This window comes from Magnolia sinica, chromosome 4 (assembly GCF_029962835.1).
Source record: "Magnolia sinica isolate HGM2019 chromosome 4, MsV1, whole genome shotgun sequence".
Lineage (NCBI taxonomy): Eukaryota > Viridiplantae > Streptophyta > Magnoliopsida > Magnoliales > Magnoliaceae > Magnolia > Magnolia sinica.
In genome coordinates, this window is record NC_080576.1 from 97,728,538 (window position 1) to 97,800,626 (window position 72,089).

The 72,089-nt window shown below is 39.7% G+C and overlaps 2 protein-coding genes across 3 annotated transcripts in view; both read left to right on the top strand.

The window, feature by feature from the left end:
- The first annotated feature begins 5,532 nt into the window (after window positions 1-5,532).
- On the top strand, window positions 5,533-28,739 carry LOC131243460 (RNA demethylase ALKBH9B). 2 transcript variants are annotated; one of them, XM_058242834.1, is made up of 6 exons: window positions 5,533-5,806; window positions 6,373-7,104; window positions 12,061-12,146; window positions 12,213-12,523; window positions 24,762-24,838; window positions 26,908-26,979. In XM_058242834.1, exons 1-5 carry the CDS (start codon window positions 5,659-5,661, stop codon window positions 24,817-24,819), a joined length of 1,335 nt encoding a protein of 444 aa, XP_058098817.1. In that variant the 5' UTR covers window positions 5,533-5,658; the 3' UTR covers window positions 24,820-24,838; window positions 26,908-26,979. The 2 variants fall into 2 exon arrangements, with proteins under 2 accessions (XP_058098817.1, XP_058098816.1); XM_058242833.1 differs by lacking the exon at window positions 24,762-24,838 and adding an exon at window positions 28,101-28,739 and having other exon boundaries at window positions 5,539-5,806.
- Window positions 28,740-59,219: 30,480 nt separating this feature from the next.
- LOC131243461 (uncharacterized) overlaps window positions 59,220-72,089 on the top strand; it is a 17,054-nt gene continuing 4,184 nt past the window's right edge. The window contains exons 1-3 of the mRNA XM_058242835.1: window positions 59,220-59,544; window positions 70,933-71,229; window positions 71,613-71,831. Of these exons, the coding sequence (XP_058098818.1) occupies window positions 59,323-59,544; window positions 70,933-71,229; window positions 71,613-71,831 (738 nt within the window). The 5' untranslated portion in view covers window positions 59,220-59,322. The remainder of the gene's footprint in view (window positions 59,545-70,932; window positions 71,230-71,612; window positions 71,832-72,089) is intronic.

Genomic DNA, 72,089 nt, shown 5'->3' on the forward strand with positions numbered 1-72,089 from the left:
GGAGTTCGAGGAGTGTCAGCACTCGTCTTCGAGCGCCACTTATCCGCTTGAAGGAACAAGCAGGGGCATTTTCGACCTTTGGCAAGTTATCCGTACAGCTGGGGCGTATTCTCGCAAGGGAAAATACGGTGGGCTTGGTCTCGTAAATAGGGCCATAAATGGGTTGTACAGTCGCAAATTTCCCTTTTTGGTTTATGCTCGGTGACGAAGCGGGCAAAACAGATGTACAGTGTTGATATAAAACACATGCATCACGTTGGCCCCGCAACGCCCAACACATCGACACACCACCGTTATGGGTGGTGTTGGCAACACCACCTAATCCGTGACCACGGAAAGATACCTAAAAATGGAAGAACCGGGCCAGGAACCTTTCGGGCCTTATTGGTTGGATGGAAATCATTATTTTATTTCTTAGCCGTTGGTTTGTTGACCAGCTATTGAAAGGAGAACGCTTGTATGCCAGGCGTATTAATCTACCGGGGTATCTTTCTTTTGGAAAATGACTTAACTTGGATTAAATCCACCACGTCCATAAGGAGCATCACCCCTTGTTCATCCTTTATTCAAAAAAATCAGGCTGATTGAACACTCAGTTGGACTGGACATCAAATAAAATTATACCTGAAAACCTTTAAATTCACGTGGTGTGGCCTATCTATGCTCTGGAATACTGTGATTTTTGGCTAAATCTTTCATCCCCATGAGGTGAATGAGATGAATGGATTGGATACAAAGGTGGTTTTGGTGTCCATGCACGTTCTCAGGGAACGTTGCACCCCATCAGTTACAAACGTGAAACATCCGACCATCGCTTTTTGTTGTATCCGAAGTTCCGAACTGCACGAGGTTTGCAAAAAAGATGCATGGCCCACCTAATGTGTAGCATCCTGATAGCAAGGTGGTGGGCGAAGCAAACGGTTTGATCCTCAGAGATCAGAAGATCACTGAGGATTTTTCTTGGCCGTCCATTTGACAGGCCTTTGATCGAATGGTTAGGATTGGTCCACTGAGAAATTTTTTGGGTTAAGTAATGTCAAATGACCATGGGCCCACTGGTAAACAAACAGGGCTCGAGGAACACGAGTAATCCGAGACCAGAGATCGGACGCGGATTTACTGCGGAGGGCTTCCTGCCCTGTAAACCTAGGTGAGGTCCACTGTGATGTTTTTGAGAAATCCACCCCGGATACAATAATCAAGTGGCCGAAGACGTGAGGATTGAACGTCCACAGTTGAAATCTTCGTGGGGTCAAAGAAGTCTTGAATTAAGATAATATTTTTGCTTCCAGTTCATCTTAGTAGGAACGACGTTACTAGCGGTATGGATGACATTTAAACATCACTATCGATCCTAGGGAGGTTTCAACGGTAGGAATTTCCCTACCTACCTTTTCCTTTAGTGCGGTCCACTTGAGTCTTGGATCCTTCTCTTTTTATACAATGCATATTAAAATGAGTTCAAAAAACGGATGGACGGAGTAGATTTCTCAAAAAAAATCACGGTGGGACCCACATAAGTTTACAGCGCGGGAACTTACAGCAAAAAGCTTTCGCAGAAATCCGCGTCCCCAGAGATTAGATCGGAAGCGGATTGCGTACTGAGTTACTCAGTACGCTAGGCGCACTGAGTAAACCCTGTGGGGCCTATTGTCATTCATGAATTTCATCCGCTCCGTTCATCCATTTTAATAGATAATTTTAGGAGTTTCCAAGAAATGAATGATATCAAAAACTCAATCAGAACACACCACATGAAACGGTGTGAATTGAACATTTACAGTTGAAAAGTTCTTTGGGGCCACAGAAGTTTTAGATCAAGCTTATATTTGTTTTTCCCTTCATCTATGTCTGTATGATCTTATGAAATGGTTGGATGACAAATAAACACCACTGTGGGCCTTAGGAATGTTTCAATGGTGGAAATCAATACTTCCACTGTTTCTTGTGGTATGGCCCACTTGAGCTTTTGATATATTTAAACTTTTGTCTCAACCCCTAAAATGATATGGAAAAACGGATGGACGGCGTGGATAAACTAAATGCATTCACGATGGGCCCAACAAAGTTTACTCAGTACGATAAGAGTGTACTGAGTAACTCAGTACGCAATCCAATTCCGATTAGATCGGGTTTCCTCCGATAAACATGCCACGTGAGGAATCACCAGGTTCGTTGCGCAGGGACATAAATGACGTAATGGTGACCTCAAGCGCCTGTTCTATACCAGTGCGACTACCTATGCATTGTTCAAGACCATTGATCTGATGGGCCCCACCATGAGAGTGGAGTTCCCGGGAAATGGTTTAGATTGGAAGATCCTGACTCTTCTATCAATGGCCCGCAATTAGACGGTTAACGGCTAGGATCTTCCTATTGAAAGATTTTGGACCAATGAACATGAGTGATGATGCATCACGAGAGCATTCCCGTCCGGATGCATCGTGCCGTAATTTGCTCATCCTCACACGCGTGTATATACCAGCACGTGCACGGATTTTGGGCCGCAAGAATAAAAAAATCTGGTCCAGTTATTGCGTAGATCACTCGCGTACAAAAGGATGCGGATACAAGTCGGGTAGCTCATCACTCGATTGCCACCATCTATCCGGGTTGGGCGAATTTGGATGCGTACGTACTCTGCACACGTGTAGGATTTATCAAACCTTATCCGCCGAAGTGCCCAAATGTGCCAACATGGCACACGTATCAAGAGTATGGCCATACGATCATGTGGGCCTCATGTGAATGGACGATTATAAACACTTGCAAGTGTTGCTCATTCAGTTGGACATCGGTAATTTAAAGACACTTAATCCAGATTTATGTTTTAATGATCCAAACCGTCTACAGATGATGGGACTCATCATGGATGGGCCCATAAATTCTTAAATTGGACGATCTCAAACATCCCATCGTTTAACTCCTTTCCTTAATTTACGCTCGCAAGAAGAGTGGACCAATCTGATTTTCATGCCAGGTCACATTCACCGCGTGCCCTAGCTGACCGAACGGTCGATATCTCACCTCCGTGCCGCGTGGCACTCGCTTGTGTTTGGCCTTTGCACGCGAGCGATATCACGAAAAGAATTATATATTGCTGCGGTCGGGAATTCAGATAAGCTTGTAAGCCAACGAGGACCAGCCACACATGCCATGTTACCGATCGTCTTCATACTCATCTGATACGCTGTTGTGTATGGCCATCTACAAGCAGCTGGTCTATCCAAGCCATCCACTTTTCAAGGCCCATTCGGATCATGTTGACCTGATGTTTCACCAGAATAATGGTCCTAATATTTCGATTAGTGGTAATCAAGTGGACAGTTAAAACATAAGCTGCCAGCGGATCAATTTTTTTTTTTTTTTTTTTAAAATTTAAAACGCCTATTAATACTGGGCTACAATGATAAGACCGATTAGAACTGCGGTCCCGGTGGAGCTTGTGATTTGGACAGGTTGGATTGACACAACGCGTGCAAGTGGATGGGGTGTGTGTGCGTGTGTGAAAAAAAAGAAGAAAAAAGGTGGATGGGGAACGCGATTCGGCTGGTGCTCGGTGCTATATGGGCCCCACCATGATCTATGTGTTTTATTCCCATCGTTTATTCATTTTAATAATTTATCCCATAAATAAGATAGATCAAAATCTCATGTGGACCACAATACGCAAAAACAGTAGTGATTGGCCCACTGTAATGTTTATTTGGACCTGGATGAAGGCAAAACACAAATATCAAATTGGTACAAAACGTTTGTATCCCAAAGAAGTTTCTAATGGTGGAGAGTTCAATCATGACTGTGCGGCTCACTTGAGATTTTCATCTACCTCAAATTTAGGTTCATACCGTAAAATTATCAGTTGCAGGGAGTAGCCAATCTGTTTCCGTGGATGGGGATCCGCCTGTGGACGCGGATGGCGTCCTACCCCCGCCCGGGCAGGGCTCTGTGGGGCCCGACGTGATGTAAGTGTTTTATCCATGCCGTTCATTGTTTTGCACAGATCATTTTAATGTATAATGCAAAAAATGCGGTAGTTACAGGGCTTAATTGGACCACGAAGTGGGGATTGAACATCCACCATTAAATACTTCTTGGGAGCGGGAGAAGTTGAGGATCAAGATGATGTTTGTTTTTTCACTTCATCGACGCCTACATGACCTTACGAATAGGTAAAAAAAATCACGGTGGCCCTTAGAAAGGTTTCAATTGTGGTTGTCATTATCACCGCAGCTTCCTCTAGTGTGGTCCAAGGGAGCTGTGGACTCGCTTCATTTTTGGAATCATACCTTAAAATGATATGATCAAATCAATGAACGGCGTGGATAAAACACTTACATCAAACCCCTGCTTCCACTGCCTGTAAACTCTGTGGAGCCTACCTCTGTCTTATCCATCCATGCCGTCCATCCGTTTTCAGCTCATTGCAGGGCATGAGCCCAAAATTGAAGCATATCCACATCTCAAGTGGACCACACCACATCAAACAACGAGAATTGAACGCTTATTGTTGAAACGTCTTGGGCTGCTGAAGTTTTCAACCGTCGATGTCCTTATGTCCACTCTTTCCCATGGTGTGGTCCACCTGAGTTTTAGATATGCTACAATTTTAGATCCATTCACTAAAATGAGCTTGGAAAAACGTATGGATGGTGTGAATAACACACATACATCACGGTGGGCCCCACAGTTTACTAACGAAGTCCGCTTCCCAGGTTTGAGGGGTCATAGACTCATAGTTTGCTTGGAATACAAAGGGGGTTGCCAGGCGTACACACCGGGTTGGAAATGGATGGCAGCTCTGTGGCATGTTTGCAAGATCGGGACCGTTCATCAGGTAGGGCCCACACAACAACGCCCAGTAACGAAAATCGCCTATGATTTTTTCGGTCCAGATAAATGGGGAGCTGTGCCTGATTAGTTGGACGGGTTTTCCACACGTGTGCCAAGGAGCGACGGATCATCCTACGCCAGCTAGTACACTTGGCGTTCCTCCCAGACATTTTCTCCTTCACTCATCACAAGCCCGTGGCCCACCTCACAGAACAAATCAACGATCAATAGTCCTCAGTCCTCACCGGCTAGCCACGTTAAAGTACCAACTTTGTCCCAGAGATTCGTTCGTCAAAAAATAACGCGGGAGGTGAATCATGGCGCACGAGCCAGCTCACACACGTGTGTGATATCCTGGCCTGGTACCAGGTGGGTTTCTACGTTAGCATTCCCTGCCGCGAAATCCAGCAGATCCACGTATCTGTGGCATCGAATGTGATTGGTAAATAAAGACGGCTCATGACATTCTTTCCAAACCATCCATTTCCTCCCAAGAACGTGGTCCATTCTACGAGAGATTTGCTCCAAATTGCATCCCGCAACAATTTCATGGCCAGACCCACTTACTCAACGGCTCGGATTTCATACACGTATGCCAATCTGCCTCGTCTGTTGCCGATTCACCTGTTCCATGGTTCGCCGCGAATCGCCACAGCATTGGTCGTTTCGTAATTTCTTCGAGATGACGCTTCTGCATCCGATTTATTCCGATGCCTTTTCCTCTAACGACCCATTTCCGTCTTCTCCCTCCACCACACTCTCTCCTTCTCTCCGTTTCCCGTCCGAGTCGACTCAGTCGAATCAGTAGATACGAGAGAGAGAGAAATGAATGACCCGTTAGTAGTCGCTTACCAGGCTGCCGATTTACGAATCGCTGCCGAGTTCTTCACCAACTGGCTTCCGTTCCTCACCAAAGATCTCTGCAGCAACTGCATGCAAACCCTAACAGATCGCATCCATTCGCTCGATCCCGGTATTCGATCTTCTCTTTTCATTTGAATTCCCTTTCTTTTCTGCATTTTTTTTAAAAATCAATTTCTTTTCTTGTTTCCGTTGAAATCAGTTCAATTCAATGCATATATGTGTTTTTCAATCAAGATCTCATCGCAATTGCACTGTCCACACTAGGGTTAGGGTTTTCTTTAAACTGGTTTAGTAGTCCGTGTGATCACCTGAAATTGTAGTAGGCAGGCTCTCCCCTGCATGTGTGGCCCGGCCTTGCTGATCGGAGTCGTTCATGTGATGAGCACCTCCATGGATGCCACACTGTGAAAAATGGAATGCGTCAAGTGATTAATTGGCTAAGGTCGTTTTTTTTCGTTGGATGTGAACAGATGGCCTTTCTTTCTTTCTTTCTTTCTTTTTTTTTTTTTTTTTGTATGTCTGCTTATAGGCCACTGAGGGTCCCACCGAATTATCCATGTCAGAACCAACTGAACGAACGGTTCTGATCATGGATGGTGGGTACTGCGGATTACAATTTTAGGTAGGCTTCTGTTTCTCGATTGTTTAATGCAGTTTACTGTCTTTTATTTCCAGAAGCTTCTGAAGTTGCTGAACCACCCCCGGAGAATGATGGCTCTGATGGTCACGTTGATCTGAGTTTGGTTGAACCGGAAGCTCATGATATTCACGATAATAGCGATGGCCACGCTGATCTGAGCTTGGTTGAACCGGGAGCTCATGATATTCATGATAATAGCGATGGCCACGTTGATCTGAGCTTGGTTGAACCGGAAGCTCATGATATTCATGATAATAGTGATGGCCACGTTGATCTGAGCCTGGTTGAACCAGAAGCTCATGATATTCATGATAATTGCGACACGAACTCTCTTGGAAGCTGGAAAGAGAGTGCGAATGAGTGGTCTGAGGATGTCTCAAATAATTGTGAGCCGTCAACGCCAGCTGTCCGCATTTCGTGGGCAGACATGGCACAGGAAGATGAGCTTGCAGAGGAGGAAGAAGGAGAAGTGGCAAACAAGCAGTCTTGGGCGGACGAGTGCGATGCAGCCGGAGCCGGGGGAGGAGTGGAGGAGGTGAAAGTGAAGAAGAAGCCGGCACTGCCGAGGGAACAGCGTGAGTATATCCGTTTCATGAAGGTCGGAAGGAAGAAAGATTTCATCTGCTTGGAGAGAATCAATGGAAAGATTGCAAATGTTCTCGATGGGCTTGAGCTTCATACTGGTGTGTTTAGTGCTGTAGAGCAGAAGAGGATCATCGATTTTGTGTATGAGCTTCAGGAGATGGGAAGGAAAGGCCAATTGAAAGGTGAGTTCTGTTTAGATGCCTTTGCCATTTCTCATTGTTACGAATTTCATCTGTTGCTTAGCATTCATCTTTTTGATCAATGATGAAATTTAGAACGGTTGTGATTACATATTATTTTGCATATTCAGTTCTTGAAATATATTCATGAGGTCTTGACTCTTGATGCGTCAAGACGTGAGTAGTGTCTTGATGTGCCCAGTCTGTACAAATGGTGCCCATGGTTTGTTGATTCAGGCCACTGACCTGAGGGTCCCCACCTTGGATGGTGCATGCACCGCATCGTAGTGATTATAGGATCCTATTAATCCAGACTTTCACCTTTTTCCCTTGCTGCTGGTGAATTTCTTTTCACAATTGTCTAGGCTATTGATTGGAGGATTTGGAATTAGGTTCTTTTTTAAGATTAGGATTGATGACCTATTTGGGTCTTCCCCTGTGCTTAGGAAAGCCTTTGGAGTAGCTTTGGGACTTGGTCATGAAAAAATGAGAAAGGAAACCAATCTCTATGGAAAGAAAAACTTGCAGAATTACTTTGATTAAGGCAGCCCTGTTGAACTTTCCCCTTTATTTTTTGTTGCCGTTCTGATGCCCAAAATCAGTCATCCTTTGTATAGATAACTTGTGGAGGAATTTCCTATGGCAAGGTGGAGCAGCTAAGGGTAAATTTCCTATGGCAAGGTGGAGACGGTATAAAAAGGCTGGAGGATGTGAACTCGGCTTTATTAGGGAAGTGGGTTTAGAGATTCGGGTGTAAGAGGGGAGTCTATGGAGATCGGTGGTGGCTGGAAAATATGGCGCCGCTGGTTTGGGGTGGTGGATTTGGAATCCATTCCTTTATAGAGCTTCTTTTTGTTGGAAGGCCATAGCAAGGATGGCTGGAAAGGTCCTTCTGCGTGTTGGATTAGCTCTAGGCAGAGGCGATAGGAACCGTTTTTGGGAAGACATGGGTTGGAGATTCAAATTTGAGATAGGAGTATCTGAATGTAGTGGCGTTGTGCCCGGTTCAAAACATTTCGGTTGCTTTGTGTTTCTCAGGTCAAGACCAAGGTGGTGTTTGGCTGCCCCATTGTCATCGGAATTTGACAGAGGAGGAAGAAGAGGAGCCATTGAGGCTGCTTTCGCAGCTTCAAGGTATCTGTCCTGGTCGGGGGGAAGAAGACAGGCCTTGTTGGTTGTTGGACAAGTTGGGGGGTTTTTCAGTCGTCTTTTCTTAGTTCCTTTTCCCATTAGGAAGCCATCCTGATTCCCAGCCATACGGGTAATGTGTGGAAGTACAAAGCCCCTCCAAAAGTGGTGGCCTTCGCATGGCTCCTTGGTAGGAAGAGGATTTTAATGGTGGATAATCTGTGCAAGAGGGGTATGGTGCTGCCCAATGTGTGCAGTATGTGTATGGAGGATGAGGAAACTGTGGATCATCTCTTCATTCAGTGCCAGTTTGCGAAGAGGGTTTGGGATGGGATTATCTCAGCTTTTAATGTGGCTTGGGTTATGCCTCAGTCAGTGGTGGATTTGTTCCTTTCTTGGCATGCTGGTATTTTTGCATCTGGCGTTAGTGATAAATGGAAGTGTGTCCTCCTTGCAATTCTCTGGTCAATCTGGTTGGAGAGGAACAACGGACGTTTCATGCATAAAAGGGCCTCAGTTTGGACGTTATAAGTAGGGTTTTTGATCTTTTAAAGGATTGGGACCTATAATTTGAGTGGGTGGTGTTTCGTTGTTTGGGGGACCTGGTTGGGGTTTTTTGGTGTGTTGTTCCTATTTTGCTTTTGCCTTTGGGCTTCCTTCAATAAATCTTTATTATCTCAAAAAAAAAAAAAAAAAACTCCCATTCACAATGGGTCTTGTTAATCAACAACCTGGATCATCTAACCATGGACTACACTGGCATAGACTGATACAACATTATACTATTCATTTCTTGATGCTGTAGGACCCTGTAATTTCTCTTTGTTCTTACAATTTTTGTTTGTATGGATGATTATTGCTCGTTTGGATGTAATTTGGGAAACTAATATGCATATATCATTGGAATTCATGGTTTATGTATCTGAATGTGGTGTAGAGAAAGGTGTTTAATCTTGACGATGGATTCCACACTCCCCACAAGCAAATTACACCAGACAAAGAAGGTTCAAATGTTAGATAAAAGAAGTCCTAAGTGGGATTGTTTGTGTGCTTTGTTTTCTCCATAAAACTTGTTTCTCCTACTTGAGCTCTATGTGGCTTCTTTCCTAAAGTTTGTAACTTCATTTTCTCCATGCTTTTTTGTTGTTGTTGATGATCAACAAAAAAATCATAAAGGGAAGAGAGCTTCATGTTGTTGTTTTATCAAGCTAGATGAGATCGTTGTGCGTGAACTAGGAAAATGGGTCCACGTCAGATGCAGCATTAATGAAAACATTTCATCGAAAAGAAATTGCTAGCTTCCTCTTTTTTTCATCTACCCCTCTATTAGAGGTGCAAATAGCCTTGAAGGGCTGGTTGGCCCCTTGATGTAGAGTGGGTCGCAGACAGTTTCATGGCCAAGATGGATTAGAAAAGGCCCGGTTGATGACAGAAGTCATCAAGACCATCAGAACCTTAAAACATGCATATCTCGCAAACAAAATTTGCTGAAATTCTGCTAGTTTGGATCAAGGATGTTTGGTGATGTCATTGTCAAGTAGTTGATTCCAGGATCAGGCAGTCTGGGGGATTTTCTTACTGTTTGGTTTGAGGAAATCTTTGAGGCATAAGCGGAACAGAAAGGCCTGCATTCATGATCAAATATGTTTATTTCAAAGGTGGATTGTTTCAAATGGGCGCTGTCAGAGATTTATATTCTAAATGAACCTAGGAAAAGAGAAGATCTGCTTGGGATATCTCTTCGTGTGGTCTGTTGAACAACTGGGAGGGTGTACATTAAATGGCAATAGAAAAGTTTTGGCATATTTGTGAGCTGAAAGCCTGAAACAATCTTTACCTAGATTTTGATTCATGATGGAGCATTCACGCACTGTCCATCAATCGAGACCGCCTGGCAAAGTGTAAACTGGCTGAGTTTCTAATTTCGCATTCTTGGGAGGGCCACTTCAGCTTGGTTGTCTCTTTCATGCTTCCCATGCCTATTTCAAATCATCATCCTATCATCTGGATCATGTAACTTAGTTGCAGGATTCTTTCATTTACCTAATGCTCGTGCTTCAGAACCATGAATTTGCATTTTCAATTTGGGTTCTTGCATGAACCGTGATTTTCCCTTGAAAGATGCATGCTTCCAACTCTTAGGAACCACATTTCCTATCCCCCCCTCCCCCTCCTTTACCAGATGGGGGACATTGCTATTTATACCGGATGAGATATACATTTTGGGTTACTGTTTTGTCACCAGAATAGTGATTATCCTTCATGTAACCTTTATTTTATGAATCTTAAAATCAATCACAAGTTTACAAAGATTCTAAGAAAATCTAATTTTCTATAGAAGTGTATCTTTTAATAATTAGCAATACAGTTGCATTGCATCTGGCCAGTCCAACAGGGTTGCCTTCTACTGAAAATGGGATGTCCCCGAAATAAGGCCAATCCAAACATTTTGTGTGGTTGTCCATTGTTTTCTATGGTGTGGCCTACCTGATAGTTGGATTGACCTGATTTTTGGGGTTTTCCATTTTCATGGTGGGGCAACCTTGCTTGACGGGTTGGATAACATGCACGACGGGGCCCCACAATCAACTAGTTCAGGGACCTTTTGTTCTCATATATGATGTGTATTTATGTTTGTGGGAAATGATTTAGTTCTCTTGGAGCACCATAAGTTATTGTGCTCCTAGCCGCATTGGGAAAGTTGGACAGTCCAATTGACCGATCTGGGTCAATTAGGTGTAGGTGGAACAGCACATATTTCATGGGCTTCCATTTAAAAATAACACCAGTCTGACCATTTTAACCATCCAATCAAAGTTTGTAAATGGACGGTTAAGATCATTTATTGACAAACATGCCTAATTAACAATTTGAGACATTAATTTTTTTGGGGCCTATTATCAATTGCTTATGATTCTAAAGAATCACATTTGTCAAAGATTCCTAACCATTCCTATGTGGTATGGAGGACAGATGATTTCAAAAAGAAGGCAAAATTATGGATGCATTCGATCATCTAGTCAGTATGATTTTTATTTTGTAGCCCATGAAATGTACATCGAACCTACTTGAAGCTCCAGATTGATCGAATGGGTGTCCAAATGCCCCTATGCAACTAGGAGCAATGGGTAGTCTCTCTCCTTTTCTCATCATCACTAGATCCAAGCCATCCTGCAGATTGGATACCATCTTGTGGATGACCATGATGGCGGTGCCCCCATGGATGACTCCTGGTCCAAGAATCACCCTAAATGAATATAATCCTAACTGTTCAATTGCCAATTCAGTGCTGACATAGTTGTTGTGGCTTTGCTTTCTTCCTCCCCCTGCACTTAGCTGCATGGCCTGCATCCTCTTGTAGCTTTCTTTTCATCCCTATGCTCAACCCCAACCACATGGGAAACTGGATCTGACTATTCCTACCAAGAACAATCGAGATGCTCATGTTTGAGGGTGAACGGGAAAGAAGTTTAGGGTTTTGAATTTTTATTGCACTTGTCCACTAAGAAATAATAGTTTTGTGTGTGTGTGTGTGTGTGTGTTTTCATGGATGGATTTCTTTTATAAGGATTATTGGTGGGTGGGTATTCACCATAAAATATGAAAACACCAAATTTAATGTTCTGGATTACAAACGACCCACAATCTGTGTTGTTTGATCTGGAATGGATCACCTGCGCACGTGGTGCAATATCTTGAGCTGCATAGCTCTCTTATGATGCTAACTGCGTAATAGTATTTCTTGGTTTTTTCTGAACTGTGCCTATCGATATTTTACCCACAAATATTTCATAAGTGCAGCTAGGTTTGATGTTTCTGTTCTACTTGCAGAGCGTACATATTCTGAACCACTGAAATGGATGCGGGGAAAAGGACGTGTGACCATCCAGTTTGGTTGCTGTTACAACTATGCACTGGTAAACTCTTTAAGCTGACAACAGACCCTTGAAACCCATCGTGTATCTGATGAACTGTAATGACAGGATAAAAATGGAAACCCTCCAGGCATCATCCGTAACGAAGTTGTGGAGCGTATACCTCATCTTTTCAAAGTGATCATTAAGAGGCTGATTGGTTGGCATGTTCTTCCTCCAACATGTGTACCTGACAGTTGCATTGTCAACATCTATGAAGAAGGAGACTGCATCCCACCTCATATCGACAACCATGATTTTGTTCGGCCATTTTGCACAGTGTCATTTCTTAGCGAGTGCAATATACTCTTTGGATCAAACTTAAAGATTGTAGGGCCGGGCGAGTTTTCAGGCTCAACTGCAATTCCTTTGCCGGTGGGGTAAGCCTCAAGTTCTTCCCTTGCCAGCGTATTAGTTTCATGAAGTTTTTCCTTTCACAACATTATTTTGGAATTTTCTGGTTTTAGAGATGCTTGGCTGGATGATAGAAACAGAGCTGATATCTGTCACAATCTCTTTTTGATGCTCACCAGTTTTTTTTTTTTTTTTTCTACATTTGAAATTAGAATAGCATACCTTGGTTTACAAAGTGTACTATTCTGATACCATAACTAGAAAAAAGAGGTGTGTGTATAAAAAAGCATAGGGGTGTATATACCACTTTCTGAAGGGCATCCGGTAACTGGTTAAGAACTATATAGTTTCAAGTCATTTTGATCCTCTCTACCTCTGTGCTGAATACACTGAATCTTTTTTTGGGGGCATTCTTATGTGTTTTTGGTAATGAGGATGTTGAGATGGATGATGGCAAGGCAAGGGTAGAATTAGAAATGAATGCATTCGAGGGAATTTAGGAGTAGCACCAATAAGTAAGCGTTTTTTACTTCACTTGACTTTGTGACCCTCTCAAGATGAGGGAATGTAGACTTTTAGGGCGTGTTTGGTCCGCGGAATTGAATGGTATTGAATTGTATTAGATGGGATTAACATCATTATTGTTCAATGATTGCATGTCTGGAAATACCATGGTATTGTAGCCATCCAATCCCACGTTTGGGATAAAAATTTTGCTATGGGAAAACACGGGATTAAGAAAAATCATGTTTGGTGGACCATGGAATTGTAATCAAGGGACCAAATTCACAACGGATCCCGTTCACTTGTACACATATATAACCAGAATGGCACATGTAAACGGTGTATATGGATGGACGGCATGGATAAACACATGCATCAATGTGGGGCCCACATGTGTAGTGGATTTCAAAATCCATAGAAATACTGCATGGGACCAAATGCAATTCCATGGGACTAAATGCAATTCCATCCCACCTAATCCCAACCTTTTCCATCCTCTCCAAATGCTGGATGGAATTGCATCGAACCAAATGCAATTCTATCCCTCTTAATCCCGTCTAATACCCTGCGCCAAACGCCCCCTTGGTGGTTTGCTCATCTGCAACGGAGATCAAGAACTGCACCAGTTAGGAGTGAGTGGGTCCATACAAATTGAAGGCGCTAAAAGGGCAAGGGGAAGGCCCAAGAGGACGTGGGTGGAGATAGTAAGAAAAGAGTTTTGATAACCTATGGTTTAACTGAAATTACGGCCCTTGATAGAGTGGAATGGCGGAGAAGGATTCATGTAGCCAATCCCATTTAGTTGGGTGGGATAAGGCTTAGATGATGATGATGAAGTTAAGTGTTTTTGGTATGTAACCCACTGGTAAGAGGAAATGAAAGGTGCAGAGACTTTTTTTTTTTTTTGAAAGATAACGATTACTTTATTAGAAGGCAAAAAGAGAACAACAGGGAGAATCAGCCCACTGAGATAGCGGAAATATTACTCGCCTAAAAAAAAGCAAATTACATCCCTTTAGAAAATCAACATTAGAAGCTCACTCTACTATCGGCTGCTTCACTCTATGAACTAAAGACTCCACCGAGTTTGAGACACCCCTGAAGCACCACCCATTTCTTTCTTTCCACACGGACCACCAGACAACCAGAGGGCCATTCTCCATATCTCCTTCCTTTGCTTGCCTAATTTAGCACCTTTCCAGGCCTGGAGCAAACGTCCTGTGGAATCTGGGGAGGACCAAAACATTTCGAAGGGGGATAAGATTGCTGGCCAGATCTGGTTGATGAGCGGGCAGTGAATAAACAGATGGTCCACTGATTCTTTGTTTGCCATACAGCACAGACACACGTTTGTGATTATCATACCCCTTTTTCTCAGGTTGTCGACTGTCAGATCCTTCTTCTTGCCAACCAGCTATCCGAAGACCGATATCTTTGGAGGAACTTTGTATTTCCACACTTGATCTGTCAAAGTCTCTATTTTAACAAAGCTTTTGCTGCCAATAGAATTGTACAAGGACTTTACCGAAAACCTGCTGGATTTGTCTACTTTCCATACTAAGCTGTCTTCTCTATTCTGATCTGGCTTGCAATTGTTTATGCGCGGCTACGGAGAGCCATGTAATCTTCGATCTCCCAATCCTGGAGGTCTCTTCTGCACATAAGATTCCGTACTATTTCGTCCCCAACAACTGAATAGCAGTCCGCTACCTTAATGGACCGGTTCGGGGCTAGGCGAAAAAAATTCAGGAATTCCTCTTTTAGTGTAACTTCTCCCAACCAAACGTCTTCCCAGAAGCGGGTGTTGTTGTCTTTTCCTAGAGCAATACCAGTGCCTTTAAGAACCTCATTCTTTATGGATAGCACATCTCTCCACAGTGCAGATGCTCTAAATCTTGATGAGTCCTTAGTCCACCAACCTCCCTCTGCGTAGCCATACTTGCTTTTGACTAGCGTGTTCCAAAGGGTCCCATTTTCAGTCCTGAGCCTTCAGATCCACTCTCCTAAGAGAGCCCAATTCATTCTTTTGAGATCTTTCACCCTTGCTCCACCTTCTTGGGTTTGCTTACATGCCTCCTTCCAATCAACCAGGTGGAATTTCTTCTTCTCTTCCTTCCCTTGCCATAGAAAATGTCATCTTAACCTTTCTAGAGTTGACAGAATCGGTGCTGAGCATTTGAATAGGGACATGAAATATAAAGGCAGGTTCGAAAGCGCTGCTTTAATCAAAGTGAGGCGCCCACCGATTCTGAACCTGGATTCATTGAACCTGATTTTCAAAGCAGTTCTAGCACGACACTAATCAGTGTCAGTCAGGAGGTTTCTGTTTGCCACTGCCTTTTTGCTTCTGTTGTAATAGTGCTGAAATATACCCTGAATATCTGTTTGGGGTGAAAAAATCACAAGACTTATTTATTATTATTATTATTATTATTTTTTTGCATTTCCAGACCACTATTCTGTTGCATAACACCATCTGTTACCGTTTACAAAAAGGCATACCTGCAAGAAAGTGTAGAAAAAATCTTGTATTACTTGATACGAATGAGTACAAGGATGTAGTATTTATATTCTCAAATTAATACCGAGTCCTCGATCCATAAAGTTATAGGAATGTAATCATCTAAGATAATCCCGTTTAATCTACAAAATTGCAATCATGCACAGTGACAACCCATGAAAACAAAATGAAAACTCATTTCCTTTTACAATTCGCTCAAGCTAAGTAGTGGTCCAAGGGAGTAGTGATGAGTTGCAAATGATAGACTGACGAGTCCTCAATCCATAAAGTTATAGGAATGTTATCATCTAAGATCATCCTGTATCATGTACAAAATTACAATCATGCATGGTGACAACCCATGAAAACAAAATGAAAACTCATTTCCTTTTACAATCCGCTCAAGCTAAGTAGTGGTCCAAGGGAGTAGTGATGGGTTGCAAACGATAGACTGACCGCCACCTGTGAAAATGTTTAGCAGCTGAACATTAGAGGAAACATAATGCAGTGCCATTTCATGATTTCAACCTTTTCTTTGATGAAATGATGATCCAGTTTGAAGTGCTTGGTTTTGCACAGAAAAGCAGGAAGGTGAGATACTGACTGCTGTTTGTTAAACACCATGTTAAGACAAGTATATGTGCTCTTGTACACATTTGGGACATTTTGCACATGTAGACATGCAATGCATTTGTAGATTACTACTGTGGCACATGTGGGCAATGTTGTCAAAATTGTTATATCACAAATCGTAGTAAGGGTTGAATTGTATTGAATCACAATCCATATTGTAAATTGTAAGATTTTTTTTTTAATAGGTAATGTTATTGAAATTGTTAACGTATCACAAATTGTAGTAAGGGTTGAAATTGTATTGACTTACAAACCATATTGTAAATTGTAAGATTTTTTATAATGATTTTATTAAAAAAATTGAAAAAAATCTGAAAAATATAACTACTAAATCAGAAAAAAGAACTCTTCAATCATCCATTTCCCATTAATATGCACCATGTAATTCCATACCATGAAAGTGTTGAAGATTCTTATCTTTCCTTTATTTTTTTGTCTTTCAAGAAATTTACCTTAAAACTATCTATCATTTAATCTCTTGTAAAGAACAAAATAAATAATCAACCTCTTCTAAACGATTATTAAACTGTCACCAATTTAAAAACATAAAATGAAAGCCAAGCAAAGCTTAAAATGGAAGAGGACAAGTATAATTTGAATTGGAAATTGTAGTATTCAAATCATAGAATTGTATGACTCATCTAAAAAGGGATTAATGTGGGATTCAATTTGTTTTGCTTAGGATTCGACAAATCATAAATTGTATGATTATGACAACTAAGCGCGCAGGTCACTTGAAGATGCACAACAACACATATTGGTTGCTTGAGCATGCATAGTGGCACACGTTGCATATGTACAAATGGGTGTTGGCACATGTGGCATATGTGGGGTGCTTGGCGGTTGGATATGGCACGTCTCAGGTGCTTGAAGATGGGTGGTCCCACTTGTGGCACATTCACAAGTGCAACTCATGTGGCACGTGTCATGTATGTATACAAAAATAGCTACTCACTAGTCTATTTTATATAAAATAAGCTAAAACCAACTTTCTATCTAGATTGCCTTGTACACATTAATGGGCAGTTTTTTCTCTAAGAAAACCTTGCCTTTGTTACTATTGAAATTGGTGCCATTATCCAAATGATGGTTGTTGACACACCTTGGACATGTGCCATGTCCGAACGAGCTAGTCCGAATGGAACATTTTGTGTAATCAAATGGCCCCTGAGAGAACAAGTTGTTGAAAATGTTAGGGGGAGCATGGTTTGGAAAGTGTACTTTGTAGAAATCTACATGAGGGTAAATGATTTTGGTGGGCCTATGGTGAAATTACATAGAGTGTGATGCAATCCTTCAGTTTTTGATAGGAAGAAGTGGCTAATGGTACCTTCTCTTTTTAAGTTGCCTCATTGAGCCTTTGTGCTTTGGATGGTGCCACATTGCCTTAAGGAAAAGGAAAAAGTGAAGAAACAGATGTAAGGAACATAGGGCAAGGAAAGAAGAACAACTGTACCCCTACTCTTTGCTGTGTTGATTTCTGTGGTAGGAAAGGAAGAAAGGGGAAGAAGAAGAAAACATATAAAGAGGGAGAAATGGAAGAAAAGTGAGCTTTTGTTCTCCCTCTCTTATTATCTTATTTATAATCACTAAACCCTAAACAAAAGATATGGTAGTTTTCAGGAGTACAAAATATAACTTGTGCACATGCATGCACCCCTTAGACTATTCAATGAACCACAGACAATAGATAGCTTCTTTATTTTTATGGCATTTGCTCCTTTGCTGTCATCACCTATTAGATCATCCTCCTTTTCTTCTACTATCTCTTCATCCTCGGTAATCTCTCCCTACTAGTTGAGATTTTTAGATGGGCATACAGGTATGAAGTGACCTTTACCTTCATAGTTATAACCAGTCTCTCTTTATCTCTCCATTTTTTTGGGATACTGTAGGACCGGTAGACTGTGTGGCCCTTTGGCTATTACCATTTACCATGGTGAATAGGAGGTCATTGGTTATTCACAGTGCCAGGGTATGACTGTGTGAGGCATGTGATTACTCTCGGCCTTGAGGCTACCAGAGCATACCCAACCTCAAGAGATCGCAATAATGTGCAACGTGCTGCATGGCTGTTTCCATGAACTAGCAATGAATTTTCCAATTGTAGTATTTTTGGCATGTACTCTTCAACGGTCATATTATTCCTCGAGATGAAATGGTCACATAGTATATTAAGGATCTCCTTTTCATTCTACCCTTCATTTCTCTCAAGCCGATATGAGTTGGAAGTGCACTACGTTGAACCTGACTCAACTGAGTACCACCAATTTTGCATTGGCCCTCAATCTTCAACATTAGGGCTGTCAATGGGTACTCGGGCCTGTGGGTACCCTACGAGCCCAACCCAATTTAACGTGGTCCGGGTCCCATCTTTTGGACCTGTTTAGAATTGGGTTGAGTTCGGGTCCCACCTTTTGAACCCGGTTGAAAATTGGGTCCAATCGGGTTTAGGTTGGGTCCATGTGATGGACACAGTTAAAGTCATGTCGGGTCTAGTCATGTATGGTTAGTTTTTGATAGTACAAACATAAAGATTTAATATATATTGATAATTTTAGCAGCAAAATGAGGTTTCCTAAGCTGCCACACGCATGTAAGAGAGCTCATTCACACACCATACACGTGTCAAAGTGGCACATATGTGTGCGATCTAATCCATCCAGTGGGTGGGACAACCATGTAAATGCTCTTATTTTTCCCAAATCCAACTCAAAACATAGATCCAAAGACCCGATGAATACCTGAATTGAATTGAATCACATCGAGGTATACAAGAACTAGACCCGGACCTAGCAAGATTAGAACCCGGTTAGCCTGGGTATGGGTATTATAGGACCTGATCCGAACCTGAACCATTAATAGCTTGATTTGACATTGCAAAGTGTGACTTAAGATCCTCAGACATCTAGAGCCACAAGAAGCAGTTTCTGTCGGCCTTAATCAATCATAGGAGTTGGGATCAAGGTCACTGGTGTAATCCTCGATTGTGACGTTCATTCTTTTGGATATTCTCTGTAGGGTGGCTGACCTGCTTTTGCATAATGTGGATGATCATGACACGGCCCAAGGGGCACAGGTGCTCTTCTTCCTTGCTGAGGGCACAGGGGTGTTGATTACGAGGTTAAGTATCATGCTCATATACAGAATTATCATCGTGTCTAGTTGGCGTGTAGAACTCAAGTTGCTTGGAAGAGAAACTCCCCAATTTCATAAATGCTTCCAGATTTGGGTGCTCCTTAGATACTCCATGGACCATGGGTCCGGGTTATCTCCTTTTTGGCTCAATTCCATGATAGTCAATCAAGCATTATCTTGATGTCATTTTAGATTGTATCCATCATCTTAGGACTATATGAAGTCCACTTCTTGTGGGTTGGTACAAAAGTGGGCTGGATGCATTGTTTTAAATATCAGTTACAATATTGCCACATAGCCATCTGTATTGGCTTGCCCTGCCATGAAACATGGGGCCAATACAGGCTGATATGGGGAGCCCGTATTGTATCGGTAATTAGGGGCTGAGACTGATATTTAAAACCATGGTTGGATGGGGCAGGAAAGGCATGGTAGGGACAGGTTTAGGCTAGAAGAGGCTATTTTGGGTTCAAAAGAAGAGTTGGGGGTTGGAACATGGACTTCCTATGGACTGACTCAGGTTATGGTTTGGATAGGGCTATTGTGGGCTTTAGGGAACAAGATTAAGGACTGCATGGAGTTACCGATGAGGTTAAGTTGGGTCGAGAAGCCAAAACAATGCTTTTTGGGTTTAGGTAGCAAGGCAAGGGAGATTTAAACAACTCCGCTAAATCAATTCTTTAAGTTGTAGTCCCCTTTGCTCCACTCACTTTCAAACTCTAATGCCTGGTTTCCTACTAACCTAATAGCTTGAGCTGGGAAAGCAGGTGTGGTTTAACCAACGTTGGCTACCCCCACCCTCCCGAGCCCCCCTCATCTATAAAGGAGGTGACCATCGCTACACTCCCTGAGCTACAAGAGCTGAGCTAACTGAGCTAACTGAGCTAACAGAGTGAATTTCCCTAGCTGTTACAGCTCCCTTAGGAGCAGGAATAACAGCAACAACCGGAGCTGCATAGTTGCTAGAGTTAGGAAGTTGACGGTGACATTAAGGCAGAAGTGACTAGCTCCAGAGCTGCTGGAGATGCTATAGCTGCACCCTGCCTTAAAGCAACTAGAGGTGCTAAGGCGACTGGGTAAGGAGTTTGGAACAACGACGCTACCTTAGCTAGTCATCAAAAAGTTACCACTAAACCTATGAGGCTTGGCCCTCTCTTGGGAGCGTGCTTTCTTGTAAATTCCCTTAAAAGTGCCAAGGGAAAGACAAGGTATCATTAGTGCTCTCTTTCTTTAAGGGAAGGAGAGGGATCACAACTTCAACTAGCCTTAAGCAAGCAAGGTAGCCAAGGAAGTGAAGCCCCCTATCATATAGGTGACCAACCTGTTGATCCTAACCCTTAGGAGCGCAGGAAGGGAGACAAATCGTAATCTAGGGAAATGTTTAACCAACTTCGATGGAGAACTTCTGAGTTATGATATATAGAAATCTCTTTTTATTTTTTGGAACCAGCAAGCAAGCAACAGCTTCAAGCCGTTGCGTGCTAGCACACATATATTTTGAAGCTGGCTGAAAAGCCATTGCGTGCTAGCACACACATACAATTTGAAGTTGAAAAACATAATATCACAGCTTAAGCATATAAATCTCCTTCTGTCTTCCTATTGCTGCTAGGCTGCATTTGGGGGGCTGATTGTTGTATGGATGATGGGAATGAGGATTATGGACAGATTTAGTATTCAGTAGTAATGTTTAAGTTAGAACCACCAGGAAAATCATAGAGCCACTGCTACACTTTATACACACGGAATAGTCTTAGCTCTTTAGAAAACTGATCTGGAAAATTGCAGTGCTGAATTTCTCAAACCATGCTCTAGACAATTGCTTTAGGGCATAAATTTTTAATTTAGATTCCTTTCCTTTCTTCCCCAGTGGGTGAAAACCAGGACACAGGACACACACACACAAGCTCTCTCTCTCTCTCTCACACACACACACACACACACACACACACACTTCTTGGAGCTTTCATGAAGAAACACATTCTGACATCTACTAGGTGGAGAACCCGTTTATGATATGCAATCAAAGAAAGGAGAACCATTACAGAATTTAGCTTTAGCACAGCAGCAGGCATTTTGTGACAGTGCATGCATGCCATATTGTTGATCGAACCACTTTGCCACAAGACAAGCTTTGCATCTAACAGCACTCATTTGCAGCCAACAACATGCTTTACCGCTGGTAAGTTCAAAAGATTCTTTTGGTAGCTGTCATTTCCTCCATGTAAGTTGCTTTCTAGTAAGGATCAGCTAGAGCATTGCAACTTTGGAAGGAATGGGAATGGATGATGTGGAGGAAAGATATGCCTAAAGTGAAGGAGAGATTGACTAACAGGACACAAAATTACTGATTGGATGTGAAGTACATGACCTTTTTGCTGGCAACTTAGACGAAGACGAGGGAATAGACCTTTATGTGGGCAACTTAGAAGAAGATGAGGAAAAAAATTAGAGGACAAATGAGTCATGAATGGTCTTTAAAGGCTCTGATCATTGTTTCTCTTCTAAGAGTGCACATTTAACTGCTTCTCCACGGGCTTTGATTGAATAATGGATGGCAATAGCAATGACTACGAAAGTTGATAGGCTCCTTTTCCACTTGCTTTAGATAAGGATCTAGCAATAACTTTATTACTGCAATGAAATATGAAATGTTCCCACTTACCGTTTGTATGATCTTTAGCACTGGAGTCAATGATTCATGATGTGGATGAACAGGGTTAAGACTGAAATACGTGATTAGTGTAGCAGATATATCTAGTTGTTCACTTACCCTTCCAACTGAAGGGGAGGCTTTAGGAAAGCTGGCTTTTGTTGAAGCTCATTTATAGTTTAATCTTTTGGATTTGGAACAAGGCCACATGAAGTAACTATTCTACCCCTCAATTGTGACATTATTGGAAAAGCTCTATAGTTTTGGTTGTAAGCAAGGACTGAAGTCCTAGCATTGCTCTTGAACATGTCTTCTTTGACCAAGAGTACAACACAACGGAGCTTGTCCAGTGGCCCTGGGAAAAGATTGGGACTGTTCTTTCCTTCGAGATGGTGTGGACCCAACTGCAAAAGAAGATCTCTTTGGGACAGTAGAACACTATCTAGCATATGTAGCCCTTCGATGAGCCTCTCTGATATAGTCATACAATGATTCTAGAGAAGGAAGAGGTTCTCTGCCAAGAACTTGTCCGTGCTATATTTTGAAGTCAAGAGGATGTAATGAAGACCAGCATGAACTCAAAAATTGTGTTGTTCCACTTGTTTCTTAATATTTTCTATGGTATAGGATATAGGCTAGCAGTGATCTAATTCTTCCCATTTTTTATGCATTGCAGCAAAATATTCATCCGCTGTTAATTCTCCTTGTTGCATGTTGGTTATTTCATGATGCAATTGGTAAACACTTGTCAGATTGTCTCGCTTAGAGTACGTCTTGCCAATGGTTTCCCATCAATTCTCCTTTTTTGATGTTCTCAAGACAAATAAACCTCAGATTCTCACTTTCCCAATCGTCATGGGATGGATCATCTACAATATGATGCTTATTGCCCGTAATATACCCCAGTTGCCTCCTACTTCCAAAGAACATTTTAGCGGGACTGAGACCATTCCAATTAGTTCTTTTAAATTTTTAATCAAGTTTTACAGTGGAGAATTGTCGACTTTGGATGATGATCTTATTGACCTGATTGCATCAAAACATAGTTCTTGGATCACCACTAATGGAATTATTTCCATATTTTATCATAAAAGGAAACAAATTGTTGTGATGGCTCATATTTGACACACTGTATTAATAGGAAGACCCAGAAACAGATAAGAAAATCATGCTTTATTGCATATGGTCCAGATCTAATGATGGACAATGTGTGGAGACCCTAAATGATAAGATAGGAATAATTGAAGATCCCGGAGGGCTTGCTAGTGATGGCTAGATGTATTAGCGGGGTTGCCTGGCTATCTGGTGGTCCGCCTGGATGTCGGTTGGAGACAAGGTTTAAAATTTTGTCCGAACTGGTACTCGTATTGGAGGGTGGCCATTCAATACAACAGCGAGCTTGAATTGGGCCAACTTGTCCAGGACTTATTTGCATTGGTTCGACTCGAACAAGTCGGGACGATTCTGTTCAAGTCACTACCATTAGGGGTGTACATCGAGTTGAACCAAGTCGAGCTGGCCTCAGCTCGAACTTGGCTCGGCCCGGCTCGGCCACTAGCTGATCTCAGCTCGAACTCGGCTTGGCTCGGTCCTCGAGCCTGACTAGCCAGCTCAGCTCGGTTTGGTTAGCAGCTCGGGCCGAGTTTGAGCCGAGTTCGCCATTGAGGCATTTTCACAAACACCTGGACTGCAACTTCAAAATCCCACTGTTTTACAAACAGAAGCAATGGTTTTACAGGTATTTTATCAAACACCTTCTAAGCAACATAAAAACCAAGAAAAAATGGTATTTGTTTCATGTACATACCTTCCTTGCCACTGGCCACACTTTGTTGAGTCATTTCATCAAGCACTTGGTGAGTAACATCAATAGCAAAGTCACCGAACTGGTTTGATCCGAGTTCGAGTCGAGTTGGGGCCAGCCCGAACTCGGCTCGAACTCATTTTCGAGCTCAAAAAATCAGCTCGACTCGGCTTGAACTCAGCTTCGAACTGAGTCGAATCGAGCTTTTTCGAGTCGAGTCAAGCGAGCTAACCGAGCTAGCTCGGTTCGTGTACACCCCTAACTACCATATGAATCATCATGACGTATTTGAGGGCAGCTAAATGGTGGGCCTACCACCATATGACCCTATACGACTCGTCACGACGTATTTGAGGGCAGCTAAGTGGTGGGCCTATTACTGTACTAGTCGTCCCAACTTATTTGAGGACAGCTACATGAGGCCCATATATATATATATATATATATATATATATATATATATATATATAATGGATTCATTTATGTTCATCATAAAACGCCATCTATAATTGGTCTACAGCCCAAATTTCAAGCCAAAAATGACCTTAGGTGGGTCACAATAGTGGCACAATGGGGGGAGAACATCTATGTTGAAAATTTTCAAACTGCTTTCGGGGCTCACTGTTATCTCTATATGCACCCATCCAACCGGTTCACAAGCTACACTCTGTCATGGAGTACCGAGAATATCATATCGATCCAAAACTCTGGTGGGCCATGCCACTTGAATTTAGAGGTTTAGATTTCATATTTTCATTGTTTCCTTTGGTGTGACCCACCAAAGTTTTAGATCAGCTTTTTTTTTTTTCCGGGATATCTTATAAAATGGTGGGCCACACATGATGCAAGGTTTGGATGCTGCATACATATTAAGATCTCCACACAAACTGCTCAACTTGGTGGCGTGTAGGTGATCTGCAGTTTATGTATTTGAGAATGGTGACAGCTATGGTGGAATGCCATTTCGTATACTACATTGGTGGCAATTGTCCAGGAATTTCAATAAAAAAAATGCTTGCATGACATTTGCAGGTTGATGGGGGTGGTGGTGACTTTCATTGATGTGGACAGAACAACTGTGTGTGTATGAGATCCACGCCGTCCATCAGGTGCGTCAAAATTAGTCCGATTCAACACTCAGGTGGGCTGTGCCATGGGAAACAGTTGAGATGGGAAGTCCTACCCATTAAATCGTTCAATCATGTGTGGGGTCCACTGTGGTGTGTATATGCCATTCAATCCATTCATCGACGCGCACAGCAAGATGAATGGATTCGTACAAAATCAGGACATTCCAAGGCTCATGTGGGTCATGCCATGTGAATTTAGAGCTTTTAGGCATGCTTTTACACCATTCCCTAGGGAGTAGCTCACCCGAGTTATGGATTGGACTGATTTTTAGGATCCAAGGTGAACCGTGGTGGCACACCTAATGAAACGGATGGATCTGATGCGTGCTTGTCCCACGTAGTGTGCAGTTAACGCAAGTCAGGCTGTTCACGTGCCTATATGAGTCAGGCTAGTGCATTCCAATTTGAATTTGGGAAAACACTGTTTTTAAGGCACGGTTCCAAAATCAAATTGTTTGAACAATCCTAACCTGTGATTCATGGAAACTTTGTTGGTTAAGACAGAACTGTTGGATCACAATGGTACTCATCCTTCTCATACTTGGCATTTAAAACATCCATACAAAAACCGTGTGGATTGTGGAAAGCATTGTGGATGGTTCATGCCTCTATGATCTTTCTTTATTTCCTTTTTTTCCCCTTTCTTTTTTCTTTTTTCTCTTTGTTTTTGAAAGGTCATATCTCTAAGATCATAGTGATTCAAAAGTGATTTTGACTGAATGAGGGAGCATCTGCTGGAAAAGGCGGTATTACTCGCTATAGGGCAATATGACTTGGTATCTGTAGTGACCAATACAGCATACTGAAACTGCTTTTTAAATGTTGGTTGTAGCTGGGCTATCAGCTGTGGCTGGTTGGTTTGTCTAGGCTGCTGGCTGCCAGCTGCACAGATAGAGGTCCAGTTTGTTGCTAGCTGGAAGAGGATAAAAAAAAAAAAAAAAAGAAGGGAGAGGAAAAAATAGAGGAGAGAGATGAGAGGGAGGAGAAGATTATAGAATGGTATTCTGCAGGAGCACCCATTACAAAACACCCACACCCACACAATCTCCTATATTTTCTTTTAAGATAATCTAGAAAGGGAAATATGTAACAGAGTTTGAATGTCTTCGGATTGTTCAAAAATAATAATAATCAGATTTAATGTGTTTGGATTCTTCTTCTTTTTCTTTTAAAAAAAACAGCTTTTCAGGAAATCAAAGAGAGAACAGCAAAGTGCATTTCTTCTAGAATGGAGATTGGCTGGGAGGAGAGAGAGGTTAAAGCTATGGGTTTTGGGAACATAAGGTTTGGCTTTCGAAAAAAAGATTTTGAAGCCGGAGAGAGAAAAGAAGGCCGTTTTGGGAAATAGATGAATAGAGCATGATTTGAAGAAAAATCATGATTTATGAACAGGCAGACATATAAGGAGGATAGAAGAGAAGAGAATGGTTGAAGATTGTATCTTACATATGGAATGAACTTAATTTGATCCCATTAACATCTACAATAATTATAAGAATGCACAATAGTAGTGGTTGAAGATTGTATCTTACATATGGAATGAACCTCATTCGATCCCATTAACATCTACAATAATTATAAGAATGCACAACAGTAGCAGCCCATGAAAATGAAAATAAAAAGTAATTGTTATTTGACAATCATGTCTCTGCTTCTTTAATATTGTATTGAGTATATCATTAAAAAGAAGTATTGAGGATATCTCTGATTGCTTATAATGAACCCATCTTGGTTCATCAGGACTTACCGCCATATGCAAACCCATCTGGTGGGCAAGCCTGTTCATGTTTTGGCTAGGAATATCCAATTGGTGCAGTTTTTGTACTGTGGGCTGTCCATGGTAGGGCTCATCTGATATTCGTCCAGATTTACCAACTGTATGGTCACATGTATGGTGGGGAGTCATGATAGTTTAGACCAGTTAATTGCAGCAAACTTTCCTCGATGTTTAATCTCACATGCTTCTGCTCAGAGAACTTGATCCCATAACATTTGCTGCATTTTCCTGACTGTTCCTTGAGCTCAACCACAGATTGCTTATCGTGCAGGTCAGTACTTGTCTTGAATGGAAACGGAGCTGACGTGGCAAAGCATTGTGTACCAGCAGTTCCTAAGAAAAGGTGATGTCCTAACTCACGTGGATGTTGAATAGTAATTATATGATTTTTGGCAAAGACATGTGCATTGTATCCTTGGGTTTCAGTTGTACAAGTGTGGCAATGTGACAGCTATCCAGATCATTGATCTGATGGGCTCACTCGATGAAACCCCCCACCACCACACCCCCCCCCCAAAAAAAAGAAAAAGAAAAAAAGAAGCAGCAGTAATTCCCAGATTGGAAGATCACAGCCATCATTTTTTTTTTTTGCGGACTTTTCTTCCTTTCCAGTTGAACGTGGGCTATTGCTGTAATTCTTCACTGCCTATTTGCAGGCCACCAGTAGTGTTAGATTGTCCTGCCGAGGGAAGTTTTGGGGCATGGGTCATTCACTCTGGACTCGATCATATGGTCAAAAGTTGGGATCTTTGAACTATGGGTCCCTCTCATACAAACTAGTACCTGATGATAGCATACACATGTCCTTGCTATGGGATCATATAAATATGGTCCAAATCAAGTTGGTCAACCCAGGACTTGGCCGTGTCAAGCAGGCCAGGTCTTTCTTTGGGTGATTATGTTTAAGCGTGGCTTTTCTTGGTTTCTGGGTCAACTCAGGACAGAGTATGATGGATGATGCATAGGCTCTTAAAAATTAATTAGAAATTGTGTATGAGGCACACACTTGATTCAAATTTAGCCGTCTAAATTATGGGTCCCTGTTTTTAGATGTATCATGAACCAAAAATTATGCTCATCTAATTATCTGACCATAGGATTGTTGGACATTTATTGGACAGTTAAAAATGAAAAATATCTCCCACCTCAAACGAGTGCCCATGAATCAGAGGTTAGGATTGTTCATTTGGGACTGTGAGGGGTTTCACAATTTAGTTGGTTTAAATTTTAGGTAATGTATGTCAAATGCAGAATTTCCAAATTCCTGAATATTGAGTGATGGGCGTCATACTCTTCCGGAGTATTAAATAGATCCTCTTAATTGACCTACCTGGTCAAGTCACCGATTTTTGTGACCCACTGAGTTGTACTTCCTTGAGTGGCCGTTTTCCAATCTGTGATTCTTGAAGACGCAGTTGATAGCATATCCATCTTTACATGTATCCTCTTATTTTTTTTATCCAGGATATCCATTACATTCAGGAAAATGGATGAGAAGAAACACCCATTTGGATTTGTGCCTGAACGAGATCTGCAGGGCCTCCAGCCGCTCCCTTATGGTTTAGACAAGTCAAAGAAACCACGGGCTTCGAAGCCACAGCTGAACACAAATAGGTGGGTGGTTGTAGAGGGTGTTTCGGAGGGAGAAAACCAATTCCTGGGTAGGGGACCCCGTTCGGGGCAACCACGCACTGGCCGAACTCGTTCGCAGCCTGCAAATAGGCCAAGAGTCAGGATTCAAATGCCTTGAGGATTGTATATGCACTGTCAGCTAATGAAGCTATGCCATTTGATACTTTTGTTCTTTTTTCAGTTGGTTGCCATTTTCCAGATCTTATAAGGTAATATATATAGAATGTATGAGGTTTTATTTGAGGCATGGTGGGTTTGTATATTCTATTTGCACGGGAAGAAGATGTAGAAAATTTCAGTCATTTGAATATATTCGCTTTGACACAAGCCCCTCGTTGAAACTGGGCCATGGGTGGTCATGATGGGGTTGAAACAAATGAATGGTGGATTTTACTTGGTTCCTCTGAAAAAAGATTCAGTCAATAATAGTGATGAATTTGTATAAGAATTAATCAAGGATATTTCAGTTCACTGCTGTCCTTTTGTTTCCTTCCTTTTGGGTGTGATTACAGAATCTTGATTAGGTTGGAAGCTGACATGCAGGTCATTGCATACAATTTCTGTGCAATTCAATACTCAAGGTCCACGTGGCAAACTGGCCTGCTGATCTGTGTTGTTCTCGTGGGCCACCACATGGATAGGCCATGTCCCAAAAGGCCAGGGGATTGGAATCTGGTAGCCAATCTGATAAGTGGCCTCCAAATGGATTGTTCTGCTGGTAGAACTGACTGCTGGATGTCAGCGTTGCCCAATCTGTGATCTTTTGGCCTATGGCCCATCCACAATGCCCCACCTGACCAACGGTCCCAATCACAAGACATGTTTACGGCATGTCTAAAGTTGATGAGAGAACGGAATGGATTTTTATATTTCTTTTCTTTTCTATTCCTTTTTTCTTTTTTTTTTTGTAGTGGACGACCTGCATATTAGCATTTAGCATCAGGACTTTTTATTTTTATTTTTTGACACACGCACTCACACCCCACGCACACCCAGTCACGCACAATCCCACAACATAGTGGAATTTCACCACAATGGGTACTCGAACCCATGACTCGGTGTTGAAATTCTTGTTAGTCTACCACCGAGGAGGCATGAGTAAGGACCCTAGCATTAGGACTTAAGATCTAGTGGGCCATCTGAAGATAAGTCACAGACAAAATCACACGGATCAACGGTTACACCAATGGATTGTTGAGAAAAAAAAGTTTATGAAAGAGCAGTGGTTGGTCCACATTTCATTGGGTGAGAATTGTTCCCATCCGATCGGACGGCAAAGATCCTCCAATCACTGCGACTTCTGGGCCATTTGAGCCTATGCTAGATGAGGAGTTCATACGCATTGACCTAAATTGTACACGTGGGAAAGATGAAGCTCAAATCAAACCGTCCAAATTGTGGCTCCGCATCAGTTGGATCATAGACCCAAAACTACACTTCGTCTGATGACCTAATTGGCCTATTGACGGACATCGATTGGATGGTTAAACTGGAAAGTAGTCAATGGTCTGAATTTGTCTCACCATTGATAATAACAAATCCCAACAATACTACAATGATAATAACAAGCCAAACAATAATGTCTCACCAAACACATTCAAAAGGTACCAAAACATATGAATGCATACCTATGCTCACACATATAATGAAATAGAGAGATGAGAAAATTAGTCGAAATGGTTTCATTATTAAACCACTATACTAACTGCTACAAAGTTGTCTGTCCCATTTTTAGAGATTGAGAGGTTATTCAAAGCAAAATTAAGATATGAGGTGACCCATCACATACCTGTACAAAGTGTCTTCATCCAACAACTTAAAAGTACACTAAATCTTAAAAATGGCACAAAAAAAGGAAACTTCATGCAAACATAATCATTATAACAGTACCTAAGGTGAGGACATTCACATGAAATGTGTTTGGTGTACCCTAAATAATATTTGCAGCCAATCAAGTCATCGATTTTCAGCTAAATTGAGGAATATGGCTGTACATTGCTCATCCTTGGAAAGGATATTATTAACTGATAAGAAATTGTTGTTGCTAAGCTTTTAATATATGTTTCATGGCATCCACAACTTTCGACGTGCATAATTTTTTTTTTTTTTTCCATCCATTGATTATTTTGATTGGCAATGTCTTAATAGCATCAACGACACTATCTATAGCAGAACTAAGTATGTCATAGTGACGTTCTGACTTTGCTTTATTTTATTTTTTAAAAATTGTTTGTACTATTTGTATTTTCTAATTTAGCAGGAAATCCTCGTGAAGACAATTTCGATAGTAAAAAGACTATCTTATCTCTGTCCTATTATTGCCACAATCGTCAAATGATAGTTGTAGTGTGTCGTGGATATGCTAATTTGAATATGTGGTAAACTCTTATGGATCCCTTGTCCTGGGAGAACCAGATACAAGCACCTTGTTGTTAGTTTGTGCATATTTGCACGTGTTTGATCATTCGTAATTATGAAAGCAAGATTATTGAATCAATCAATAACTTCCCACAGATGTTATCTATATAAGGATGTGACTATTTATGTATATAAAAATATAAGTAATTAATCAATTTGTAAGTGTGTAGATGTAAATGCAACAAACAACAGATATGAGGCTTGCATGGGACTGCATACCTCACCAACATTTTCCTCACACACACATAAATTTTCGTTATCATTCTTAAATGGTTTTGGATGTTAATCATTATGAGGAATATTAGATAACATCACGAATGTTTCAATGAGTATGTTATTTAAACACCTGGCATGCATCCATTTTGGAGCCATTGTCTCCCTTATGTCCACAATTTACCTACCTTATGAATGTTTCAATGAGTATGTTATTGATCTATTCAGTTCACCTAATTTTAAAGTTTTAGTTAAGAATTTTGGATAAAGACTTGTTGGTCGACTTTTGGGTAGGTTTTAGCTGGTCATGGTGTAGACATCGAAATAACTGTATGTTTCATAGGAGTCATTCTATCTATAGATCTGTGGTATATATTGATCATAATAAATAGTACAAATTTTTTTTTAAAAAGAATGGTAATATGAAATTAATCAATTATGAATGTTAGGTAATGTACACTATTACACTTACACAAAATTTCAAACAGTTAATAGAGCATCATATCATATTAGTGGTAGCAAAGGAGGATGCAATAAGCAATGTGATTTATGTTGGAACCGCTAGTTAGAAAGTGTCAATACAAACTCATTAATAATGTTTCATTTACGGATATTTGGATGTGAGTCCGAGGATATTCTATTTGCAATTTTGTCCATTTTCGCCGACTATGCTTTTTTGTCACATTGTGTTACATTTAGTAATAATTGTACCTCTATGTTTATGCCAACCTTAACATATAAAGGTGTGATGTCTTCATGAATACGATTGTCGTCATCCTTGCTTTGACCTAAAATCCAAATGAAGTTGTACAAGGTTTATTCAGAATATAAAAATGAGCTTCAGGTATGTCGGTAATTAAACAATTACTTCTTGTTGGCTAGTGTTTCCTCGATTTGATACTAATGCAGATGGTAATGTGCGCTATAGTAGGGAGCTATGAAACTTAGGGCCTGTTTGATTTCATATGGATGTCGTAAATGCATATTTCCAGAGCATTTATTACACCCCTGTGCACTTTTGGGTGAAAAGTCGCCTCTTATCATATCAAATTTCCGTGTTTGAAAAAACAAACTTTTTACGAAAACCACCCATAATTACTATTTTTCATGTTTGAAAAGCACATAGGAAAATGTCTTAAAAACACTCACGTTTTAGACCACTGAAAGTCTCGGAGACACGCACGTTGTAGACCAACGAAAGTCTTAGTCACCATTGTTTCTTGTCGTGTAGTCAATCTCAGATTAGGATCAACTTCATTTTTACTATCCTACCATAAATTGAACATTCAAATTGGATGTATGGCATGAATGTAAGGAACATACATGAAAATGGCCCCACAGCCCGGGATCCACCGCGGCCATGCCCTACGGACAGGGAAACAACAATGTTTATGTGTAGAACACGTGAGGGTAGAAAGTGTTTATAAAATCCGAATCGTTCAAAATGTGGGCCTCCTGTTAACAAGTGCTTACTCAAAAAAACATATGGCCATTGATCGCACAGATGTATCATGTTGATACATGTGCCATGTGGATGTTTCAAACAGACCTTACCTTCCCAACAAAACCAAAAAACTAAAAAAACCACATGTCCAAAATTACAAATGATCCATGGGTCTACCCTATATAGTGAAGTTATTGGACCACTATTGTAAAAGTACTATGATGCATCCATCGACTAGAAGCATCAACGATAGAAGACCATTAGCTGAAATTCCAGAACTATAACAGCAACACTGAAAACAATAAACAAAACCAGCGTCGAGTCACGATCAAAGTCACTACAGCCAATTAAGTTCCCAGGGTTGCCTATACGTGTCGTTGCTGATATCATGGGAGCAGGCATATTAGGTGCGAAGTAGCAACTGGATGCCTCGTCAACACCAATGCCTGTGTGATTTGGTATGACATCACCTATAAATGCGCCCCATGCAATAAACACCTCCTCCACATACTTGTATGACCTGAATTGAGCATGGCTGTACCCCTCAACTTGGAATTTGCATTCCTCCCAAGTGTAATATATTCCTAATTGTCTTCCTATGAACACCACCTGGAATTTGGCCATCTGTTCAAAAGTCATTACTCATCGTTAGATTATCCATAATTATAAGCAGTTACATACCAGGTAATATTTGATCGTAACAAGTGTCGTCGTGACTTGCACGTAAGTTAAATCTGCATGTAATTCAAACAGATAATAATACATCCCCATGATAAAACTACAAGAAGATCCAACTAACTATGTATGTCAATGCACTTTATGTGTTCAAATACCAGCGTCGGAATTATATCTAAAAGTGGTCCAAAAAATAAGCGTTTTATCCAAAGTTGTATAAGTAAAAAATGTATTATAATTAAATATTGTCCACAATGCAAAGCTTACGAATGACTGGTTCAACAGTCAAGCAAGGCACAATGTTCCTTTAGATGTGGGGTCTATCCCCATTCAGCAACATCCGTACAAATGAAATTCTCTTCTCTTTAGCAAAGTTAAGGAAGGTGGCCCTGTATGATTCTTCTTTAGATAACAATTTCGTCACCCATAGTACCTCATCAGCCTTTAGTCCTTCCAACTCTTTCAAGGCCGGTATAATCTGTGACATCCGACCAAAGTTCTTACCCTTGTTGATTGAAATTGCAATTGATTTCGTGGGTCCCCCAATATCGACCATCCCAGTGTTAATCATATCAACTGGTCGCTCCACTCTCAATCTCTTCTTAGAATTAACAGTGGAATTTGTGTTAGCTGAGGCATTCCCGTTCTGTGTTGGACTCGGATGGGAAATATTGTTACCTCTACGGCTGTCGTAAGACCAATGGATATTTTTGGTGCGTTGTCTCCAAGATCTTCAGAAGATATAATGTTAATATCATCATTCAGATCGACTGTGTGGGTAGACGAAACCTCGGTATCTCTCCATTGAGGAGTGGTAGCACCAAGAGGGAAGTTGCTAGTGACACATGCTTTACCGGTTGCTCTGTCATTTTCGAATATGTACTCAAGATCATCGTACTTTGGCATTGGTTTGCCACGAAACTGAGTAACATCTGGATGAGACTAAACACAATATAAAAAACAACCAGTCATTAATATTGCATAGGTATGATGAAATATATTTTTAACTTAATTCCAGTTATACCTTAATATAGTCCATCCACACTTCATTTGAAGTGATGATAGCTTGTAAGTCTAGGTCTTATACAAATTCAGATGCACTGCACATATCTCTGACAGTAAAGTAGTTCTTTTTCATTGTGTGAATGCGATTTTTAACGTTCCCATTATTGATCTTGAGGCCTAACTTCAACCTCATGCTGTCAACGACTCCCTTATAAGATTCTTTTTTAAAGCTAGCACCACTTTTTCGTCCTGCAAGGACTAGCTTCATCAGTCCATCGATTAATATGCCGTCCGTATCATCCTTTCAACGAAAAACACCTCTATAAGATTGGTCATCAAGTGATCTGTTCATGGTATGCTTTCTGGGAGATGTCTATGGGGTACTAGTAGGTGAACCTATGAAATTTTTCATCGGAGTAAACATAAAGGATATCATTTATTCGGTGATATAGAACTGCTTCAGTCTACCTCAATCTACAAGAAGATCAATTAGGAATGCAAGTAGAAAAATTTGTCATTATTAAGATGATATATTACGTCCTTTAAATAAATTAGTAGTGGAAGCATACCCCATTCAAAGAAAGTAGATATGTTAATTAAACAAAATATGCAGCAACAACATGGGTGATTTAGTAATGAGATTCCTGAATGCTACTTCAGGAATGTCTGAACATGTTCGTCTTATTACACAGTATCTAATTTATTTGACTTACTGGATAAGCTTGGTTCCACATTTTGGACTCAATTTCATCGCGTGTTCTTGACCACTAATCTCTTTGACATTCAGAAACACACGACCTTCATTGAGGACGGACACTTCAATAGGTGATGGGATCATACCATCAGCACCAGAACTAGACGACCCCTCAAACTCAACCATGTCATCGTCTCCTAACGTTCTTATGAAGTTGTATAACATACAATAAGCTAACATTATCTTCACTTGAGTTTCAATGAGATATTGTGGAGCTATCTTCAGAATTGGGAACCTAACTCTCAAAACTCCAAAGCATATTTTTAATACGTTCCGTAGTTGTGCATGACGATAATTGAATAACTCCCGAGCATTGGATGGTTTCCGACTTGTACGACACTCACTGAGATGGTAACGTACACTGCGATATGGGGCCATGAAACCGAGATAGTGCGCATATCCTGCATCTACTATGTAGTATTTACATACATTTTGAATTTTTTTCGTCAATTGCATTCCTTATTCCTTCAATGCTATGAACAATTCAGAGTGCTTGATGTCGATGGGTTTACCATAGGGGATTACGAAAAGATCGCTTAAGTGAGTCAAAACATTTTGCAAAACGCGTGTATCCGATGCAGAACTTTTCCATCCTTCTAACACGTATAAACAAACTTCATGTCAAACTTGCAAACTGCCATGACATTTTGGGATATGAATTCTTTCCTATTTCAATAGACAACACTATCCGTAGATGCTACAAAAGTAGGAATGTGTCCCATCTATCACATCGATATAATCCTAAGTCAAACTTGACAAATGTTAGGTGATATTGCCCTTTGTATTTTGATGACCATGGACCTTACAAAACTGTAAAAAATATATGTGATATCATACCTAAAAGTACTTAGCCCATGTGGGTTCGATGAAATCTCGACTGCAGTCTCAAGTGTAAGTAGTGTAACAAAATTTGCATATAAAGAAACGATTGCATTCAATACTTGATTAAAGTATTGGCTTACCTTTTCGCCTGACCTTACGAAATAATGTCCAATCACTCGGTTCCGGACATTGTGACTTAACGTATGGATAAATATGACAAGCTGCTCTTCCGTACTTATATGTTTCGCATCAGCCAACAAACTCTTGTCTCGTAAAATTGAGCAAAGATTGAAGAACGTAGTCTTCTTCATCTATAGCTACGGACGTAATCAGTCTCCATTGCCCTAATAATCCCATCGATAATACGAGCACGGTCATAATCAGCAGACCTAGGAGGGTTATGAAAGAGGTATGTGCGGCAATACTCCCCTACTATTATTGTAGCAAATCCCGTAACCAATATTACTGCAAAGAATTCTTGCTCTTCATCTGTCCAGTTGCTCCCAGCCATATTGATTCACCTCTCTCTATATAAGATGCATGTGAATTTGATCAGAACGGTGACACTATATTTAATGGATGACTAACTATACATCGACCAGTCTAACTGAACACTTGATAGGGTTGAGTTCAGATGAGATAGAGTGTATACTTGTATGCCAAGATGTCAGGATGAATGGTGGTTTCCTTTACAAGAGAAACAGTCAATCATTTGATCATCTCAGCACATGGGCCAACTATAGATGCTATCTGCTGCTTTCCAACTCCATATTTCCAAGTAATTTGGATGACATGTATCCTCTAATAAAGTGTCAACGATAGATCAGACTAATATTTTATTGCAACAAAAAATAGACAACGGTTTGTATATATTACGTACCTCTTCCATACAAGAGTCCCACAAAGTTATATGGTCCAATGATTAGAGCCATCCATCAAATGAGCACCACTTGATGGTGACCTCCATTTCAATAATCATGCTGAAAGGACCATTGCATTGTAGGATTGAATACAGTCCATTGGAAATTAGTCCACATTTCCACTTGAATTTCAATAGCCAGGATCATCCTTCCACCACAAGTTTCTTAGCACGGCCCATCTAAGACAGCTCCCAGAACACGGGCGGTTCTGATCATCAGACCATTGTACATGTAAGCCCCACTTAGGTGACACATGGCTGTTGATCCCATGTCATGCCTAGGCAAAATGAACTCGTACCAAAATACTAGAGTCATAATCGAATAGGGTACTGAGGCACTCAGTATGCTCTGATCGTACTGAGTAAACTATATTATCTCCATCTTCAATATATGTGGTCTATCTACCCATTTTTCCATCTAATTTAATGAGTTGAGCCCATAATTAAAGCACATCCAAAGATTACGTAGATAATATCACTGTTGAAACATTTCTCGGCCCCCATCCATTTTTCTCATGGGTTTACCTCAATCCAACACTTTCTTGTGGTGTTGTCCATTTTATTGCAACAAAAATACACAACGGATTTTCAATCCAACACTTTCCTCAGTCCATGCTAGTATTGGGTAAAATGGATGGATGGAGTGGAACAGATACATAAATCATGGTGGACCTCACAGAGTATACTAAGAAGGCTGAGCTGCAAGTTACTCACTACGCAATCCACTTCCACCCGTCTTTCCAGCCACTTGGATTGCGTACTGAGTCGCTCCACTCTTGCTCGCATATCGTACTGAGTAAACACTGTTGGGCCCACTGTGAATTCATGTGGTTTATCCATGTCGTCCATCCGGTTTTGCAGATCATTATAGTGGTTGAGTCAAAAATTGAAATATATAAAAATCTCAATTAGACATTACGAAAGGAAACAATGGAAATATTGATTTCTACCTTTGTAACCTTTCTTAAGCCCCCAGTGTTGTTTATTTGTCATCCAAACTGTTCATGAGATCACATCGACGTGGATGAAGGGAAAACACAAATATTATCTTGATCTGACCAAATTCTATCTCCCTGTGGGATCGACCCTGTATTCACGGGATACTACTTACGAACCTCTGCACTTGGAGGCAAGCAATCATCTATCCACAACGTCCATCTGTTTTTCCCTCTCATTGCAGTGGCTTATCCGAAAATTAAAGAATGCCAAAAGCTCAAGTGGGCCACACCACGAGAAACATTGGGAATAATGACTTCCACCGTTTAAACCTTGGTAGGGCTCACAGTGATGTTTATTTGTTATCCAACCCGTTCATAAGATCACAAAGACGTGGATGAAGGGAAAACACAAAAAAGCAGATTGATCCAGAACTTCACTGGCCCCCAAGAAATTTTGATTGTAGAATTTCAATTAACATTGTTTCACATGGTGAGGTCCGCTCGAGATTTGAATATACTGCATTTTTTGACTAGAGCCCTCAAATTTTCTGTTAAAATGGATGGATGGAGTGGATAAAATATGTAACTCATGGTGGACTCCACAAAGTTTACTTAGTACGATTAGCATGCTGAGTTAATCAATATGCAATCCGTGTCTCCTAGCATGACGCTTCTGTTTATCCACGCCGTCCATTATTCTATTTCATTGTGGTAAGGGGCGCCCAGAAAGATGAGGCAGATAGAATATTCAAGTGAACCACACCATATATATATATATATATATATATATATATATATATATATATATATATATATATATATATATATATATATATATATATATATATATATATTGCGGTAGATGCAAGAGATGCGATGGATGACGTGGATGAAAAAACACATCATGGTGGGCCACCCATATGAGATTCCGTTTGTGGTTACAGACAGACAGAGAATGCACTCAATCAGCCCCACAAGAAAATCCTATGTTGAGTGGAATCCACTTTAACAGGAGCCGTAAAACCAATAAACAAAGCCAGCTCTTTCAAGATCCAATAGAAGAGAAGGGTAGATCAGGCCTTGCGGAAGACTGTGATTCCCCACAGAGACACGCATACAGAACTCTCTTGTTGGCCTCCAATAGGAAGGGTACATGCATGTATCATCATTGTTGTACATCATCAAATATGACCACCAAAATAGGGAAGATGATGGAGTCTAGAGATCTGGCTGAGACTGCATACCTGTGAACGACTTCTTCCTCCTGTACCTGTCTGAACTCCTCACCGATGGCCGGAATATTCCACCAACAAAACCAACTATTCCTCACTTGTGAGGAGGAAGATGAAGAATCAATTATCAGCGAAGAGTAGTATTATCTCTGACTTAACGATGAAAGCATACAGATAGATATTGTAGTATTTTTCGGGAGAGAAGGAGCGGATCATACCTGCGCCGGAGTTGGAGTGGGTGGAAGCCTCCAGACAGAGAAAATGGAGCAATATAAGAAGCAAAGTTAGGACTCGTCAAGAGTGCTCCAGCAGAGCAGCGAGATAGGAGCAATGTCTTGTCACTCCCTCAAGGAGAGATCTCAGATTTCATGCGGGATTTTCCTTAGAAATCGCCACCCCCCCCGTTTCAGGAAATCCGATTTGTAGACCGCCCTTATCGGGTGCATTTATAGCGCCCACCAAACATGAGAACCTTTCTTAAGCCCCCAGTGTTGTTTATTTGTCATCCAAACTGTTCATGAGATCACATCGACGTGGATGAAGGGAAAACACAAATATTATCTTGATCTGACCAAATTCTATGGGCCCTAGCATGAAAATCGGATTGCGTATTGAGTTACTCAGTACGCTTTTATCGTATTGAGTAAACTCAGTTGGTCCTACTGTGAATGTGTGTGGTCTATTGTTGAGACTCAAATATTGCATAATTTTCCCCATTTATATCTTGGTTTTATGAACATAAATCATCTTAATATTTTATTTTACTCATGTATGTGTTGCAAGGTGAATTTAAGAGCTTGGATTGAAAAATTGTGCTAAAAAGTAAGAATTTGATGCTAAAAAATTACCAAGGCAAGGGATGGATCTTAGGAGACCAAGATTGAAGAATTCACATGTTAAAGATCCAAGAAAACCAAGTGAGGAATGAAGAGAATCGAAGATTTGAAGTGAAGAATCCTGAAATTGTTCTGAAAAAATGTATTTTGAAGCTGTGAAGTTTATTTTGGAAAACTACGCAGCAGGAAGTCTGTTTTAAACGAACTATGCAGCGAGAAGTCTATTTTGAAAAAATACGTATATTTTAGACGGTTTCTAAGGTTTTTCAACTTTATACGAAAATTGGAGTTCCCTACTTATAAATAGGGCTTCCTAGGGCATTCCTAAATATTATTCAAGGCATCCCAAAGTAAAATTTAGGATTTTTAAAAAGTTTTTAGTTTTATTAAAGCTTTGTAAGTTGGTTTTTTTAGATCTTTTCTATTTACAATTTTTTCTTTATTTCTTGTTGCTTTTTATTTCTGCAATTTAATTATGTTTTTCTAAGTTCCTTCTAGCCCAAGCTAGAAGGAAAGTACATGGGTTTAATATTTCTTTAAGATTATGATGATTGATTGTTTTAATGATGAGAAGAATGGTGTATGCGCGTTATCTATTATTTAGATTTTATTTTTTTATCCTCTTGTGAGATCCATATGTTTCCATCATATGAGATCCACATTGATGGATAGGCTTACCCTAGATCAATCAGATTTTTTAGATAGGAGATGTTCTCAACCTATTATATTTCTTTGATATTCATTATCCTATAGATATTGAATACTTAAAATCATTGGCGCTTGAGAATATATGTCAATGGTGCAAATCCATTATTTTCTAATCTTCGATATCATTTATTAAAATATTTAAACTGTTTTATTTTCCGATTAGGCTGACCATAGTGATGAGATCCTAGTTGTGTTATCTAAGTCATCATGATTTTGGAACATTGACCTATGTGTGAAACTTTGAAGCTTGGGTGTTATTTTATTCAGTTGAATTACATCCATTCAAAAATCTCAAAATCAAATCATCAGATTAATTTTTATTACTTAGTTTGTTTTGCATTTGATTTTTTTCTTCTTACAATTCATCTCCCTGTGGGATCGACCCTGTATTCACGGGATACTACTTACGAACCTCTGCACTTGGAGGCAAGCAATAAGTTTTTGGCACCGTTGCTGGGGAGAGACTGAGATAGATCAGATCTGTGCAAGATAACTAATGTAAATTTTCTTCTAAGGTAAGTTCTCTTCTAAACCCTCCAAATTTTCTGTAGATTTTTTTTTCTTCTCTTTTCTTTTTCTTTGAAAATAAATTCAGTTGAGTTTTTCAAGCACTAACTATGACATAAGGTTGCCCTGCTTGGGATTTTATCACCCAAGTGCTATGGTTGTCCTACAGTTGCTGTTTGATCACAAAGATCATCCGTTGAATCTATTTTCCAGATTAGCATAGTTTAATTTCTGCATTAGTTTTACTTTTATTTATTTATTTATTTTATTTATTTTTTTGTGTGGACTGAACCCTCATGGTTGGCCCTGCCACCTGAGTTGTTGATTTATCTTGCTTTGTGGATTGAACCCTCATGGTCAGCCCTGCCGCTTGGGTTGTTGATTTATTTTGCTTTGTGGATTGAACCCTCATGGTCGGCCTTGCCGCCTGGGTTGTTGGTTAAGTTTTTATTTTTATTTTAAGTATCATACTTGCTATTTGAATTAGTGGTATTTGTTGTGTGGTGTGGATGGTTTATGTCCCGTTGGAGTAGGGATCAAAACAATCGACTCTCCTCTGAAGGGGGACTAGTTCTAGGCCTTGATCATTTACTTAGAAGAGGCACTCAATATCACTTGGATTCCATGGCAGACCCAGTTGATAATCCAAATCCAAATCTGTCAGATCCAACTATATATCAAAATAGAGAAAATCAACATAATCCTCCTCTTGAGGATGAAAATGAAGTTCATAAGAATGTGTTAAACCAACCACGGACTTTACGTGAACATCTACACCCTGAAAGATCAACTTTACCATCTTGCATAGTGTTCCCTGCTCACACAGGGAACATTGATTTTAAACCAGATGTGATTCAATTAATTCCTAAATTTCATTGCTTAGATTCTGAAAGCCCCTACTTGCACCTCAAGGACTTTGAGGAAGTAATTACAATGTTACAAGTAAACAATGGCAATAGGGATGTACTTAAGCTTAGGTTATTCTCATTTTTTCTAAAGGATTGGGCCAAAGCATGGATCAACTCTCTAAGACCTAATACCATCACTTCATGGCAAGCCTTAAGTAGAGAGTTTTTGAAAAAATTCTTTCCTGAGCACAAAACAAATGCACTAAAACAAGAAATCATGTCATTCTCCCAAATGAACTATTTTTTCAAGTTTGAGAGCACTTCAAAAACATTCTAATTTCTTGTCCACATCATGGTTATGAACCATGGCACGTGATTGATGCTTTCCGAAAGGGGCTCACCATGGATACCCATCCGTTCATAGAGATGATGTGTGGTGGAACCTTTCTTGACAAAGATCATAATGAGGCTTGAGATTTTCTAGATATGTTAGCAGAGAATACGCAGACATGGGATGTCTCTGCTAAATCAGACCAAACTAGACCCATTCCTATAAAGAAAGCGGAAATATATGTCCTAAGAGAGGAAGACGACCTTAATGCAAAATTCGCTGCATTCGCTAGAAAGGTCAAAGCCTTGAAAATTAGGAAGGTTGATATGGTTAAAGCAAACACTTCCTTAGGTAATTTTTATAGCATTTGTGGTGGTATAGACCATGACACAAAGGATTGTCCAATAATCTCAGTTGTACAAAATATCACGCATGAGCATGATCAAGCAAATGCTATAAATAATTACCAAATGTCAGTTATGCAACCAATGGGAGACACGTACAATCCAAATTGGCGTAACCATCCTAATCTTAGTTGGAGGAATGAACCACAAATTAATGCGCCCAATGCACCTTAAATGCCTCTACAAAATAACTTCTTTGAGGCACCTAACAATGCACCATATGTGCCCCCACCAAAGCGATCATCTGTGGAGGATGCATTGACCACATTCATGAACTCTCAAGCTCAAATAAATCAGTCTCTAATCCAATCAAATCAGGAATTAAAGACAGCTGTGGCTAGGATTGAGACTCAACTAAATGATAGGAAAAAATGCACCCTTCCTTCTTAACCTATGCCAAACCCTAGAAACACATATTTCATTGGAGACTCAAATCCAAGTGAGCTACATCATGAACAAGCTAAGGCCATCATTACCTTGAAAAGTGAAAAAGAGGTCGATAACAAGATAATGCAACCGGTAGAAATACCAGAGGATGAACCACTGTCTCAAGAAAATGATGAACCGGCTATGGTTCAAGAGCCGTAATAGCAAAAGAATAAAGAGATTAAGTCACATGAGCCTCCAGTTCCATTATCATCTAGACTTCGGAATTCAATTGTCCCCATAAAATATCAAGAGGTGTTGGATGTGCTCCAAAAGGTTATTGTTAATATTCCTCTGCTTGATGCCATTAGACAAATTCCATCATATGCTAAATATCTCAAGGACTTGTGCACTATAAAGAGAAAATTAAATGTGCACAAAAAGGCCTTTCTTATTGAGAAAGTGAGCGCTATCATTCAACAAAGGGTTGTACCCAAATATAAAGACCCGGGAAGTCCCACTATTCCTTGTATTATTGAGAATTTTCAAATTGAGCATGCTTTGCTAGATTTGGGTGCAAGTGTCAACTTAGTATCTTATTCAGTTTACAAACAAATGGGGTTAGGCGAGCTTAAATCAACCACGATTACACTCCAACTCGCTGACCGCTCTATTAAGGTACCAAGGGGAATTTTAGAGGACGAGTTAGTCCAAGTGGATAAATTCTACTTCTCCATGGATTTTATTGTATTAGACACTGAACCATGTATAAATGCTAGAGCTCAAGTTAATTCCCATCATTTTAGGCCGCCCATTCCTAGCAACTTCAAATGCAATCATAAATTGCAAGAATGGAATGATGAACTTGTCTTTTGGTAACATGACTTTAGAGCTAAATATTTTCAATCTATGTAAACAGCCCATTGATAATAATGAAATCCATGAGCTGAATTTCATGGACTGCTTGATAGAAGAAGAGGAATTGGAACCTACTCTGACTGAGGAATTGATTCAAATAATTGGGGACTTGAAAAATTATGATTTAGAAAAAGTGCTTGTTGAAATTTCTGATGATAATGAGAGCACTACCACCCAGAACATTGGTATGTACCAATGGAGACCGCGCACTCAAATCCTATCTATCGAGGACTTGCGACCTCTGCCATCACCAACCAATGTTCCAAAGCTTGACTTAAAACTACTACCAAATGAGCTTAAGTATGTATACTTAGGTGAAAATAAAACTTATCCTGTAGTGATCTCTTCATTTTTAGACAAGGATCAAGAGATTAAATTGTTGAAATTTCTAAGGGACCACAAAGGAGCCTTGGGATGGACCATTTTTGACATCAAGGGTATAAGCCCTTCCATATGCACCCATCGGATCCATCTCGATGATAACGCCAAACCAATTAGATAACCTTAAAGGCGTCTCAATCCAAACATGATGGAAGTTGTAAAAAATGAGGTGATCAAATTATTGGATGTGGGAATCATCTACCCAATATCCGATAGTGTTTGGGTGAGTCCAACTCAAGTAGTCCCAAAGAAATCTGGAATAACTATTGTGCATAATTCTAATAATGAACTCATACCAATACGTGTCACCACTGGTTGGCGTATTTGCATTAACTATAGAAAATTGAACCAGGTCATAAAGAAGGACCATTTCCCTCTACCATTCATTGATCAAGTTTTAGAGAGGGTAGCAGGTCACTCCTTTTATAGTTTTCTTGATAGATATTCTGGATATAACCAAATAGAGATAGCCCTGGAAGACCAAGAGAAAACCACGTTCACTTGTCCATTTGGCACGTTTGCTTTCAAACGGATGCCATTTGGATTGTGTAACGCCCCCGTAACTTTCCAACGGTGTATGTTAAGTTTTTTTCAAATATAGTTGAGAAGTTTCTTGAAGTTTTCATGGACGACTTTTCTGTATTTGGGAGTAGTTTTGAGGAATGCCTCAACAATTTATCTCTTGTCTTATCTAGGTGTGAAGAGAAACACCTTGTTTTAAATTGGGAGAAATGTCATTTCATGGTTCAAAAGGGAATTGTTTTGTGCCATGTTATCTCCAAAAATGGAATCAAGGTAAATCGCTCAAAACTCGACATTATAGCTAATCTACCCATCCCCCGAACTGTTAGAGATATTAGATCACTTATAGGGCATGCTGGTTTTTATAGACGATTCATTAAGGACTTTAGTACCATTACTAGTCCCTTGACTAATCTTCTTCAAAAGGATGCTCCATTTAAGTGGACAAATGAGTGTGCAAGTGCCTTTAATAAAATTAAATCATCCATTACCACTGCACCTATCATGCGTCCACCAGATTGGACACTTCCTTTTGAACTCATGTGCGATGCAAGTGATTGTACCATAGGGGTTGTTTTAGGCCAAAGGAAAGATAAATGGCCCTACGTTATTCACTATGCGAGTAAAACTCTAAACTCGACCCAAGTGAACTACTCAACAACTGAAAAAGAGTTACTTACAGTAGTTTTTGCTTTGGATAAGTTTAGGTCCTACTTGTTGGGATTCAAATTGGTCATTTTCACGGACCACTCGGCTTTGAAATATTTGTTATCTAAGAAGGATGCAAAGCTGAGACTTTTGAGATGGATCCTCCTACTCCAAGAAATTGACTTAGAGATAAAGGATAAGAAATGAGTAGAAAATGTAGAGGCTGATCACCTTTCTAGATTGGTGTTAGATGATTCCGCTGAGGATATGCATATCTAGGACACTTTTCCTGATGAACAATTATTTGTAATATCCAAATTGCCTTGGTATGTGGACATAGTGAACTATCTTGTAACGGGAAAAATGTCATATCATTGGAAGTCACAAGATAGGAAGCGTTTTAAAACCGAGGTTATGAACTTCTTCTGGGATGACCCGTATTTATATAAATATAGGATTGATCAGATTTTTAGACGTTGTGTCCCAAATGATGAAGTTCAGAGTGTTATTTCCTTTTGTCACATGAAAATATGTGGTTGCTATTTTTCTGCTAAGAAAATCACTGTAAAAATCCTAAAGTGTGGTTTTTACTGGCCCACCATGTTTAAAGACACTCATGCTTTCTGTGTTGTTTGTGTAGATGTCAAAGGTTGGGAAGAGTGTCCCAGCGCAACATGATGCCTTTATCCTCAATTTTACCATTATAGATTTTTTATTGTTGGGGTATTGATTTTATGGGCCCATTTTCATTTTCTTTTGGATTTCTTTATATATTGGTTGGTGTGGACCATGTTTCAAAGTAGATTGAGACAGTTCCAAGTAGGACCAATGACAACAAAGTGGTCATATAATTCCTCAAGAAAAATATTTTTGCTAGATTTGGAACTCCAAAGGCCATCATTAGTGATGGCGGGTCTCACTTTTGCAATATGACATTTGAGGCTTTGATGAAAAAATATGGCATTAAGCATAAAGTGAACACCCCATACCACCCACAAACGAACGAACAAGCTGAGATTTCTAATCGAAAAATCAAACATTTTAGAGAAAACTATAAAGCCAGATAGGAAGGATTGGTCCCTCAGACTATCCAATGCTTTATGGGCTTATAGGACTGCTTATAAGACCTCGATTGGAATGTCTCCATACAAATTGGTGTACGGGAAGGCTTGCCACTTGCCCGTGAAATTGGAACATAAAGCCTACTGGGCAATAAAGAAATTAAACTTTGATATGGATCAAGCAAGTGAACAAAAGAAAATAGAATTGAATGAATTAGAGGAGCTGAGGAGAGACTCCTATGAAAATTCTAAAATCTACAAAGAGAGGACCAAAGCTTTTCATGACAAAAATATCTTGAGGAAGAATTTTGAACCTCAGTAAAAGGTCCTATTGTACAATTCCCTTCTCCAGTTCTTTCCAGGAAAGTTAAGATCAAGATGGACAAGGCCCTTCATTATGAAGAATGTTTATACTCATGGGGCTGTTGAAATTGAGAATCCACGTAATGGTGTACAAGGTTAATGGTCAGAGATTGAAGCCTTATGTGGAAAACTTTTATTTGGGAGAGGAGTCATTCCCTCTTCATGAGACAGAATATTCAGATTGATGCTCCTGGTCTGACGGAGCATTTGTGTAGGATTTGTATCATATTCAATTTTTTTTAGTGTTACATAGCAGGTGGGTTTTTTATGGTAGGTACTATCCACCCTTTCTTTTATTTTTATGTTGTCTGCATTACATTATCATTATATTGAGGACAATGTAGATTTTAGGTTGGGGGGTGTGGATAGTCATCCATGTGAAAGTTTTTTTTTTTTTTTTGGATTTCAGTTTATTTTATTATTATTTTTATTATTTTTAGGTTTCAGTTAGGTTTAAGTTTAATTTCAACATTTTCAAAATAATATTTTTATATACAAGAATGTGAACATGATATTTTACGAATTCCAAAGGTAAAATTAATACTTAGTCTAGGTTGATAGTAGTCAGAAATTTGATAATTGAAAATTATAGACTTGAGTTCAATTATCTAATCACTAGTTTAAAGTGAGTTGTAATTTGATGTACTGAATTCACAATACACCCTAGCTAACTAAGTGATGAATATGATATGTGAACTAGAATAACAAATTTTGATTCAAACAAGGTTGAATGAACTAGTACCATTAATATATACTTAAAAGAGAGAATATTGAAGGAAAAAAATGATGGAAAAAGAAAATTTTATTATAGAGTATGAATGCAATGACCATAACAATCGTGTCAGTAATCCGGAGTAAGGATACCTAAGTATCCATTACTGTTACCATTACAAGTACGATACCTTAGGTTATGAAGCAAACCCGGTGGGAATCTTCATCTAAGGGTGGTCTATAATAATGAGGATATGATGATAAAAGAAGAAATGTCTTGAAAAAAATGAGATAACTAGAAATTTCATATTCTTGGGATGATTGAAAGGAGTTAGGATAGGGAACATGCATATTTCTTAAAGTTAGACTAGTGTCACGAAGCACCTAAGGATATTGGGTTATAACTCAAGGATGTAATGGATTAAAAAATTGAGATTCTAACTAACTTCAGACTTAGAGTAAGTATTGCTTTGTTTTGAATTCATATTATGAATGGAGGCATAATTGTATAAATTTTTTAGTGTTGAAATATTTTTCTTGTTTTCAATGTTTGTGGGTAACATCTCTGGAAACCCTCACGAGACTATAACTCGTCCACTAGGGGAAACCTAGGGGTTTAAAGGCTTGTTGCATATGCTAAATGCAATCGAGATTACTTGCGAAAGTGGTGTAGTTAGAATTTTATTTTCATTTTAATTTTCTTTCTAGAATTAATTTTTATTTTTATTTTTATTTTTCTTCGCTTATTTTGCTCGGGACTAGCAAAATGATGGTTGGGGGGTGTGTTGAGACTCAAATATTGTATAATTTTCTCCATTTATATTTTGGTTTTATGAACATAAATCATCTTAATATTTTATTTTACTCATGTATGTGTTGCAAGGTGAATTTAAGAGCTTGGATTGAAAAATGGTACTAAGAATTTGATGCTAAAAAATCACCAAGGCAAGGGATGGATCTTAGGAGACCAAGATTGAAGAATTCACATGTTAAAGATCCAAGAAAACCAAGTAAGGAATGAAGAGAATCGAAGATCTGAAGTGAAGAATCCTGAAATCGTTCTGAAAAAATGTATTCTGAAGCTGGGAAGTTTATTTTGGAAAACTACACAGCAGGAAGTCTGTTTTAAACGAACTATGCAGCGAGAAGTCTATTTTGGAAAAATATGTATATTTTAGACGGTTTCTAGGGTTTTCAACTTTATACGAAAATTGGAGTTCCCTACTTATAAATAGGGCTTCCTAGGGCATTCCTAAATATTATTCAAGGCATCCCAAAGTAAAATTTAGGGTTTTTAAAGAATTTTTAGTTTTATTAAAGCTTTGTAAGTTGGTTTTTTTAGATCTTTTCTATTTGTAATTTTTTCTTTATTTCTTGTTGCTTTTTATTTTTACAATTTAATTATATTTTTCTAAGTTCCTTCTAGCCCAAGCTAGAAGGGAAGCACATGGGTTTAATATTTCTTTAAGATTATGATGATTGATTGTTTTAATGATGAGAAGAATGGTGTATGTGCGTTATCTATTATTTAGGTTTTGTTTTTTTATCCTCTTGTGAGATCCATATGTTTCCATCATATGAGATCCACATTGATGGATAGGCTTATCCTAGATCAATCAGATTTCCTAGATAGGAGATGTTCTCAACCTGTTATATTTCTTTGATATTCATTATCCTATAGATATTGAATACTTAAAATCACTGGCGCTTGAGAATATATGTCAATGGTGCAAATCCATTATTTTCTAATCTCCTATATCATTTATTAAAATATTTAAACTGTTTTATTTTCCGATTAGGCTGACCATAGTGATCAGATCCTAGTTGTGTTATCCAAGTCGTCATGATTTTGGAACATTAACCTATATGTGAAACTTTGAAGCTTGGGTGCTATTTTATTCAGTTGAATTACATCCATTCAAAAATCTTAAAATCAAATCATCAGATTAATTTTTATTACTTAGTTTGTTTTGCATTTGATTTTTTTTTTCTCACAATTCATCTCCCTGTGGGATCGACCCTGTATTCACGGGATACTACTTACGAACCTCTGCACTTGGAGGCAAGCAATCATCTATCCACAACGTCCATCTGTTTTTCCCTCTCATTGCAGTGGCTTATCCGAAAATTAAAGAATGCCAAAAGCTCAAGTGGGCCACACCACGAGAAACATTGGGAATAATGACTTCCACCGTTGAAACCTTGGTAGGGCTCACAGTGATGTTTATTTGTTATCCAACCCGTTCATAAGATCACAAAGACGTGGATGAAGGGAAAACACAAAAAAACAGATTGATCCAGAACTTCACTGGCCCCCAAGAAATTTTGATTGTAGAATTTCAATTAACATTGTTTCACATGGTGAGGTCCGCTCGAGATTTGAATATACTGCATTTTTTGACTAGAGCCCTCAAATTTTCTGTTAAAATGGATGGATGGAGTGGATAAAATATGTAACTCATGGTGGACTCCACAAAGTTTACTTAGTACGATTAGCATGCTGAGTTAATCAATATGCAATCCGTGTCTCCTAGCATGACGCTTCTGTTTATCCACGCCGTCCATTATTCTATTTCATTGTGGTAAGGGGCGCCCAGAAAGATGAGGCAGATAATTCTTAAAATTGTATCAGAGAGAGTTTTATAAGAGAGATAATAATTTCGTATATATAAAACTGGAATCGGTAGTTTTTATATAGACTTCGAAGTGGTGCATAAGCACCCTTTATAAAAGGTTAGGTCCGTTGGGTTTAAACCCAACGCCTAACCTTTTGTAAAGTGTGCTTATGCACCACTTTGAGTCTATATAAAGACTACCGATTCCGTTTTAAAATACGAAATTATTATCTCTCTTATAAAACTCTCTCGGATATGGTTTTAAGAATTTTACTGATTCATCGCTGAGTCAACCCAGCACTTTTGGATTAAACCGCAAGTGGTTCGAGCCCGCATGTGGGACCTGGGACCAGGTCATAGTCGTTGTATCCTGGAGGTTGATTGCTAAAACTGTTGCACTTGGGACGCGGCCAAGGGGAGCAAATTCGATTTCAAACCGAGTGACTCGATCACGCCTTGACTCAATTTAATAAGTTCTTCTTTTTCAAAATTTATTTCTTTTTTTTCTCGATTTTTAATAGTCTATTTAATTCAACAAAATATTCTAACAATCTTGAAATCGAATTATTGAATTATATAGACTATGGCTACAGTAAGAGTTGCTTCTGTTGAGTTAGCCAAAATCGAACCTTCTTGACAATCATTTAAACGGTGGAAAAAGAAACTGTTCGCTCTGACCACCTTGAAAGTTTCATACATTTTATCTCAATCATTTACTATAGATCCAACAAATCAAATTAAAAGATGAAAATAATTGTAAAAATTATATTCTAAACTCTTTATCCAACGAACTATATGACGTGTATGCTTCTTATGTGTCTGCTAAAGACATATGGACTGCTTTGGAAAAGAAATACATATTAGAAGAAGCAGGTACTAAGAAACATGCAATTGCTAATGTCCTTCATTATGAAATGACAGATGATAAACCTGTCACAAATCAAATTCACAATTTTCAAAGTCTAGTTCATGAACTATCAACAGAAGGAATTAAGTTGGATGAAGTGTTTCTGTCAGGAGCACTAATAGAAAAATTACCGCCCTCCTGTAAAGAATATAAGAATAGAATGAAACATAAAAAGAACGGTGTTTCTTTGGAAACCACTATCGTACACATACGAATAGAGGAGGCCAATAAAATCAGGGACCAAAAAGAAAATAAAAATGAGATAGATTCAAAGGTGAATCTTGTGGAATCAAGTCGGGCAACTAATAAGAAAAAGGGCAACTGTCATTACTGTGGCAAACCTGGACATTATGCAAATGAATGGAGGCTCAAAAGAAGAATGCAAACAATCAATTCAAGAAAAAGGAAAACTGTAAATGTGGAAAGCCTGGGCATCATGTCAAAATCTGCAGGCTTAAGAAAAATAAAGATAAGCCGCATGCTAATAAAGAAACAGGCAATGAGTCGACATGATAGTAGTTGTGGTGTCAAGTCTTCCTTTTAAACAACTTGGAGTGGGTGCTAGACGCTGGAACTAGGCACTTGTGCAAGGATCGTAGCATGTTTACCTCCTACCAAGTATCGGGAGATGATAAAAGTGTTCATGGGTAATGCTAGAACGTCTCGTTGTAGGAAAATGGAAAGTACTTCTAAACTCACGGAAAGACTCTAATTTTGAATGATGTCTTACATGTGCGACATTAGAAAAAACTTGGTCTCCGGTTCACTCCTCAATAAGGCAGGTGTTAAGTTAGTATTTGATTCGGATCTTGTGATGACTAAGAATGGAACCTTTGTTGGTAAGGGTTAGGCAATGGTTTATTCATTATAAATGTATCCAATGATAATAATAAGAAGACATTCAGTTCTGTTTATATCGTTGAATCTTTTTATCTATGATATAGTAGATTAGGTCATGTGAATATAGCATCTTTGAAGAAAAATGAAAAGATTAAGTTTATTACCTAATATATCTAATGAAGAATTTGACAAATGTGAAACATGTGTCGAATCAAAATTCATTAGAAAATTCTTTAAACAAATAGAAAGATCATCTGTTCTATTAGAGTTAATACACAGTGACTTAGGTGATTTTAGAAATCATATGTCTAGAGGTGGAAAAAGATATTACATAACTTTTGTAGATGATTACTCTAGGTTCACTAGAGTCTATCTGTTAAGGAACAAAGATGAAGCTTTAGATGTTTTTTCTAAATACAAAATTGAAGTTGAAAATCAGTTAAATATAAAAATTAAAAGACTTAGAACAGATAGAGGAGGTGAATATGAATCTTCTCAATTTAGAGAATTATGTGAAAAGAATGGAATAGTTCACGAAACTACAGCTCCTTATACACCAGAACAGAATGGAATAGCAGAACGTAAGAATAGAACTCTAAAAGAGATGATGAATGCTATATTAAATAGTTCAGGCTTACCCTCAAATATGTGGGGAGAAGCAATTCTATCTGCTTGTTATATTCTAAATAGGATTCCTTCTAAATCTTCTGAACAAACACCATATGAACTTTGGAAGAATCATGTTCCTAGTTACAAATATATTAAAGTGTGGGGGTGTCTTGCTAAAGTAGGATTGCCTGAAACTAAGAAAAGAAAGTTAGGTCCTAAAACGACCGACTATTTATTTATAGGTTACGCACAAAACAGTGCGGCCTATAGGTTTTTAGTTTTAAAAACTGAGGATAATATTCTAGATCCTAATACAATTATAAATGCTAGAGATGCAGAGTTCTTTGAGAACGTATTCCCTATGAAATCTAAATCTATAGGAATAGAGGAAGTCAATGAATCAGATATTGCATCTACTAGTAAAAATGCATACGAGAAAGTAGTAGAAGAGATACAACCAAGAAAAAGTACTAGGGTTAGAAGAGAAACTAACCTAGGAGATGATTTTTTCACTTTCTTAGTAGAAGATGATCCTACAACCTATATAGAAGCAATTAACTCTCCAGATGCAACCTTTTGGAAGGAAGTAATAAATGATGAGTTAGAATCTATTATATCTAATAACACTTGGGAACTTATAAACCTACCACTTGGAAACAAACCAATAGGTTGTAAATGAGTGTTTAGAAAGAAACTAAAATCAGATGGGACTATTGATAAGTTTAAAGCTAGGTTGGTAGCGAAAGGCTTCAAACAAAAAGAAGGAATAAATTACTTTGATACATACTCTCCTGTAACTAGAATTACAACTATCAAGGTCTTAATAGCGATAACCTCCATATATAAATTGGTGGTACACCAGATGGACGTTAAGACAGCTTTCCTAAATGGAGACTTAGAAGAAGAAATATATATGGAACAACCTGAGGGTTATAAGATATCAGGAAAAGAAAATAAAGTATGTAGACTAATTAAATCATTATATGGTTTAAAACAGGCTCCTAAACAATGGCATGAAAAATTTGATAGTGTTTTAAAATCAAATGGTTATCATATAAATGATGTACATAGATGTGTATATAGTAAAATTTTTAGAAATGAATATGTTATTATATGCCTTTATGTTGATGACATACTTATTTTTGGAACTAATATTAAATTAGTTAATACAACTAAGAAATTCTTGTCATTTAAGTTTGACATGAAAGACGTATGAGAGGCTAGTGTAATCTTGGGTATTGAAGTAACCAGAAAAAATGGTGTTATTATATTATCTCAATCTCATTACATTGAGAAGATATTGAGAAAGTTTAACCATTTTAATTGTTTCTGTCAGTACTCCTTATGATTATAGTGTGATTCTCATGAAGAATACCAGAAAATAGTGTGTCTCAATTGGAGTATTCCGGAATAATTGATAGCCTTATGTATCTAACAAACCGTACTAGACCAGACATAACTTTTGCAGTAGGAAGGCTAAGTAGATATACACATAACCTTGGAAAAAAGCATTGGAATGCTTTGTCTAGGATTTTGAGATACCTAAAAGGCGGTATAGCCTATGATTTACATTATAATGGTTTTCCTTTGTATTAGAAGGATACGGTGATGCTAATTGGATTAGTGATTCAGATGAGACAAAATTCACGAGTGGATATGTCTTCACTTTAGGTGGAGGAGCAGTCTCTTGGAAGTCTACCAAGCAGACATGTATCGCTCGGTCTACTATGGAATCCGAGTTTATTGCCTTAGAAAAGGTTGGATCAGAAGCCAAGTGACTTAGAAATCTCTTAGGTGATATACCATTGTGGCCAAAGCTTGTATCGGCCGTATCTATTCATTGTGACTGTCCTATAGGAAAAACAAAAGTAAAATATATAATGGAAAGAGCGGACATATTAGACTGAGACACAACATAGTGAAACATATGATGCGTGATGGAGTCATATCTATTGACTTTGTGAGGTCGAAAAAGAATCTAAGGATCCTCTGACCAAAGGACTATCTAAAAGGTTAGTCAATGATACATCGAAAGGAATGAGGTTGAGCCTCAACCCAACCTATATAAGTGGAGATCCCATGAGATAGGTTCAATGGGTAAACAACAAAACACGAGGTAGACGATTGCACTGAGTTGTATGAGCCCCTTTTATGGTGTACAGTGCGAGCAGCAACGCAGAAGGATGAATTGTTAGAACTCTTAATGAATCCATAGCCATATATTTGGTGGTGTATACAGTTGCTGCATACACTTGATGGAATTCACCTATATGGGTGTGGAGGTAGAGACCGCTTCCTATAAGAATCTATGCGAATTCTCTAGAGCACTCATGAAATCCAGGTAATGGTGTATGGCCGAAACGCACCGAACCGCAGAATCACTTGCAGAGGAAGAGTTGTGTGAGTGGCATGTACTTGCGATCTACATTAAAAGGATTCAGGTTCAATACATTAAAAGGATTCAGGTTCATAGACCTGTATTGCTTACTCTAATGTCGGTTAAAGTCTATGGTGACACCGACACCATTGCATAACTATTACGCTTTAATCCGAAAGGGTTTTATTTTAAAACATGTGGGGGATTGTTGTATTTTGTTTTAAAATAGTATTAAAATTTGAATTTTCAAATTTTCGGTGATTTCCCTCCATTTTTGAAAAGTTGTAGTACTTTTGAGTTGTGGGTTTTATCCCACATCGGATTTGACAAAGTTAACTATCTTGTATATAAGATAGTCTTTTTACTTAGAGCTTGAGCCCCTTTCAGGGGGCATGTGAATTTGGTCCTGTGGGAGGGCTATGTCAATAGCTCTAATCTATGCCATTAACCACACGCGCGCGCGCCGAGCCGTGTCGTGCCGAGCCGAGTCCGAGTCCGAGTCTGTGTCCGTGTGTGTGTGCGTGTGCGTGACGCGACGGGACAGGACAGGCTGGGCTGGGCGTGGGCGTGGGCGCGGTGTGTGTGTACTCGCGTGGGTGTGTGTATGGGTACTCGCAGGACTGTATGTACGGGAGTGTACTCGCATTTGCGTTTTTTTCTTAAACTAGAGAGATGCGTCCCTTCCGGTTGGTCGCACCTGTTGGTTTTAAACCCAACGGACCAAACCTTTTATAAAGGGTGCTTATACACCACTTCGGAGTCTATATAAAGACTACCGATTTCAGTTTTAAATATATGAAATTATTATCTCTCTTACAAAACTCTCTCTGATATAATTTTAAGAATTTTACTGAGTTCATCGCTGAGTCAACTCAGCACTTTCGGATTAAACTGTAAGAACTTTTTTTTTTTTTAAAATTTTATTTTTTATTTTTTAATGTATGTGAAGTGGGAAGAGTGAAGAGACAAGAGTTAATAGTTAACAGTAAGTGTCAAAGTGTACGCGTGCGATGTATTAATAACATATCAGTGCATATACGCTCATTAATAATCCGAGTTAAAGATACACTACACTACATTACACCGTACTTTGCCACAATTGAAGCTTGCAAGCTTATATGAGATTGCTATTATGACATATCCTCCGTCCCTAATATAAACAATAAATAAAAAAATACTTCAGAAGTTATATAATTTTTGATTAATTCTTTCTTTATGACGAGAAACATAGATGATGGAATAGAGATAAACACTAGAACGTGCCTTGCTGAAAATAATAATCAAAACCAACACTTCTGGCCCACCTAGTCTTTGGGTTATCATGATTTATGGTTCAATGATTAAAACGAGGGAGCCCACCTCATGATCGTACTTCCGGCCATGAATTTCCAGTGACGTGGCCCTCGATTTGCAAAAGTTACCCTAGTAAGTCTTTTCGGCGAGGTAGGTTAGCACCGTCCATTCAAATAATGGATCAAATAAGTCCGGTTTCACCGACCATGAGGCCACGTGTATGGTGGAGAGTGTCTCACATATGTAAGCCGGAAAGCTCCTTTGACAAAAAAAGTAACGTGAAAGGGCGGAAGTTGTCATTTAGAGGGAAACTTTGATACTCCGACAGACTGTGATGGTTGATACGCGGCACTTAAAAATCGTAATCGTCACACTTAAAAAGTAGCAAATTTATGGGTTTATGTTTGGAGTGGATGATAGATTAAAACTTTCACTTGTTTGATCATGTAACCATACTATCATATTGGTGGACATTTATTGGACAGTTGGGATGAAGAACATCTAACGGTCCTATTTTAGCAGACAAGTGTCCACATGTCGTGTGTTAACATTCATTCAATCAAATCTGATTTTCTTCTCGTTACTTATATTGGCTTCAACAATTTAGTCCGTTTACAGTCTCTATGCGCCTGAGTATCAGGTAACATACATCACCAGGGTATCAAATAACTCCCCATTCGTTTAACGTGTTGAAAAGCATTTAAAAACAAATGAATGGTTCGGAAAACACTTGGGTACCTCACCATAGGTATTCTACATGATTACTTTCACTGGATGAAGAGAAACAACTTAAATTACTTGAAATCCACGCCGTTCATAAAATACATCACCTATTGTTAAGTCCTGATTCCAAAAATAAGGATGATTCAATACTCATATGGATCACTTGAAAAATATTATACATAATAACATATAAATTCACATGTCATGGGTCACATGAGTTTCAGAATCACAGTATTTTTTGTTGGTTTTTTCATCTCAACCAGACGCATCAGATGAATGGATTGGATGGCATATAAAAACTACAATAGGTCTTACAAAAAACTAACGGTGGATGTTCCATCATGACTGTTTCTGTGCTGGGCCCTACTTGAGTTTTTGGATGACCATGATGTCTAGTTTCAACGGTTAAAATAAGATAGTGGAACGGATGGATATTATGAAAGTTTAATCCACGTGGCAGTCGGTCCTCCAAAGTAACCCTGGTAGGTACCTAGCGCGGCTTGTGAGGTAAGAAGGAGAGGGAAAGAGTGTGTGGACCGTCTTAACTCTCTGCCCAACTTTTAAAACCGTCCCACGTGTCGCAACCGCCAAACGCCTAGTGGCTGAGTACTGATTCTTTTTATTTTCGATGATACTCTGCCGACCACTCACCCACTTGTACACGTGGCACTGTTTAATCAAATCCAACCGTCCAAAGTTGTGGGACACACTGGGGATGGAGCATGCCTAGAAAATCACATCCACAACATGATCCTGACCTACGATTAATGGATACTGATTAAATGAATATGGACCGTTAAGTGTCCTTTAAACTCCAGAAATCTGCCGTTCATCTAGTGCGTTCTTTGGGTTTCACTGATCTTAGTGGGACCCACGATTTCGTCTGTTAGGTTTGGGAGGATTTTGATGCCACTGCAGTTATATGGGCTTGAATGGGCCCAGCCCATTAGCTGATGCCTGTGCCTAGGCCCCACAAAGGATCGCCAATTTCCTACAGCCGGCGCGAATCAGGTGAGACTAACAGCTTAGTGGATCAGTCCCTGAAAGTGGGCCCACTTTGATGTATTTGTTGTATATCCAATCAGTCCATCAGTTTTTTCAGCTGATTTTAGGCATGGTTCCAATAATGAAGCATATCCAAATCTCAAGTGGAACACACCACAGGAAGGAAACAGTGGTCATTGAGTGTCCACCGTTAAAACATTCCTAGGACCCACTGTAATGTTTATTTTCCATCCAACCTGTTGATAAGGTAGAAAAGACCTGGATGTAGGGCAAAAGAAAATATCGACTAGATTCAAAATTGTTTTGGCCCACAAGAAGTTTTTAATGGTCAATGATCACTGTTTCCTGTGGTGTGGTCCACTTTAGATGTGTATCTGCTTTAATTTTTGAACCTTGCTTCAAAATGATCTGGAAATACTGATGAACAGAGTGGATACATAACACATATATCAAGGTGGGCCCCACTGCCAGGGACTCACCTAATCGGCGGCCGTTACTGGAAGCCCGTGTAACCAAAAGCTATGTAGGGTCCAGAACGATGTCTGTGTAAAATCAACTCCGTCCATCAGTTTCATCAGCTCATATTAGGGCATACATGTAAAAATGGGTCACATCCGAAACTCAAGTAGACCACACCACGTGAAACAGAGAGGTGAAAATGTCATTGAAACTTTCCTGGGACCACGCTGATATTCCTATGCCATCAAACCTGGGCATAAGGTGATTACCTCCTAAATGAATTTAAAAAAAAAAAATATCAAACTGCTAGGTCTGGTAAGGTTTCAACGGTGGGCATCTAATCCTTGCTGTTCCCTGTGGTGTGGCCCATTGGAGTCTTGAATCTGCATGATGTTTTAGCTCACACTCTAACTTGAACTGGCGCAATAGATGACTGGAGTAGATATAATACAGACACGGCGGTTGTGGCTGCTGAATTGATTAGGTGAGGTTGGTGGGACCCTAACTATGGGGCTCGCAGTGGTGATGTATGTGTCATAAATACACTCCCATTTTGAAAGCATGATCGAAAAAATGAAGCTGAGTCAAAATTTAGGTCGACCACACTACAAGAAACAATCAAGATTGAATCTCCACCATTAAAAACTTCATGGATTCCCCCGCAATGTTTATTTGCCATCCAACCTGTTGATAAGGTCACAAACACCTAGATGAAGATACCACACAAATATCATCTTGATCCAAAGCTTTTGCGGCCCACAATAAGTTTTTAATGGTCAATCATCACTGTTTCCTGTACTATAAAATGAGCTTTCAATACAGATGGACGGCGTAGATGTAGTCACATACGTCACAGTGGGCCCCACCATCAGGGGTCCCACCCACTTCGGGGCTAGCTGGATCCGGGGTCTCACGGACGGAAGAGGCCGAGTTTTGGGCCTGGTCAATCTGGGCCCATATTAATCCGTAAACGTAGAAACTCCAGTCTGCATGCGTATGGGACTGTTATATTCCTGCAGAGCATCGAAGTCTTTCGGTCGTCCATCTTTTCTGCTCCAAAGAAAAGAAAGCTGAAGAAAGCTATAAAAGCAAAAGAAGGATCACGAGCCTCCTCCTCTCTGTCAGTCGATCTTTAAAGAGCCAACCAGAAAAGAGGGGGTTTGAAGGAAGGAAGGTTGGAGAGAATAGCCACCGCCAGGAAGATGAAAGGTGGACAGGTATTGGACGGTTCAGATATAAAGGGATTGGTTGAGAACGAGGAGGTGTTCGAGAACTTCGTGGACCATAAGTTCAAAGAGCTCGACAGAGATGGAGATGGAAAGCTGTCCGTGAAAGAACTACATCCAGCTGTTGCTGATATTGGAGCTGCTCTTGGTCTTCCTGCTAAAGGCTCTTCTCCTGATTCTGACCACATCTATAAAGAGGTTCTCTCTCTCTCTCTCTTTTATAGACATTCGGACACCTCAATCGCTCGATCCAGGCCGTCTATTGTGTTCGGCGTACTTTTTTGGGGTGACCATCTTAAATTCATACTGATCGGATGATTGTGTCCATCCATAAGTTGGCCTTATTTTTATATCCATCCGTTTTCGAACTTATGGATGGGATGGTTAGGATTTTCTCATAAAATCTATTCTTTAGAACTACAAGGAATCCAGGATGGCCCTCGGCAAATAGATGTTTCAAATTGATGAATCGGGCCTGCTTAAAGTGATCCTGGCTGTTCATTTTATAGGCTATTGATTTGATGGTTAGATTTGTTCGATTACTTTATTTTTTACAAGGTAGCCCATGAAATGTGTGGTGGACCTAACGGAGAGACCTGATCAGTTGATTGGACTGTCCAAGAGTCCAGATGCAATTAGAAGCACTGACTGGATAATTTCTCTCCTCTTTTTTGGTGGAATTCTCTCTCTCAAATGCTCCAATCAATGCTCTGCGAGCAATATAAGTAACAGTGCTTTCAGTTGCATCAGAACACTCGGATACTTTGATCGATTGATCTGAACTGTCCATTATGTCTAGTGCACGTTTTATGGGTTACTTGAAGAAAATAAAACCAATTGGACGGTTTGATTGATTCTAAATTTAGGCTTTCTTATAACCATCCAATTTCTAACCCATGGATGAAATGGTTAGGATTGTTTGATCAAAATGTTTGCTCATAATCCTAACCGATCAGTCATTTGCTCGGGCAGATGGATAGCGTAGGTTGTTGATGACCATAGTTTTAGAAGTGATCCTGACCATTCTATTGATCTGATGGTTGGAATCGTCCGATCTACGTGATTTTTACATGGTATCTCATTATTATTTGCCATAGAGCTAATGGACAGTGCAGATCATTTCTCATTTTATGAGGGTCTTGATAGAGTGCAGTCGAGTGCACTGTAGCTAAGAAATCGCTGAGGCTCCCTATCCTACGTACGTGGAAAATTACCTCGAATCAGAACCGCTCAAATTGGGTATCGGACAATTCGAGCTCTCCCATTTGTGGGAACTAGATAAACGGTTAGGAGAATATTTCAACTGTCCACATTAAAGCGATAAATGGCCAAATATCTAAAGAACGATCCTCCAATCAGGGTTCATCTACTATGGGAACCGTCGGATCAACGGTTTCGATCCCGGAACCATTAGCCCCACTGTACGGAATTCATTGCGTCAGCAAACTGTTTGTGTGCGGATGAGCATCACCCTAAAGTATCTAATGGTCCTATTCTATGGAAGTCCAGCAACCGCCCATGGAGGAAAAAAGAAAGTAATGATAGTCATGATTTTAGATCTGGGACGTCTTTTGAGAGTATGGTCCATTGACCATGAGGCTTGTTAGATCAACGGTCTAGATCACCGAATTGTTGGTCCTGCTTATAGTAAATCTGGGCCGAGAATACAGTACTTATCCTGCTCCCGATGGATAATGCACGAGGCTCCTCAGTTACCCAAAGAAAAAATTAGCATCATTGACGAGTCTGTACTATGCTGTTTTTTTTTTGGGCAGCCCAGAAACTATGTCACTATAGTGAATTTTTAGAGCACTTTTTTAGTATAAACCCGACGTATTATCTACTTTTTTTCATTCGACTCCAAAAAAATCTAAATAGCTAAACCAAACCTCTATTCGTACGGACTAATTTAGAAAGACGAAAATACTTCAGCTTTTTTTAGCTGCTTTACCCTAATAGGTAGGGATATTTTCTTAAAAAAACTTACTTTCGTACCCCAAAAATTCACTTTGGTGAGATAATTTTCGGGCGGTAAAAAAAAAAGCATAGTACGGACTCGTCTATAATGTTAATTTTTTTGAATTTTAAGGATATGGAGGTAAATTTTTTGACAAAAAATCCCTGTCTATTAGGGTAAAGTAGCTGAAAAAAGCAGAGGTATTTTCGTCTTTCTAGGTTTGTCCGTACAAATAGAGGTCTAGTTTAGTTATTTAGGTTTTTTTTTTGGGTTAAATGAAAAAAAAGTAGGTAGTACGTCGGGTCTATTTTAAAAAAGTACCCTTACCCAGAAGATAAGGGGAATTATTTAATGGTGTTGGCAGAGTATGAGGCTTGATACGTGGGTACTCAAACTGTACACGTGGATGCATTAAATCAAATTAATACATCTAAACTAGGACATGTAATTTGGACCGTCTAATCTAAATTACTTATATTCCACGTATATGCAATTTTCAAGTGGCTGCTTACCATCTGTAAAACGTAACCAGAGGAGTTAAAAGCTATACTTGAAAGATGGGGATAGGGTGAGGGAATAGGTATTTAGGATGCCGAGTATCAGCAACCACCCAAGCACTATGGGGCCCACCGTGACGTTAGTGTTATATCCACTCTGTTCATCCGTTTCACCTCCTCCGTTTAGGACATGAGTCTAAACATAAAGGAGATCCAAAACTCATGTATGTGGTACATGGACTTAGGTGGAATGGAATTGCATTTGATCATTTCCAATTAGGAATACCTGAATTGGAAACCCTTGGATTTGAAATACCTTCAGGGGGTGTTTGGGCATAGTATTGGGAAGGATTAGGTGGGATGAGATTCAAAAAATATAATTATTACATGTCTCAGGAATTGTCTTTTGTTATTGTGGGATAAGCTTAATTCCATGCTATGTTTGTAATACGGTGGTACATTGAATGGATGTACCTACCATCTTTTGAAACTATTGAGAATAACACGTGTTATATCCAAATTGTTCATCTGTTTTTTAATGTCATTTTATGGCATGGGCCTAAAAATGAGGCAGATCCAAAACTTATATGGCCCCAAAGAAGTTTTCAACGGTAGGTATTCAATCCCCATTGCTTTTTATGGTGGGGTCCACTTGAGCTTTAGATCTACCTAATTTTTTGGCCCATGCTCTAAAATGATCTCAAAATATTCGTGGACGGTGTTGATATAGCCCACACATCATGGTGGGACCTACACAACTTGCAAACATTGAGTAGAATTGGCACGGACCGATGCAATTCCATCTAATCTAATTCTAAGCTTTTCCATTCTTCCCAAACATTGAGTGGAATTGGCACAGGACCAAATGCAATTCCATCCCACCTAATCCCATCTAATACCATGCGTCAAACGCCCCCTTGAGCTCAATGTTAGCAAGTTGTGTAGGTCCCACCATGATGTGTGGGCTATATCCACACTGTCCACCCATTTTTCGAGATCATTTTAGAGCATGGGCCAAAAAATTAGGTAGATCTAAAGCTCAAGTGGACCCCACCATAGAAAGCAGCGAGGATTGAATACCTACCGTTGAAAACTTCTCTGGGGCCACATAAGTTTTGGATCTGCCTCATTTTTAGGCCCATGCCATAAAATGAGGTTACAAAACAGATGAACGGTTTGGATATAACACATATGTGTTATTCTCAATAGTTTCAAATGATGGTGGGTATATCCATTCAATGTACCACCATATTACAAACATAGCATGGAATTAAGCTTATCCTGTAGAAACAGGGGACAATCCCTGCCATATGTAATAATTATGTTTTTTGAATCTCATCCCACCTAATCCTTCCCAATACCATGCGCCAAACACCCAGGCCTGTTTGGCTAGTTGGATTGAACGGGATTAGGATGGATGGGATCAATTTTAAGGTAATGATGGTGATGTCAGTGGATTGGTTTAAGATCCATGGGTTTGCTATATCCCGGGACAAGTTCACCGGGTCTGTTTGGCACGTTTGGCATATCCCGGGATTTTACCTTCCAATCTGTCCGTTCAAACACGCCCCAGCCCAACTGAACGGGATTAGGAGGGATGGGATCAATTTTAAGGTAATGATGGTGATGTTAGTGGATTAATTTAAGATCCATGGGTTTGCTATATCCCGGGACAAGTTCACTGGGTCTATTTGGCACGTTTGGCATATCCCGGGGTTTTACCATCCAATCCCTTTTAATGCAACTGGCCAAACAGGTAGATTGGATGGGATTGGAAGGGATTCGAAGATAGCTCCCGGATTGGCCAGGCATGCTAAATAGACATGGGATCCTGATCTCGGGATATAGCAATCCCATGGATCTTAAGACAATCCATTGACATCACAATCATTACCTTTAAATCCCATCCAATCCACCCTAATCCCTTCAAAATTGCTAGGGACGTGTTTGGTTTGAGGGATTGAAAGGGATTGGAAGGTTTAATCTCGGGATTGGCCGGGCGTGCCAAACAGACCCCATATAGCAATCCCGGGATATAGCAATCCCATAGATCCTGCACCAATCCACTGACGCAGCTATCATTACCTTGAAAGCCGTGCAATCCACTCTAACACCATCCAATCCCTTCCAATTTGCCTGGCCAAACACGCCCTTAGATTGCGTCTAACATCTTGGATTCAAAAACTCTAGGGGCGTTTGGCACATGGGTTTAAATGGGATTAGGTGAGAGTGGGTTTTATGATCCCATAGATGGTTGCAATGTCCTGTTTGGGACTCACATGAGGTATGGGTTGTGAAGTCCCTTCTTGGAATTAGCGCAGGGGCAAGGGTTTCTGCAATCCTATTTTGGGTTTCATGTGGCTAGTGGTCAGTGCTATGTGGACCCCACCATGATGTATGTGTTTTATCCATGCTGTCCATTCATTTTGAAATATAATTTTTGGGCTTGATCCAAAAAATGAGATAGATATAAATCTCAGGTGGACCACACCATGGGAAAACAATAGTGATTGAATTACACCATCAAAAACCTCCTGGGGCCAACTGTGTGGTCTACTTGAGATTTGGATCAAACTCATTTTTAGGCTCATACCATAAAATGACATGGAAGAATGGGTGGACGACATGGATGAAACACATACATCATGGTGGGGCCCACAGAACCGGTAGTGGCAAGATGAGTAGCCAATCCATTTCCTAAACATGAAATTGGATGGCCTCCGAGCCATGGGATTAGTCGACAATCCCTGACATAGTGTAATCATTACATTTTGGTAATTCCATCCCACTTAAATGGGATGGAATTACCAATCCGTTTCCCATGGTGTGGTCCACCTGAGATTTATATCTACCTCATTTTTAGGAACAAGCCTAAAAATTATATTTCAAAATGGATGGACGGCATGAATAAAATATATACATCATGGTGGGGTCCATATAGCACCGACCACTAGCCACACGAAACCCAAAGTAGGATTGTAGAAACCCTTGCCGCGGTACTGATTCTAGAAGGGGCTTCACAACCCATACCTTATGTGAGTCCCAAACAAACGTTGCAATTATCTATGGGATTTTTAAACCCACTCCCACCATATAGCTATAATTTAAAAATAGCTATACGAATGATGTAATATATCCCTTGGTGTTTGAATTTAATTACTAAATCAATTTTAATACCCTTAATTAGTATGTATATTGATGTTTGACATAATGATTATAATAAGTCTATTGAAATATGTACTTTAACAATAGAAATGAAGAAATTATAAGCCTTAAATGAGCTACAAGCATTACATCATAGCCAAGTTGCTTGCTAAGGCTAGTGTTTAGGTGCAAACCATTTTATTGATGTAATTTTATTAATGCAATCTATAATCTAATTGTTTTAGGATATCATTAGTGGGCGTGTGTACATTAGATTAGTAGCCTAATGATACATATATTACAAGATATCAATATAAAAAAACTTAAATGAAGTTAGTAATAAAATTTTTTAAAAAAGGAAATGGATTGTGTCCAGGTAGGGCTTTGTGGGCCTACCGTGATGTATGAGTTTTATCTATGCTCTATCCATTTTTCCATATCATTTTAAGATGTGACCCCAAAAAGGAGGCATATTTGAAGCTCAAGTGGACCACACAGTGGTGATTGAACTCCCACCATTAAAAACTTCCAACAGAAGTTTGGGATCAATCTGATATATGTGTTTTCTATGTTTTTCCTTCATCTAAGTATATATCACCTTATGACTAAGGGCGTGTTTGGACACGCGGATTAGGTGGGAGTGGGTTGTATTAGGGTGGATTGTATGGCTTCCAATGTCATAATGAGTTGGACAGTGGATTACTTGCAATCCCACTGGATTGCTATATCCATCGGCCCATCTACGTCCATGTTTGGACGGGCGGACGGGATGGGTTTTCAAAAGCATAGTGCGTTTGGGTAGGCATGGGCCAGCGTTCGCACTGGGTCCCGCTGGGATGTGTATTGGGCCACCATCATGGACGGTTCGATGATCGGAACCGTCCAATGCGTCCAGGAGGTGGGGCTGACAGTACCCATGGAGACCTTATCCTCCCATGCACAGGCACACACGATTTCCACCGTCAAACGCAAGATGGACGGTGGAGTAAAAGATTTTGTGGGCTACACCGAATTCAATCCGAAACCAAACATTTTCAACTAGTTTTTCGACGTGCATTCAGTGGACGGAGTGGATTTTCTTGAAGACATCAATCATGGGCCCCACCATTAGCACACCGCAAGAAATTGCTCAAGTCCCTGCGTATGTGAAAACCGACTTTGGTGGGCCATTATGTGATCTTGGTGGTGATCGGATCAGCAATCCAAACCGTCCATAATCTCCAAAAGGGGGTCACAACCCTTCCCATGAAGTCAGAATGGACGGTGTGGATACTCCCTTCGCCAAAACTCGTTCCAAACGCGGCTGTTTCCGCACCTTTGCTGCACAACGTGCGTAAACAGAGTTGGTTCGTCCGGCTCCAAACTGACCTCCACCAGTCAATGGGATTCGCAATCCACCGGATCCTCTCCCGAATCCACAGACCACTCTCATCCGTCGTCAATACCGCGCCACCCAAACAGAACTGTAGGAGGACGGGTGGGATTCAAAACCCAATCCCACGGACTCCACTCTACTCCCACCAAGACCGCACGTCGAAACACGCCCTTAACGTGTCCAAGTGGGAACAGGATACAGTCTACCTACGAAAAAACAATTATCGTACTGTAGAATTATATGCAAATATATAGGTGCGTGTATTATTCTTTTCTAATACCTCGGATATTACTGTGGTCCCACAAAGGTTTCAATAGTGGGCATCCACCTGAGTTTCGATCTTTTCATGTGTGAGCTCATTTCCAAAAATGAAAAATGAGCTGGCGAAATGGATGGAAGGAATGGACATGACAATGACACGACGGTAAGCCATACACTGTCTTGGGTTGCAGGCAATCCGCGTCAGAGGCCTGATAAGCAAGTACTCAGAAGTTATACACGTGGCATTTCCTAACTCAGGTTGAAATGAATATATGGTGCAAAATGACTGTTGCAAAGGTAGGTACCTTAAGTTCAGATTGGTGGACACATTTTCGTTGGAATAGTACACGCGTATCATCCATCATACTCTGCCAGAGTAACAATTTTTTTTTCTCGCGACGGAAATACCTCTGTCAATCAAGACGCATCACTGTGCTTATTTTTCGATCTTGAGGCCCACTCTTAGCTGTCTTGCTTGAGGTCCATTGCTTTTGCCAATCCTTGTTTGGGGTCCTGTGGCTGCCTGTGGATGAGAAGCTGTAACAATGTCACATCGTCTGGTCAATCAGGTCTCTCCGATGTTGACGGTCTTGAAATGGACGGTGGAGAAAAAAGCATATGTGGTCAACGGTCTAATCAGTGTGATCCCTGAACGGTTGTGCTGTCAATGGTCCAGTCCACAAGATGGATGGTATGGGTGATGTGACCATGCAGCCACTTGGCACATCCATGACCGGGCCCATGTGTTTTCATGGCCAGATGATTGATTTTTCTTCGGGTAGGGCCCACCATTGATGGGCATTGCACCAAAATGACAATTTTTGGATGGTTGATTTTCTCCATTGAACATGGACACGTGGCCAACTTTGTTTTTTAGCCATCGGATGAAAGAACGTCAATGGAATCGGTCGGATCGGATAGGATATCCCGATCAATGTGACATTTCTGAAGTTTCCCATACCCACGAGATGAACGGTGCAAATCATCCATCCATTTTTCACTTGGTCCCATCAAGGATTGCAAAATCCTACAATTTCATTTCCCATTTCTGAAATCTATTTATTGCTATACGTCATCATTGTCCACTGCACATGGAAATCGGATTGCGTAGTGAGATACTCAGTAGCGTAGTACCGTACTGAGTAAACTCAGTTGGGCCCACTTTGAATGTATGTGGTTTATCCACGCCGTCCATCCGTTTTTTCAGCTCATTTTAGGGGTCGAGCCCAAAATTGAAGCATATCCAAAACTCAAGTGGACCACACCACAGTAAACAGTGGGAATAATGATTTCAACCGTGGAAACCTCGATAGGGCCCACAGTGATGTTTATCTGTCATCCAATCTGTTCATAGGATCACACAGACATGAATGAAGAGAAAACAAAAATATCAACTTGGTCCAAAACTTCTGTGGCCCACAAGAATTTTTCAACGGTATAAGTTCAATTCACACTGTTTCCTGTGGTGTGGTCCACTTGAGCTTTGGATATGCTTCATTTTTTAGCTCAAGACCTGAAATTATCTGGTATAATGGATGGACGGATTGGAAAAAATACATAAAACACGGTGGACCGCACAGAGTTTACTCTGTACTCCATCGGCCTCCAAGCACGTGGTGGCCCACTAAATCAACAGAACCGGAATCATCTACAACACCTGTTTTACGGAGCTTGCATCTAAAACACCCCACTCTGTGGGACCCATGTTCTATACGTAAAATCCACTCCGTCCATCAGGTGAGAATGATCTTCACCATGCATGATAAAAAAACTCAGATGGGCCACACCAATGGTAAATACATAAAATTTCTCCTAAATCTCTACCTTTATGCAGTGTGGTCCACCCGCGTTTTAGATCAGGCTAATTTTTATTTTTTTACCTTCATCCGGGTGAATTACACCCATTGAATGAGTTTGATGCAAGATACACCCCATCTTCACCCCAAACACAATCTCATGGTTGGTGTCCCATACTCATTGTTCCATGTGCAGTGGCTCACATGAGTCGTTGAACCGGATGATTTTCTTTGGGTATGTCTAGAATCCAGGATAGTAGCTGACGGACGGAGTGGATTTTAAATATAGAACGCACCGGCCCCCCACAGATCTTTGGTGTTTTACGCCCTGCTGAAGCAGATGTTGTAGACGATTCCAGTCCATGTCAACAGTCCGTGCTACCAGCCAACTCATGTACGGCTATCCTATCCATTCAAATTAGGGACAGATCATGATGGGAATTTCACTGATGAAGCAATCCTAACGTGCGGGGAACTTATCTACGCACGTGTAAATATCAACTGTCTGTGTGGGTCCACTGTATGTCTGTACATCCAACCAGTGTATGAGTCAGCCTGTTACTGCGTTGGGATGCCCAAAAATCATGTTTATACTATGATAAGGTGGGCCACACCAGAGAAAAACAATGTATAGATCCACCCAAATACTTTTTAAGTTTGGATTACAAATTATATAGTAACATAAAATGAAAGTGCATTGCTTACAAATTACAATATCATATCTTATAGAAAATAAACAACTTAACTGATAATTCCTGTGTTTGGATAGACATGATAAAATCGTAATGATAATATTTTTATATGATTGAAATGTCAAATTAATAAATTTTTTTGATATATATGTTTGAATAGAAGATTTTTATGATAATGCAATATAAAATTGTAAAGATTATAAATTCTTAAATCCATTTTCAATTATATATGCATTTGATTGTGGAATTATGTGCTTAAACAAAACATTGTAAAATTATAATGATAATGCTTTTACATTATATTATTGATGTAATTCACAATCTAATGAGCTTTGAATTTAAGTAGTGTTCTACGCATCTCATTTTCTTGATGGGGAACCTTATAGATGGATTAAATTACAAAACAAATCAAGTGTGCCTAACGAAAAGTTGCAGAATAAGTTTTTCCAACAAACCTTTGCAATGGATTCTACCCCTTAAAAGAGAATAACATAGAGAAAACCATACGAGGACATGGGTATGTTGCAACAATATTTTTACCGGCCCACCTATTGAATGGTATATGGTATGCGAGAAGTGGAACAAGCCTTTAAATAACTATTAATGACTATTATTGATGTAGAGCGGGTCACGGACACTTTCATGGCCAAGATGGACTAGAGAAAGCCCGAGTAGAGGCGGAAGTGATCAGGATCGTCAGAACCTTGATGCAAGCATATCTCGCAAAACAAAATGAGTTATTCAATGTATAATATATGATTTTGGGGTAGGAGAAGCTACTTTAGCCAACCAACCCAGCTATTCCGGGTTGCCCATACTGAATTTGCGAGATTCCATCAGAGCGATAGTTGAAAGTCCATTTTAATTTTGTTTTTACTATTTATAGTAAGTTTTAGTTCAATCATAACTCTTGATCCTTTGATCTTTAGGAGTCATGCCTAACATGAAAAGGGCTTAGAAAAATTAGGAGAATAACATGGTTAGGCCAAATTGGACACTTACTATTTTTGGTCGAAAACCATAAGTCTAGTAGAAATCATGACCGTTTTTGGTCGAAAACCATCAAGTCTAGTAGAAATCATGACCGTCTATAAATAGTAAGTTTACTAGTTATGGTAAGTCACGTTTTTTAGGGAGTTTGAGTTAGAGTTTGATTCTGAAACTTCTTCCTAAGTTTGATATCACTATTTCAAGGATAGTAAATTTGTTTTTATCCTCAATCAATTTATTTTTGAATTTATACGAATTTATTTCTATTTTCTATTTTTCCTCGTGGATTTGAGGAATCTCTGTGAGTAGTCCAGAGAAGCTCTGTGGATTGAGAGTAATTGTCCCTTGAGGAAGACAGTGATCGACCTCATCATGTCCATCCTACATCACACCACCTGTGATCTGTGTCCCCATATGAAGTGAATTTTTCATACATTTATTATGATAGACCCCTCAACTGTTGTTGTATAGCTTTGTAGTAATACTATTAGTGTGAGATACATTTAAAAAAAAGAGGAGAGTAGGCTATTCACATGAAAATTGAAATTAAAAAAATTTAAAACCATTTAAAAGTCATTTTGCAGGTTAAATCTGAACAACCACATTCAACCTGTTGATAAGGTCATTTAGACGTGGATGAAGGGAAAACACAAATATCAGCCTAATCAAAAACTTTTGTAGCCACCAAGAAGTTTTTAATGGTGGGTGTTCAATCGCGACTTTTCCTGTGGTGTGGTCCACCTGAGCTTTGGATCTGTTTTATTTTCTGAACAACCACGTAATAATAGCGGAGTTTCTTTTGGTATGCATCCATGAAGATAAAAAGCACATGAGCGTGCGTTGAACCATGCTTTTTCTTTCTGAACGCTTGCAGGTTTTGAATGAATTCACCCATGGAAAGCAAGAGAATGTGAGCAAGAACGAGTTCAAAGTGGTACTCTCTGACATCCTGCTTGGCATGGCGGCTGGGCTCAAGCGTGACCCCATTGTGATATTGAGAATCGATGGCGAAGATATCCTGGAATTCACCAACAGTCCAAGGTTTCAACCGGAAGCCATTGTCATATTTTCCCAAATAGAGAATGGTGATGGGTCCCTGCATGACTACATTACCAAGGCATTGAAACAGCTAACAGTCGATCATGGGTTGCCACCTTCTTCTGATTCTTGGGTAATCGATTGGAATTAGTTCTCTATTATACATCTTGGGTGGCATACGGTCTCAAAGGCCATTGATTTGGTGGGCCACTACATGGATAGGCCATATGCAGAAAGCCAAGGCGAATTGGACTGTGCCAACCATCCAATTAATGTCCTGAAGAAGGGATTGCTCCACATTCAAAGCGTGGAACAAAACATTTGGATGGCTAGAGCCGTTCAAATCACTCAGTTTTTCGCCTATGTTCCATCCCCATGGTGGTCACCAGTTCAACAGTCTCAATTGTTTCCAAATTGATGGTTGCATTTCTCTATTCTCTGCCCTATTTTCAGCAAAAAAGATCACTGGTCTTAACTGCTTGTGCTTCTCCGAATGGTTTTGTTTGATTAATGTAGGTTTTCAGCAATGTCATTGAACCAGCATTGCAATCCTGTCTGATCGTTGATCACGAAAAACCCATTTCTCAAGAGATGTTCTTGGAGGAATTCAGCAAGGTCTTGAAGAACATCGCCTCGCAGCTCAAAGAGCAGCCAGTAATCGTGGCCCACAGTGAGAATACATTCGATGGAAGCAGCATCAAGAGATTATTATCGAACCAATTCGAATTAGAAAAGGTGAGGAATTTTCAACTTACCATGAGTGTCATCACTGTCCAATTAAGATTTTAACGAATGGCAGTGCCCGACTGAATGATCAGATCAGGTGGGACCCATGCCTCATTACCTTCTGAATTGGTGGACCCCTTGAATGATCCGTCCAGTGGGCTGCCAAATAAAAAAAATCTTCTAAACTTTTGAGTACTGCCTTTCATCCTTACATGTACTATAGTGCCAATTCCCATTTTATTTTATGAACTCATCATCACCCCCATC

Excerpts from the sequence above, each read along its gene's own strand:
- LOC131243460 (XM_058242833.1), top strand. The coding sequence starts at position 5,659 with ATGAATGACCCGTTAGTAGTCGCTTACCAGGCTGCCGATTTACGAATC. Across the intron at positions 5,807-6,372 it reads CATCCATTCGCTCGATCCCG|AAGCTTCTGAAGTTGCTGAA; the intron begins GTATTCGATCTT and ends TTTTATTTCCAG. Across the intron at positions 12,147-12,212 it reads GCTGTTACAACTATGCACTG|GATAAAAATGGAAACCCTCC; the intron begins GTAAACTCTTTA and ends CTGTAATGACAG.